Raw genomic sequence first — 72,089 nt, forward strand, 5'->3', positions numbered from 1 at the left:
TTCTAACTTTTAACAATGTTATTAGTTCAGAGAGGTTTACTTCTCGTAGTACACACCACATGTACTACTAATGTTGTGTAGAATGTACTACACAACATTGACCAACAAGTACAGAAACAGCAGGATATCAAATCTATACAGGAGCAGGATGGAGGCGAGTATCTGTAGTAGCAGGATGGAGGCGAGTGTCTGTAGTAGCAGGATGGGGGTACGTGTCTGTAGTAGCAGGATGGCGAGAGTGTCTGTAGTAGCAGGATGGGGAGAGTGTCTGTAGTAGCAGGATGGAGGCGAGTGTCTGTAGTAGCAGGATGAGGGTGCGTGTCTGTAGTAGCAGGATGGGGAGAGTGTCTGTAGTAGCAGGATGGGGGTGAGTGCCTGTAGTAGCAGGATGGGGGTGAGTGTCTGTAGTAGCAGGATGGGGAGAGTGTCAGTAGTAGCAGGATGGGGGTGAGTGTCTCTAGTAGCAGGATGGGGAGAGTGTCTGCAGTAGCAGGATGGGGAGAGTGTCTGTAGTAGCAGGATGGGGGTGAGTGTCTGTAGTAGCAGGATGGGGAGAGTGTCTGTAGTAGCAGGATGGCGAGAGTGTCTGTAGTAGCAGGATGGGGAGAGTGTCTGTAGTAGCAGGATGGAGGCGAGTGTCTGTAGTAGCAGGATGAGGGTGCGTGTCTGTAGTAGCAGGATGGGGAGAGTGTCTGTAGTAGCAGGATGGGGGTGAGTGCCTGTAGTAGCAGGATGGGGGTGAGTGCCTGTAGTAGCAGGATGGGGAGAGTGTCTGTAGTAGCAGGATGGGGAGAGTGTCAGTAGTAGCAGGATGGGGGTGAGTGTCTCTAGTAGCAGGATGGGGAGAGTGTCTGTAGTAGCAGGATGGGGAGAGTGTCTGTAGTAGCAGGATGGGGGTGAGTGTCTGTAGTAGCAGGATGGGGAGAGTGTCTGTAGTAGCAGGATTGGGAGAGTGTCTGTAGTAGCAGGATGGGGGTGAGTCTCTGTAGTAGCAGGATGGGGGTGAGTCTCTGTAGTAGCAGGATGGGGGTGAGTGTCTGTAGTAGCAGGATGGGGGTGAGTGTCTGTAGTAGCAGGATGGGGGTGAGTGTCTGTAGTAGCAGGATGGGGGTGAGTGTCTGTAGTAGCAGGATGGGGGTGAGTGTCTGTAGTGTCTCTAACTACAGTGCCTCTAATGGCATAACAGTCCACAAGATAAAGTGCAGGTGTAAAACAGGGGTCATGTTCACTTAGCGCTGGGTGATGGGCTGAGTTTTGATGGTCCAGGTGAATGTAAGAGGTAACAGCGGGTTCAGTAGTCTGACTGCATCTGGGCAGAAGCTGCTGTGGAGTTTAGCAGTGGTGGAATGGACACCTCTGCTGTAAGACAAGAGGGTGGAGAGACTGTGGGTGGGGTGGGAGAGATCGTCCACAGTGATGGAGGGTGGAGAGGCTGTGGGGGGGGGTGGGTGTAGGTGTCTCGGTGCTATTACCCTGCCGACTGCTACCGGCATCCGGCAGCACTGAGCATGTGTACTTGTGTTTATGTTGTTCTTGTGTTTATTGTCATATGTCACCTCAGGTGGTGTGTGTTGGTCATTAGCAGCTACACCATCATGATGTTCATTATTTAAACCTGCTTTTGTTTCTATGACCTTGTCAGTCATTGAATGTTATGTTGGCATCTTTTGCACTTTTATATTAGATTTCATTTTTGCTCCTTTCATTGAACATTTCAGCTGGAGACCTGTACTACAGTACTACAGCACGTTAAATTGGATTAATGATAAATTAAACTGATGTCTGAATGACAGTAAAGTTGACTGACTGACTATACAAGTAGTGCTCAGCTGAATGAAATTACATTTCTCCAAACTCCGATGTGCAAATATACATAAAGGTAAATACACGAGAAAAGAATATTAGTCAAAATAGACAAAACAGACACCTCAAGGGGGCATCTTCAGGGTCTTCATCTACACGCACTGTCATCAAGGGGGCATCTTCAGAACCTACATCTACACACTGTTGTCAAGGGGGCATCTTCAGAGTCTGTAGCTACACACTGAAAGAGACGTGTTCCAGAGCAGGAGGATCACACATTTCCTGAAACCGTAAAACAGCCTCTACTGAAGCACTGTGCTCTTCTCATGACTTTGCAGTGTTATCAGGCAGCATAGCAACACCACGACATTATTATAATAATTAGAGTAATTATAAATAGGTCAAGTATAAAATGAAAAAAGTGATTAAAACAAGCTTTTGCATAGTTTCTTTTGTGACCTCCACCATGACTTCCATGTATTTCAGAGGGTTCTCTGCCATCCCAGGCCCTGCATTTAATTTAATTAATGATTGTGAAAAAAAAATTAATTAAAAAAAAAAAACACTACAAAATGTTTATAAAAAAATGTACAGTTTAAAAATATTCATCTTTTAATGCAGTGTTCCTACTGATACTACACTGAGAATGTTTTAAGCAAAACTGTTGGAGTTGTATGATGACCATATAATATCATCCCTTCGTTTCAGCCCGTTGCATAACCACAGATGTGAGATGCTAAGAAGGTCCCACAGAAGCTATCAGGTCCTGCTTTGGGTACCATCCCTACACAGGCCGCATTTTATTTCAGCTTGATGCAGTATCTTTGAAATTTCCACATACCAAGTTGAGCTGGAGCTAAATGAGCTAAAATGAAAGAACAATAAGTTAATCATTTAGAAATATTTACAATTTGTTAGATTTCTTTACATATTCATAAGATTCTGTTCAGTATGAAAAATTCAACATAAAACTGCAAGTCATTATATTAAAACGATTTATTAGTATTTTTAAGAATCAAACAGTAATTGTACATTAAACATTTGTCTTTACGACTTTTTTAAAATGAACTTATAAAGTTGTTATAATTGAATGAGCTCTGCTCTGATCGGTTGGTTTGTGGCGAGGCTTCACGATGGTCCAAGAAACAAAAGATCACTATGTGATTTGTCACTAAGTGAGGAATGAACCATGTGTTCACGTCCTTCAAATGGTATAAAACCTTAAAGCGCTGTCGTCAAGGCGGCGTCTTCAGAGTCTGCAGCTGCACACTGAAAGGTGTGTTCCTGGGCAGAAGGATCACATGTTCCCGCAACCGTACAACAGCTTCTGCTAAAGCACTGTGCTCCTCTCCTGACTTTTTTTAAACAGTGTTTTATCAGGCAGCATAGCAACACCACGACAACCACAACAATCACAAACATCCCCATGAGCCAGATGTAGTCTCTGTACACCCAGCTCTCATTTACACCTGAACAGAGAAACAGATCCTTCAGCATTTTACATTTAAATACTAAACCTCAGACTACACATGCAGCAAAATAATGTGTTAGAGCAAATTCTATTTATGTGGTTTCACTGTTATCTGGTAGGCATATAAATAAATAAGCATATGTGAGAGGAAAACTAACTATAGGAAAAGGTCACATTACTGTTCAGGTAATGAGCTTTAAAAATTATTCACACCATTAGTTGTCTTAACGCATATAGTTCTATATGAAGAACATGTAAAACAGCAGATTATAATAAATACTCACCGTTTACTGGAGGCAAAGTTGTTGTGGTGTTTGTGTTGTTTCCTACAATGACACCAGACTTATTAGCAAACAAATCACATGGATAGAAACATTACTAACAGAATGAAATAGACACAGACAGAACCACCAAATGGAGCCATAAAGGAGGACGCTTACCTTCAACCTGTAGTTGGAGATTACAGATTTCTAGACCATCACAATTGCAGGTGTAAAAGTCACCCTTGGTGAAATCAGCATCAGTGATAGTGAGCGAGAGATCTCCCTTCAGGTACTGCTCATGAGACATGTGAAATCCGTGCTCTGACTGGCAGGAAGTCTGGTCACACTGAGCCAGAATGTCATGTGGTTTATCGAATAAAGTCCATGAAACCAAAGCACAGTCAGGCTCTTTACATGGGAGAGTAGCATCATGACGCTTCACCTTCACTGTAGCTGACTCAGAAGGAAGAACTAGAAAAGAGGGAACACAGAACTCTGTTAAACAGCACACATTCAACAGCACATTATACTTTGTTCAGCTGATAGAGCTGAACCAGCCTTAAATATGCATCACATTAGCAGTACGTGTTAAAATGTTTAGGAATTTCATCTCACTACAGGCCACTGTAAGAGAAACATGATTGCTCTGCAGAGCCCACCAAACAAGAGACAGAGAGAGTGGGTGGAGAGAACAAGGAGAAACTGCGTCTCTCCAGCTTTAGATTTGATTAAGAAGGAAAAAAATTCAATTTAGTACCTCCTAGATAGAAATTTAAACCATTACAAGAGACAACTTGCAACCCTGGTTACCCATGCAGTGGTGCCAGCAGAAAATATTTAGTGGGGGGAGCAGATGGGGCCCCTGAACATCTTGTGATGGTACAATAAAAAGGCCTTACAGCATAGAGGAACTTCAGGGCACAAGCTAATATCACCATTATAGTGTGCAATAAATTACATAATGTTTAATTCCTTATCAAATTATAATGTTCACATGAGATCAGCCAAGGAATCATTAATTAATGCATGAAATTGCAATTTGAATGAATCAATCACCAATAAACCAAGAGTATGGGTTGCTTAAAACAAATATTAAATGAGTAGCTGAAAATAAAGGTTTAACTTATTTGTAAATATCTTCCTCAGACTCCTGGACATATCTTTTCCTTTCATTCAATTCAAACTTCTGTACCTTTGCAAGCTTAACATTAATTACAAATGCGGAGCTTGGACTGTCAGTATATGGGTGAAAATATACCGAGAAAAGAGAGAGAGCCCAAATACAGACTACAGAAGCTGCATAAAGCCTCAGTACAGGCTACAGAATCCATAGAACTGTACATGTAATCCCAGTAAATACCACAATTTCAGTTTACCTGGTAGCTATGAACAATATTATTAATAATATTAATGGCCTTCATCAGTTCTGTCTTTAACGCCGGTACAGGAGAGGAGTGCTAGCGCTACCGCTACTGCTACCGTTGACAAGTTTAGATGAGGAATTCAAATGTGTCAAGGCAAGTTGCAAGATGACTGTTAGGATCAAAGGATGAAGTGATGAAACCAGCAGCACCAGTGACAAAAGCAGGGTGGAAGTGGAATCCACGAACGACAGTGCAGCTCACCAAGAGTTCAACAGAATTAAGGCAATTCATTGGACAGGTGCAATGTGGGAAGTCAGGCCTTGGATCAGGTGATTAACACATCACCAGAAAGAAAGTGAATGATGGTGAGCTTTATCCCTGAACAGGAAGATGGGCGTCCTGCAGCAACAGCATTACAAGGACCAGTGGCTCCGATAGTTAAGCGTGAAGAGGAAAATACCCTGGCAAGAGCTGTGGGCCATGGATGCAAGTCCAATCATGCTCTTACTTGGAGCAGCTTACAACACCCTTCCAACTCCACAAAACCTTGGACAGTGGTAGTCCAGGACTAGAAGTGCAAATTATTTTCAGGGGTTGGCACAGTGAAGCATAGTTCATGAACATGCAAGTTAGCTTGTCACAGGGTTGATATAGATGGAGACACATTCAACTGCTTGTAGTGTTAGCGTGTTTGAGAGTAAACGGCTAGAGGTTAACTCGTTGCCGAGTGGTATTGCTAATAAAGCAATTAAGTTTGTATGAGAAGGAGGGCATGTTGGAGAAGGAGCACTGGCTTTAAATACTGATAGACGGGGTGAAGCACGAGACTGGAAATTGCTTATGGACGTAGGTAGAAAACTACAGGTCCCAGAGTGTAGCGTGCTAACTATGCTGAGGCCCGACATGCTGTACTCAGAAAATAAAAGGATAGTTTATTTTATAGAGCTTACAATTCCATTTGAATATGCAGTGGATGAAGCTATTTGAAAGGAAAAAAGGTGAAGTATGCAGATTTGGTGGCTGAGTTGAAAGAACGCAGGTGTCAAGCACATATCAGAGCTGTAGAGATGGGTGTCAGACCAGCAGAGGTGTGTGTAGCAAAGTCTGCCACATCATTTCTTGTGCAGTTCAGCCTAAGAGGATAAGAATAAGAGGAGCTCAGTGTGTTTGGGGTAATGCCCCAAAAAGGTGGAGTGGCTGAGGTTTTATGTCATGGCCTAAAGTTGCTAGTGGCATCGTGTTAAGAGGTTCAGCTGGGAGGCCAAACAGCACTGTTGAGCCTCCTGGGAGTGTCATGGTCTTAATTCAACCAATCACAGACGAAGGGAGGTGCCTACCTGATGACCCCTGAAAAGAGCTCACAATGTTGGGAATTCTGGAGAGAGGGGTGTAAGCAGGTCCCTATGTGAAGCACTAATGATGGTCTATTGGCACAGGACAGTCAACACCCTATACTGCGTGTATATACACTTGCTGTAGGTTATGAACACTAGCTAGCCAATTTACCACCAGAAGTAAATTCTCAACCTGTGGGAAACACCTTCAGTTGGGGTGACCAGGAATTTTAGCATGGTGTCCGCAGAGCCCTGGCCAAACTTACCAGCTAAGGTCAGTAGCCCAACCAGGACTCTTCTCAGGATACGGCAGGTGTGCATTTCTATGACACCTGTGAAGAGAAACACATGCCACTGAGGTTAAATTCTGGTGGCAGAACATCAGTTTAACTACAAGGCTGAATTTGGGCCCTTATTTGCCATCTTGTTTGAGTGTAGGAAACGCCTACCCTGTTTCAAGACATTTCCCCTTGGTGCATTAAACTGCACCAACGGGCCCGCTAGCATGCTCAAATAAATTACCATTTCTGAGTACAAATACCATTCCTGAGTACAAATACAAGTACCTGCTAACCGATTTTCAGCCGTCTACATGCATTCGTTAGCCAGAAATTGCACACTGAAGACGGGTACATTTCCACAACAACGTGCCTGTCCTTTTAAGTCGCCTTTTAAAACATTCTTCCGGTATAAGAACTTCAGAAAATTCAATTACCATCAAAACAACTGCATGACATGTTTAAATGATATACGGAGTGTTAGTAAAGTTCTTTGCGTAAAAACACCCGTTCGGTTCCTTCGTAAGCAAACCCAAAATACGCAGCCTTTGGCTAACTGAAAATAGACGCGACTATCAGTTACTTCCAGGTGTTTCCAAGGCAATCGGCGGGATGGCAGCAGTTACATCAACTAGAGGAGGCTTGGACGAAAACGTAGACCCCTCACTTGCCTTATTTAGTCATCCCTTTAAACAAGGTAGATATGTTTAATTCAGCTGTGGCACACATTTCTTTTAGATTTTGCAGAAACGTAACCTTTCGTGAAACTACCTAGGAGAAAGTAACAAGCCTACAGTGTACAGCCAGCCTCGCACATTTACAGACAGCTACACAGCCGAGGATTTACTAAGTGTAGATGACATGACCGCAGTAATGTTTTCGAGAGAACAATAAAATACGTTACTAGCTCGGCAAGTGACGGCGTTTTGTTTTTGGCCGCTTTCGGAGTAAAATTTGTTAGAGAACTTACTGCCCGTTAGACGCATCAGCCTGAGTTCAAACAGTAAACGTAGAGCGAACTTACTTTCTCCTCGTAGAACTCTTCTTGATCTTCTTGTGTGTTTACTTTCTCTAAATACGATTAAAGATTATCCCACTTTATTTGTTCCTGAAGCAGAAACGCAATTTGTGTGTCGAAAAGTTGCCTTTGCGCGTCGCTAAGCCTCCTACCCTCTGCGCATCTAGAGACGGCTGCTCATCCTCAACTCACATTTTTTAGAAATCTGACAACTGCTCCATAGCACAACAGGCTTCCTGTTGCAGAGGAACTATGCAGCAGTGAACTCTGAAGAGCGGAAGCCAGGCAGACCCACCCAGTTTTGTGGTTAACTTGCTGTTTTATCCTCTACATGACAGGCTCGCTCTTGGAGTATTGTAGACAGTTCATACATGAACTGTAAAAACATCCAAAGCTCATAACGCGTTACTAAAGAACTCAATAACGATAAAAGACGAGCTGGGTCCAGTTATGTCCGTCATGCACAGTACAAACCAAAAAACCCAAACAAGCAAGCAAACAAAAAAAAAAAACTGTTAATAGCTCGGTAAGTGACGGCGTTTTGTTTTTGCCGCTTGTGGAGTAAAATTTGTTAGAGACCTTACTGCCCGTTAGGCGCATCAACCTGAGCTCAAACAGTAAACGTAGCTCGAATTTCCTTTCTCCTCGTAGAAATCTTCTTGATCTTCTCGTGTCTTTACCTTCTCTGAATACGATTAAACATTACCCCAGTCTATTTGTTCCTGAAGCAGAAACGTGATTTGTGTCTAAAAGTTGCCTTTGCGCGTCGCTAAGTCAGATAACTTCTGCCCCTGGGTCACCCAGAGCCACCGCGCGTATATGAGAGTTCAGAAACCAAACATTTAGGGTGGAGGTGCCTGAATGGTTCAGTTCAGCTGTGTCCACTTGAACGAGGCTGATTCTGGTATGTGGCTGATGCCGTTACCAGCTCACACTAGCGTCTGTTTAGCTGGGGTAGGTAAACTACTTGGGTAACTCGCCATGATTGTGTTTTTTGGTTTTTGCTTCAACGTTCCTCCAACAGGAAATGAAGACTGCCCCGTAGAATTACTGAAACCAGTAACGTAGCCAACTAACTTTAGCTAGCGGGTTATGAGAAGACAAATCTGGACCGAACTTACCTTTTCCTTGTAGAAATCCTCATGATATCGCTTCTTGAAGTTCTCTGATTACGGTGAAATATTATTCCTCCGTACATTTTTTTCCCTGAAGAAGAAACGCTACTACTGCCTGCCTGACGTCCTTGCTTCCGGAGTGAAGAAGCAAACCACCAGTGTCGCGCTAAATATCGCGAGTGCTGGCTGGCAAACTAAGGGACCGTCTACGATGATTTTCTACAAAGTAGTGTTACAGAACCACCTACTATGTGGAAAATCAAAGCTGCGTAATCTAATAGTCCTAACGTTGAGGTACGGCACTTATTCCGTTCGTTTTGCGACCTAAATTATGCACACACATCTCAATAAAAGCGTTCGCCCCTACAACAGTGCAAACATTTACCAGCAATAAGTTGTTATTTAGGTATTCTGAAAATTCAGTTTACCACCTTCCTTATCCTGCCTCCCATAGAAATACCCAAATGTCACAGTGAGAACCTGCCTGATTTGGACTGCGCATGTGCAGAACATCACACTATATTACATTTGCCCTCTCATCGTTGTCCGAGATCAGGCCCATGACAACAGTGTCGTCAGCAAACTTGACAATGATGGAGCTGGAAGTAGCTGTGAAGTCGTAGGTGTACAGTGAGTAACGCAGGGGGCTTAGGACACAACCCTGAGGAGCTCCAGTGCTGAGGGTGAGGGTGGGTGAGGCACAGTTGCCCACCCGTACTGATTGTGGTCTGTCTGTTAGGAAGTTGGAGATACAGTCGCACAGGGATGTATGCAGTCCTAGATCCCCCAACTTAGTAGTGAGTAGGGAGGGGATGATAGTGTTAAATGCTGAACTGTAGTCGACAAACAGCATTTTAACATAATTGCCCCTCCCTTTGTCCAGGTGGGTCAGTGTGGTGTGGAGCAGATGTGCAATTGCATCATCAATGGAGCGGTTGTGGCGGTATGCAAACTGCAGTGGGTCCATGTGAAGATGTGATGAAATCTCTGACTAGCTTTTCAAAGCACTTCATCACGACTGATGTGAGGGCAACAGGGCGGTAGTCATTGAGGCCAGAGGGTCGAGGTTTCATCGGGACACGGACGATGGTGGATCGCTTGAAGCTGGATGGGACGATACCGAGCGTCAGGGAGAGATTGAAGATGTCAGTGAATACCGGTGCTAGCTGGTCTGCGCAGGCTTTGAGGACTCTCCCGTCTGGTCCCGCCGCCTTCCTGGTATTCACCCTTTTAAACACTCTCCTCACGTCACTCTCCGTGATGATGAGAGGGCGCTGTTCTATGGAAATAGAAATAGGGTTCAACATTTTGTATTGGTGCTAAGACAGACACACAGTAGTGACAAAGTGTTTAACCTATAGATAGCAACACATTGCAGAATATGCGTCTTTCATTTTGTTGTGTTTCTGCCAATCCCACTATTTATTTAGAGATTCTACTGAAGCCAGCTTTGTCTTGACTTTTGTCTGCGCTATGGCTTCATATTATTTATTTTAATTTGAAATACTGTTTTAAATCCATTTTTGTTCATATAGATGTGCAGGTCATTGAGAATCCACTTGTGCCTGCTAAATAAGTACTGTTTTCACATGGTGACAAGTTGGCAATGTTGTGTAAGTCATATATGTGTGTTTTATTTTAACAATCAATGTTTAGCTATAGCAGGAACACCAGAAATGAAGTAAAAGAGAGGAGATAATTGTTTGCAAAACATGAGTGAATAGCATAGATTCACAATGCCAATCAAAATATTACTAGAACATTAGCTACCAACCACTGAAAAAAAAGATAATTGCAATTTTGGCAATGCACAACACATTCAGGGCCCTTTAACTTATCCAACACATCAGAGTGGCCCACATGGATCTGACAGTAAATCTCAACTGCTTATTAAAAACAAAAGAACACCAGGTGAAATCTTGGCCATGGGAGATGATGCAGACAGTATTCTCTGTATGTCAATGACTGAGTTAGACAAAAAAGAATCAAAAGTATGAGAGACATGACAAAAAAACTGTCAACCAAATCAAACAGAACCTGTACAATTAGACCATGGTAGATGTCTTGTAGGGAAGAAGTTTTCATGGAAAAAACTCCCATGTAGAGACACCATGTGCCATAAATGTTGCATAAAAAATCCCTTTGCTGGTGCATGCTGCTCACTCTTTGTGTCTCAGGGTGAGTGTGACACATACTATGAGGACTACCCTTCACTTGGAGAAGTGTCCTCAGCTACTACTGAGTAGTTGTGCTGTGTACAGAATCAAGCATTTAACTCTCTTCATCCTCTTTTTGAACCTCTAGAGATCAAATTCAAGGAAGTAGAGCAGGTTGAAGCCTATAAATATCTGCACACAGAAATAGATGAGTTTTTGTCCTTCTCCCAAAATGAAGATTTTGTATATATGAAATATCAACAATGCTTAATTCATTGACACCTGGGCATATTGACTTCTGTTTAAAATCCCTTGTTGAATCAGATCAACTTTGCAATATTACATCCTAGTGCAACTTTCTCACTGCCAAGAGTAAAACCAGGTGAGAATAAATAATTAGAAAGGCAAAGTCCACTATCAGAGCTGTACAGATGGTGTGTTGAGAGGAAAGATGCTGCTTCCATAATAAAGGACCCTACACATCCCCTTCACTGCTCCTTTCAGTGACTCCCATTGTGCCGTCACTATAAAGTTTCACTGGCAACAGCAAATGATTTTAAAAGTGAAAAAAGAATACTGTTATTTTGAACTTGCAATCAGAGACCAGCATCTTCATAATGAATTTGCTCTCTTAAAATTATGGTGATCAAACTGATGTGATAGTAAAATGTACAGTTTGCTTTCAATTGGGCATTCCTGATGCACGGTACATGAAAAGACCAAGTGTAAATAGTCTTAATTTATTCATATATCCCTTCCTGCTCCACTGGCACTTGTCTCTCATTGTAATACATCATTGTTTTTATAAGTACAGAGATTGGTGGTGCTTATATATTGTGCATAAGCAGGATTTGGTTCAGTATGAATGAAACTTGGAAAAGCTGATTAAACCCAGCAAGCATTCATTTTGGAATACTTCATACTTGTTATGCAACTTTGATCATTTAGATAATATATTGCACGTCCAACCTTCACCACTGCAGCTTTTTAGTATCTGAATCTAAATGAATTCACTGAGTCTAAATGCCACATTAGGCACAAATGCTGCTATTTCCACAAATAATAAAGTTTCCCCTCGTGTTGTAAATGGAGATTCTAATACCTTCATCATTTCATATTAACAGCAAAACCCAAACCAACTGTGAAGGTTAAGCCTCAGACGTCTGTCTACACTGGAGACACTGTTACTCTAAGCTGTGAGGTACAGCAGTCTACTGGATGGATGTTTTTATGGTACATTTACCCTCAGCAGCCAAAATCATGGACCACTGTAACAAAAAGCAATATAATGATTGTGACAGTCTCTGAAGAAGGAACTTCAGAATATAATTGCAGAGCAGGAAGGGGACAATACTACACACATTACAGTGACGTAGTCAAGATAACAGCAGCTGGTAAGTTATGTTTTACATTTTCATCTGCATAGTGATTTATGTTTCTGCACTTTTGCCTCTACAAGCCCCTCTGCCACTCTCTTCTTCATTTTGTATTTCTCCTGTCCTGTATTTATTATTGTTTATTTAATGTTTATTTAATGACATTTTTGCACTACATTGGAGTGTTTGCACTTGTGTAGCATGTTGTCTGTTGCACTGTTGTTTTGTGTTGCACCATGGTCCTGGAGGAACATTGTCTCATTTTTGTTGTGTACTTGTATATAGCTGAAATGACAATAAAACCTCTTTGAACTTTGAACTTTGAAGTCACACACATGCATCAGTGTTGAGATTTCATAAATAAGCAAAGGCAGTATTCTGATATTTGATGTTGTAAATTGACGGAGATATAAATGTAACTGTTAAATGTAGACCACGTGTACCTAATAATGGGTATATTATTTAACCCCATACACTACACTGTGAGATACAGAATAGCAGTACTATAAGTTAAGGAATAATAAAGCAATCTATGTTCTATGAGATCTATGAGATATTAACACTTTCATAAATTGTCCATCCAAAGTGATAAGAATTTGGCACCACCCTGATTACCAGGGAAAATTAAATCATTTAAATTAATGTATTAATGATTATTAATTCAGTCTCAACCCATAAAGGTCACCACTTCGATAACATGATGTCTCATCTACCAAAAATTAGAATACCACTCTTTACTCACAAGAGTTATTTCTAAGGGTATATTTATTGGATAAACAGAAATAGGAGAACATGAATATAAATCATTGATTAAGATTCTACTAATGACCAGAGGTACTGAGTTCACTAAAATCGCTGTAGTACAAAATACGTAACAAACACTGTAACGGAAACAAATTAACCCAAAGTAGATTCATGTGGACTGAAGTGGCTTACTGATAAATAAAGAAAAAGAATGGAAAGAAAATCAAATCTGTTTAAGTAACCTGTGAGAGTGGTTAACTGGGCAGAGCATGCTTATCAAACAATACCAAACAAGATTCGTTTTGAGAGAGCGTGACAAAGTATAACTGGAAGACTTAGAGAGAACTAATTAGGACTGAAGAGGCTGCTTAGCAGATGAAAGGAAGGAGTTAACTGACCAGTTTTGATGTATAAACAGTTAAATTAACTATTTATATCAGCTGGTAACATAAAAAGGAAATGTCTGTCCTTATGAGTCATTAGGCTCGACAATGTCAAACCATCTGGATAGCACTGAGAGAGAGAGTCCATTTTCCGTTATATCATCTGGATGGCCTTTAGAGAGAGTCTGTTTTCTAGTGCATTGACCCTGCATGAGTGATATAGGCCACTGACAATGAAATGACCAGGTTTTCTTGACCCATGGGATTGGAGTTAGGAGCTGGTTCAGTTAAAGTCAGAGGCCTTTTAGGTTAGGCCTTTCAGAAACAGGAGCTTTGGTATCAGTGGTTATGTGACCCATCCTTGCTCTTAATGACTGTTATAGAGGTTATTGGCTTAGTTTAAAAAGAAAAGTTTAACTCTTGATTTCTTCTTTGTTACATGCTCCTGGTTGATGGCAAGACAACAGGTTGTAACAGTCCTATGAGGTGTGTGTGTGTGTGTGTGTGTGTGTGTGTGTGTGTGTGTGTGTGCGTGTGTAAAGTAACCGAGCATGAAACCAACACCAGTAACTTCTGTGTTTATACCTATTTATGTGTAGCGATTAAAAGCAGACATCAATGGTGAGAGCACATGGTTTAAGGAATGAGAGAAAATCTTGAGTGGTCAAGAAGTACAGGTGAACATTGTGGACGGTGCCAAAGAAACAAAAATAATAAAAGATCTTCCCTGCCTACCATATACCTTTCCAGTATTGGGTTATTTTGGCCTTGTTCCCAACAGGTTCCCAAGAGGTTTTCTCTAAACCTCTCTAAAAAGATTTTTTTTTTAATTAAAAAAAAAGATCTATCTATGTAGATCTATCTATGAGTTCACACTGTATATTTTTTATAGAAAGACACCAAATGCATTATTTGTGTACAGATGCAAATAAGGTAGGTACTATACTAGGTTGCTAGGTAGATAGCTAATGTTATTGTTAACATAGATATATAGCTAGCTAGCTAATATTAATTCTGTATTAATATTAATACAGAAAACACCTTAGTTAATTGTGTTAACATTAGAAAAATCCTCCATCATGATTCACAAACATTTAAATAATAAAGCAGTGCTAACTATAGCCAAAAAATAAAGGTGCACTTCATAGTTTAGCGAAATGTAGCGAGGTAGCTAGTTTGTAGATTGTAAAGCGCCTTGTAAAGGCACTATATATGTGTAAATAATATTAATGATAATATCAAATTAAGACTCACATATCATGTGTTACCATCCATGGAAGTGAAAGAATGACAGTTTGCTGCCCATCACTCGTATCATAATATGCATTGATAAATAAAGCCCACTCTATAGATGATTTTAAAAAAGGATATTCACAAATACATTTTGGAAGGAAACCTTTGATTTATTTCAGTACTGAAGCTGGAAAGGTTTACATAAAACTGTGTGGAAAAGTGTAACATAAAACAAGCAGATAATTTGTATTGTAACCATTATAAACACATCACATATTTCTCATGTTTGCACAACCAAAACATTATTTTCTGTGTTTTTCAAAATACACATGTGTTTAATGTGTAGAAAATTTTAGATTTTTTCTTGAAAGGTATTTCATTATGTTTTTCATATAAAAGCACAACATTGAAAATAAAACAGTTTTAAAACTCCTTTGGCTGTGAATTAAGTTGCATGGCAGTAATGACATGGTGTTCTGATAATGAAAATGTTTTGGTGATGATATCAGTGAAAAACTGGCAATTTAAAATACAATAAAGACACACCAAATCAAATGTAACCAATATCATACTAAAACAGCAGAAAATGTAATTATTGCACATTTCTCTAAGGAGAAAAAAATGGTAGTCCATATAGTTGGCATGTTTGGGTTAATACTTTAGCTAAACAATACTCAGCAATGTAACGGCTCGAATGCCGCAGGTCAAGGAGCAGGTCAGTCAGACTCCCTCGACGGTAATAGACATTTATTGAGAAACACAGAAGACAAGGGCACTCAAACTGTGAGAACGAAGCACATGAAACATCATGAACACTAACACTAACGAGCGACAACAAACGTACTTATACATGTTCAACGACTGACAAAACTGCATGTGCCAACATCAGTTTAAATATACACAACCGATACACACTAAACCATGTGCAGGTGTGTGCAGACACCAGAGGTGAGGCTCCAAACAAGAACAATAACAGGGAATTCCCACTGCAGGCTGCGGGCTGAACCATGTGACCAGTGGAAAGAGCAGCAGTCTGTGATAAGCAACTCACATCTAGCCCTCAAGGAGCTGCACTGATGGGAAACCCAGTGACTCTGTACTGTAAGATGGAGCAGTCTGCTGGATGGAGGTTTTACTGGTCCAAACACACACAGAACCCTGAGAATGAGACCGACACTGCAACACGCTCCTACACCATCAGTGCAGAGGTGGCACAAGGCTGGTTTTGGCTCAGAGGCTGATATCTGCACACTCTTAGTAAACTACATAGACAGTGTGAGAGGCTTCACTGAATTCCAGCTACAGAAACAAGCAGGATCTCCCAGTGACATCATGTACGAGGTAGCACCTGCATGAGTGAGGGAGGACTGCTGCTTTTACACTGGAACAATAGAGTTAAGAAGACAATACAGTTAACATTACAGTGTTAGGAAGACAATACAGCTAACATTACACTGTATGAAGACAATGCAGTTAACAATACAGTGTTAAGAAGATAATACAGTTAACAATACAGTGTTAAGAAGAGAATACAGTTAACATTACACTGTATGAAGAGAATGCAGTTAACATTACAGTGTTAAGAAGACAATACAGCTAACATTACAGTGTTAAGAAGACAATACAGCTAACATTACAGTGTTAAGAAGAGAATACAGTTAACATTACAGTGTTAAGAAGAGAATACAGTTAACATTACACTATGAAGAGAATGCAGTTAACATTACAGTGTTAAGAAGAGAATACAGTTAACATTACACTGTATGAAGAGAATGCAGTTAACAATACAGGGTTATGAAAAAGATGAAGAACTAAGGACTGCAAAAAGGCTCAGAGTGAATAGAGAGTGTGAGGAGATGAGAACTGAGCTCAGGTGTGTACTGGGTTTGTTTAGGAGTAAGGTGGTTAAATACAGAAATAGCATCATTTAGTTATTTTTAAAGTACTGTAGAGTATGAATGTGAGTATTTTCTATCAGTTAAACCATCAGTTTTCCTGTAGTACAGTGAACAGTTCATGTATGTGGCATTAGTTTAACAGTATTGTGCAACATTTGATTTGTCTCATTTGGCAGATGTGTCTTCGCTAGTCTCTCTGATCATCATTCCTAACAGAACTCAACACTTCAGTGGTCACTCTCTCTCACTGAGCTGTGAGGACCAGAGGAACTCTACTACATGGAGTGTCATGCAATACACACAAGATAGGAGTGTGTCAGACTGTCCATCAGACAGGAGATCAGTTACAAGCTCTACATGCAACATCAGCTCTCTCTCCACAGCCCATACTGGAGTGTACTGGTGTCAGTCTAAGTCTTTAGGGAGCAGTAAACCTGTCAACATCACAGTGCATGGTGGGTCTCCAGTCATTTTATCACAGGAACCATAGGACTATTGATAGAATATAATAACTCTACTACTATATTTGTTTGTAGTATTAGATGAATAATATTTCATGCATGTGAAAATGCCTGTGTGTGTTTTCCCCATTTGATGTTTTCTGCATCTCTTTTTTACAGATGGTGATGTGATCCTAGACAGTCCTGTATATCCTGTGACTGAGGGAGATTCTCTGACTCTATGATGTTTATTGAACAAAACATCTTCTAATCTCATATCCTACTTCTATAAAGATGGATCACTCTGTTGGAACCAGACCACAGGACAGATAATCATCCATACCATCTCAAAATCAGATGAGGATCTCTACCACTGTGAATACCCAGAGAGTGTCACCACAGAGCTGGGTCTCAGTCAGAAATGAGAAATACATTTCATAAGATTTGATTTATTTTACATTATTTCAGTAAACAAAGTGCTCTGAATGTAAATTCAAACTTATGTCACTGCTTCCACAGTCTTAAGTCCTGGATCCAATGGTGTAATAGTTGGACCAGCTGTGGGAATCAGTTTAACCTTGTTGCTCATTATTATACTTATCCTGTTCCTGAGCTACAAGAAGAACAAAGGTTTGAAAGCATCCATTTATCTGTAGCATATGACAGTTATACACAATATAAAGACAATTTACTTATGTACACCATGGTGATTGTGCTCTTGCTGCCAGAAACATTGTCAATTTACAGCATAAAAAGTATTTTTATCCCTTTTCCATGAACTGTTAAATGAAAATGAAAAGTGATCCTATTAACGTTGCAACTGCTTTACTGTGAGAGGAGGTACAGGACCTCTGTCTCCCCCTACTGGACGTCAGGAGAACACTAGCCAGACCACGGGCCAGAGGCAGAGTTGGACTGGCCCTGGGAGCTCTCTTTCAGGAACCTCACTGCTGCAAGCAGGTTGGTCTGTTTCCGCTGAACCCACCAGCTTTTTGTTCAAATAAACACTTTTATTTACACGGCCTTCTTTCCTCTTTAATAGGAGGTGATCTGATTTATGCCAATGTTGGTAACAGGATTACAGGTAGAGTTCATCTCAAATACATTTACTACTTTAATGGCTGCCCTGTTATGTTTGTAATGATTTTACTGCTTCATCCAACAATGACACGTATGCATATGCTGTAAATAATAAAACAAAACACATAGGAAATAGTAAGAACTCTGCATATGTGCAGTAAGAACACTGACCTTTTGCTTTTCTGCTTATCTAAACTGACTTCTAAATATCTGACATCTGATGTTAATGTCAGATAATACATTAACAGGCCCAACCGATGGAACTTACTCAAATAAAAAAGCTGAAAAACTCGAAACTTCACAGTAAAGGTACATACCACCTAATACAAATTATTTTAAAAGAACACAAGACTGAATGGAGGGACACTTAACACTGTCTCTTTTTTCCATACAGTACCACCCTAAATTATGAACTCTATTATTATTATTATTATTATTATTATTATTATTATTATTATTATTATTTTAATCAGATGATACTATGTACGGGTCAAGTGTTGTGGTTTACTCAAAGGTTTAAAGCAAAAAACCCAAAAACAAAGGAATAAAGACCAATATCAACAAATACTACAATCGTGTGTGTGTGTGTGTGCGTGTGTGTGTGTGTGTGTGTAAGTGAGAGAGTTGGAGAGAAACTAACAGACTGTATCTTGCAGACTTACAGATACAAATATACAATCAGTTCTTGAATGTTTGGAATTTTTGCCCTTGTTTTTTTATGAGCTATAAGGCTGGCATGACTACTGTAACCTTAAGACATGTTGTTTACCACCATCAATAACTGTAACCCAGGGTTATAGTTCATTTAACGATTGCTGACAGATCATTCGCAGTAATATCAGTTGGACACCGGTAGCAGTCACAGTTGATGTACAGTATCTGTTTGGACACACCTACCGAAAATTAAATAATTTTCTTTCATATAGTAATTTTAACCTAATTATATACGTACAAATGCATAGACAACAGTTTATGAGAAAACAAAGATAACAGAAATGCTATAAATTATTCTCAAAACATACCCTAGTCTAAATACCTGAGATAATTATTTATATTTAGCAAGGTAGAGTAGATACCAAGGGATTTATATCAGTTAGGAAAATAGCAAAAGCTCTGAAAGTTGTTTTTGTTTGTTTGTTTGTTTGTTTTTTGTTTTTTTGGTTACAAATGCAGTGGCCAAAACCACCAGTTGCTGCAATGAAACTGGCTCCTATGCAGATACCCCAGGAAAGGAAGGTACCTCTACTGAAAAGGACAAACATATTAACGTCATTAGCCTAATAAATCACCAGTTAACAGCAACACAGATTTCATCTGAAATACATGCTTTACTGATCTCTAGCAGCTAGCAGGTCTTGGGCAAAAGAACGCAGCCAATGCACACTAGAACACTGGAAATCTGCTCTTTGGTCAGATGGCAGCATGTGTGGTCTGCATTGTGAAACATTATGGAGGGATGTAATTGTGTTTGTGGTGCTATGACAAAAGGTACCCCACAATCACCTGATCAGAACCCTATAGTGTTGGTTTGGGATGAGTTTGGCCATAAACATTTGGCCTGTAGTGTTGGAAATCAATGTATAAATATTACGTGATCCTCTTTGTTAGTATATTTGTCACTATAAATTTCAGAATAAAATGTGCTGTTTTTAGTCGGACTCAAAGATGGACTTTCAAACATGTGTAAAGAAAGCAACCTCTCACTCAAGCAAACCTTTCATCCCTCCAGTTCAAGCAATTTACTCCTTTCACATCCTCTCTCTGAAATATTTTACTTCTCTCACTGAAACCTCTCACTCCTCTTACTGAAACCTCTCACTCCTCTTACTGAAACCTCTCACTCCTCACACTCAAACCTCACATTCTTCTCACTCAAAGCTGTCAGTACACAGCATGTGCATGTAATATGAGCCAAATAATTCCCACCAAATCTGATCTGACTGCTATGACTTTGGAATATTTTAGGCTTTACAGTGTAGCTTGCAGGTGCACAAAGATACTTTAGCATATTTATTTCTCCCCTGGACTCAGTAATTCCACTAATTTACATGTTGCAGCTTTAAAAGATTATGAAATTAGAATGAAAATGAGGGAAAGCAGTTTGTTTCCTCTTTAACAGATGCTGGTGCAGGATCCAGTGATGTGACTTATGCTCAAATTAAAATGAAACCCAAGAAGAAACCAAAACAAACAGGTGGGGCGATGGGCTTGTGTATGAAATATATATACCTTGTTTTTTTGTGGTGAAAGCTAATGCATGTGTGTTCTGTACTGTTAGAGAAGACCAGGGAGGGCACTGATGTGATGTACTCAGAACTGAAACAGAAGTCAGAAAAGGGTAAGCAGTAGAACATCACAACTCCACTTCATAAATGCCAGATAAAGCAAGAAACTGGTTTTATTAAACACTAATTTACTTTTGCTCTTTATTTTGCATCTTGGAAATGTGTAAATTTGTCAGTGTTTCTAACAACATTAGTGACAAACGTGGCAACAAAAGTAGTGAAAATGTTCTTTTATATACTAAGTGATAAGATGCCAATGGAATCTGGACAATATAGAAATTCCTCGGGAAGACATAATCCGTGTTTTCTCTGGCCTCTGGGAAATTATAGACCACACAAAACACATCATTGTAATTGGTTGAGGACAGTAGTTTGTATTGGGTTAAGCTTTATAGTTAATGAGAGTAGTCTGTGTGGAGTTAAGCAGTGGAGTGTCTGCCTGATGGAAGACTACAGGGTGTGACTGGAGGCCTGTAGTGTGGGATGTCTGAGTAATGCCCTGCAGAGTTCTTTAAAAGGATTATGATGGTAAATGACTGTGGGGAAAGAATGAGGTTATTTTCTCTCTTTCACAGATGGTGCAGAACCCAGGGATGTGACTTATGCTGAAATTGAAATGAAAACAACGAAGAAACCAAAACAAACAGGTGAGACTGAGATTGAAAAATTGTATCTGAATATACTCTGTTGTGAATCATAGATTCATTTTTGCATTTAATAGACCGAATGCTTCCAGCTCCTGTGGTGTTAAAAAAGTCACTGTGGTAGTTGTTCTATAAGATGTTACTTTATTGTGTGAAAGCTAATTCATGTCTGTTGTGCACTGCTAGAGAAGACCAGGGAGGGCACTGATATGATGTACTCAGAACTGAAACAGAAGTCAGAAAATGGTATGCTTAGAACATGAGTGATAGAGGGCAGTGGTAGCTCAATGGTTAAGGTCCTTGACTTGTAATGGTATGGTTGACCAGTTGCCACTGTTGGGCCTCTGAGCAAAGCCTTTAGCCCTCAGTTGCTCAAGTTGTACTCAGTCATAATTGTAAGTCGCTTTGGATAAAAGCGTCAGCTAAATGCCATAAATGTAAACAGCTCTGCTTCATAAATGCTGGAATGTGGTGGTGGGCAATTGAACACTGAGCACCATTTAAAATGTATTTATTTACTTAATTTTCACTTTTGAAGAGAAAAGTACAATAGTCACAATAGTAGCAACAAAACTAGTTAAACTAAATAAATGAATGTAAACTCACTGCTAGGTGATGGGGGTTAGAATGTACACTGCTGGGTGATGGGGGGTAGAATGTACACTGCTGGGTGATGGGGGTAGTGAGCATGAGGGGAAAAAGATGAGACTGTCAGTGTGTGTGCTAATATACTGATATGTCTATATACATATGAATGTCTGTTCTGTAGGTGTGTGTGTGTGGAAGCAAGAGAACAAGTATGCATGTGTGTGTTGAGATGCCTGTGAATAGATGTTGCATGGTGCTGCTCAAGGATGTACTGCACCATAATAAGCTCTACACCACTGTACAGCTGTATGATCTTATCGAGCTGTGCCCACTTTCTGAAAACTCCAAAGTGTCTCTCTTTGCCCTGTGCTACTGCTGCTAGGGTAGCCAGCATTTCTGCTTTCTGTGTGGGGGCCATGGCAGGGCCCATGCCAGTAATGTTAAGTGGCCCCTAATAAACCTGGATGGGCTTCATGGGATGGTGGAGCAAGAAGGAAACTGGCATTTATTGGTGACTTCTTGCCAAGAGTGTTTAATGGGTGTTTAAATAATATAATACATAAGATGTTTGTTATATTAATACTATATCAGAGAATACCTAAGGACAAACAAGAAAGCAGACAATAGAAACAGGGTTGTGGAGAGCAGGTAAGATTAGTTTGGTGGTAAGTTTTAAGTTTTGAGATTTGTTTTGAATGTGCAGAGAATTGGATTGACAGACCTGTAGGAGGAGCAGCCTGGAGATGAGGAGTTAATCTGGAGGATGCTTGATCACCAAATTTATGGAGGTTGGAAGAAGGAACAGTTAGCAGATCAGCTGAAAATGAGCAGAGAGTACAGCTGGGTTTGTGAGGAAGGAGAAGGTCAGACAATCAGGAAGGAATGAAGTTATTAAGAGCTTTGCAAGTGAGCATAAGGATTTTGAATTGGATGCAATATTTTACAGGAAGTCAGTGAAAATCTTAGAGAACAGGTGTAATATGGTTGTGACAGCGAGTGTGAGTCAGAAGGTGCAACAACATTCTTGACCATTTGGACTGTTACCTACAAGAAGAGAAATACAATACTCCAAGTGACTAAAAACAAAGTCATGCACAAGAGACACAGCAGCAGGGTTAGAGATATTACGATATTGGCTATATTACAAAGATGAAAGTAGGAGGTTTTAACAACAGAACTGACATGTGTATTAAATGAGAAAGCTGAGGTGAGGGTGACACACAAATTGTTACCAGGATTGCATTATGTGGAATATGAACAAATTTCAGAGTCGTATATCCCATTTCAACAATGTTTTGCTCACTAGGGGGTATTCTGCAGTGTTTTTAGACATTGAGTCAGTGTAAAAGGCTTTGCATTCTACCTCTTTTCCAGGTGATTCCACTAAACCCACCGATTCAACATATGCTCAGGTTAGCAAAAGACACAGCAAAAAGAATAACAGGTAAGAATGATTCATTACAGACATGTTGATAAGACAGTTCACTAGCAATTCCTTAACATTTCCTAGATGAGAATGTAGGGTATTCTTAAAGATGTGCCTTATAGGGCATATCAAATTAACATTTGATCATTATCATTTATTATTGTATGTTAATGTTTGTTTGCTGTCATAAAAAACATTGCTATTAAAAACCCATTATTATTCCAAAAATGGAACTTTATAGGACACAACATTTCTTAACATATACTGTATATTTATAAGTTTGTAGGACAGGTCTATTGGTCCTGTCACGGAACGCTCGGCTCCCGCGAGGCACGTGGTTTGGCCAGCTATATGCAGTAGCAGGACCTTCGTATGTGGCCACGCCTGCACACACCTGTACCTCGTTTGTCTGTGTATTTAAACCCACATCAGGGAATGCACCATCGTTAGTCATTGTGGATGTAACGTAATAAATGTTTGATGTACTGTTCTTTTTGTCAAAGTTAAACGTATCTCTGTTTCTTGTCCATGTTTAATGTTAATTGTTGAATTCATTTTTTTAGTTGATTTTTATCTTGTAACTAATTTACTTAAGCAGTGCAAAGTAAAAATGTAATGCTTGAGGGCTAAGGCACTGAATTAATGCAAAAATATATATTTTTCCAAACACAAAAGTATTCATGTTCTGTTCTTCTTCACACGAATGGTAAAATTCTGCTCGTTGGCCAAGCAGATATTTGGTTTATTCATATTCCACACTAGCTCAGTATCTAATCAAATGCTGCACTTTGTTAAGAAATAGCACTTCGGTGTCTTCAGCACATGGGTCTGGGTATGTGTGAATGGTCATGATCAGCACTTAGAAACTGCATTCAGAGAATTTTAAAAGCCAGTATGGTTTATGTGAAAAGTCAAATATATTTAAATGATTAAATGAAAATCCTCATTTTAACCACAGGATGGTGTAATAAATTTAGCAAATCCTTTGTAGAGGGCCTTCAGTGTCAAACTTTATTAGAAAGTATAACTGCAGTCCAGGAGATCTGCTGCCTTGCAGAGTTTAGTTCCAGCACATATGATTGAGCTAATCATGCCTTTTAGTATTATCTGATTAACTGATTAGTAGAGCCAAATGTGTTGGATCCAAACTTCATTTTCCTAACATATAAGAGCATGCTGTGTAGGTGCAGCACTATGTGGTAGCTGCACCATCAAGGACAGAAGACCCTACAGTGGTCAGTGAAGACAGCAAAGAGTATCATCAGCATGTTTTTGTCCTCAGTCAGTATACATTAAACACTGCAGAGCCACCAGCATTGTAGAGGACCCCTCCCACCCCTCCCATGGACTATTCACCCTATCATCTGGTAGAAGGTACGGGAGTATCCGAGCTATCTCCACTAGAATGTGTAAGAGCTCAAACACCCATTGGACTATTGTTCAGTAACATTCAGCTGCTACTGTACACTGCATACAGCAAATCAAGCCACATTGCTCAGACTCTATTAGAATATTTTCTTTAAACCAGTCTGTGCCATGTTGCTACAAGTGATATTTACAGTAATTATGTAGTCAGTACTGTGTTTTTGCACTGTCCTGTATCCTGCACTGTGATGTGTCTTTCTACTTGTGTTTATTGTTTTGTCTCTGAACTTTATGTTGCATGTTGAACAATGAGTCCTGGAGGAATGATATTTCATCCTATGGTATACTGCAAATAACTTAGACGACAGTAAAGGCCAACTTGACTATATGCTTACATAAGACTCTAACACTGCATGTATGAATGTAATTCTTCACCAGTGGTCATGTTAAATTACATTGAAAAATACACATCTCTTCCACAGGAGTAAGTGTGAAGTTTGTGGTTGACCACTGTATGTGCATAAAATAGGTCAGAGCAGCTTGCGGTAACAGTAGACCACTGTACACTGATCACTGAGATCACTGAAATCAGATTTAACCATTTATTTTACAATAGGAAGGAGAAAAAGGCAGATCAGTGTGTGGAGAGTCAAAGAGACCCACATTAACTTATTTTCAAAGAGTATCATCTATGCCCCACATCCTCATTAGCAGCTGTTGCTACTTATTGTGAACTTTGAACATGCATGCATAAATAGTTACACACTGTTGCATGCACTAGAACAGCAAGAATGCCTCAGTCTTTTTTCATTTATTTAAGTACAATAAAAGGCATAAACTCTTGCAGCAAACCATCTCATTTTGGGGTCAGCCAAACACCACAACCAAGACTGAACAGAAAATGTAATGTCCAGTCTGCAGTGTGATAGTGTGGGAACAGTCACTGTTTTTAAGCCTCCCTGAGTGTATCTGAGTGCTTTAGTAGTGCTTTCTGGATGCCAGCAGCTGAAAAAGAGTGTGTCCTGGCTGTCTGTTGTACGTTGTATTTTTTGGTGCTTATTCTGGCCCTGTGAAGAGGAAGGTTTCATGCATAGGCAGGTAATCCTTGTCATGTGCACACACCCATTAGGCTTTACAAGGTTCGGGGTCCTATTATGGTGTATCTGTGTTGAATGACAGGCAGATTAAAGGACAGCCAGGGTCCTACAAGTGGGGGTTCACATTTAAGTGCGTGCTATAAGTTGGTGCTAGCAGTAGATGCCATTTGGATATGGTGCTACGAGGGGGTCGTGGGGGCCTCGTGTATGCTGAACATGATGGGTGAGCACTATTAGGGCATCTTTCCCTTTGGTAGCAAGGAGTGTATACTGCTTTGAGGCTTTGGAGTAATTCACATGTGTATTTTACTTTGGTCCTATTATCAGTCCCTGGAAGTTTGTAGTAGTTGAGTAGCTTGTGTCCTATGAATTCTCAGTCATGTGACCTTATTGCATTGTGATATGTATTTAATAAACTTTGCATATGCTTTTGCTCTTTGGAAATTGTTTTCTCTCAGTCTTTTTGAGCAATATGCCACCAACCACTACATGTGCCTGTGAAGAGGTCACGTGACCTCACCACTCTTTGTAAGTTCCTGTGGTTGAGATCATGATGACCACTGCACCAGGAACCCATGCAGCTGTACAGGATTCTCTCCATGGTGAATCTGTACAAGTCAGTGAAACCACACACATATTTAGGCAATGCATGCAAAAATATTTGTTGCATACATGTGCTTGATAAACATTCTCATTTATGTTGCTGATATTTGTCTTCTCATCCACCAACAGCAAATATTTATAAATCAGAACATAAGACACACAGTAAATGTGGAAAATGTTTGTCACTTTGTCCCATACAAGCAGAAGTCCTGACGAAGAAAAACAGTGATAAAGGACAAGTAAGTCCCTTTCAGGAAATTGATTCAGGAAATTAATCTGTGGAGGTCTGTCTCTTCTTCATCACGTGGAGGACTGCCTCTTCTTCTTCAGGTTTCATACCTATATGCTTACAATACATAATGTACATAGTAGCACTTGCATAAATTATATCACAATAATATACTCCCCTTATTAATGTTTTAATACATTAATAAATGATCAAACTGTTCTATTAGCATATGGGAGTTGTGCAATATAATTGTAACCGTTTGCTCATACAATTTCTATCAAGAGAAAATGAGGAATTTGGTTTAGGATGCCCCAGTTTTTATTTGTGCAAAATATGGTCATTTGTGTCAAATAAACATATGGGTATTTAATACCTTTGAAGCCTGCTTTGATATGTTTAGAATTAACTTATTATTTTACAAGATGCAGTTGTGGTGTCACTATGATGCTGTAGTGTGTGAGAGACCATCTGATCTAAAAAATCAAACTTAGGTCTCTTACCCCAAGATAATCAATACAGTATATTGATCCACGTGTACAAACATTATAATCAACATTTCAGTGTGACAGCACAGCTATACATGTGTCCTTAGAATAACCATTCCAGCTTTTACTTGATAGATAGCGTTGGCTTTTACTAGATAAATAGCTATATAGGTTGCTCTGACTCTCTTTTTATCTATGCTGTTCCATAGGCTACTTGTCAAAGTTTCAGTCTTACCACTCAGATGTCTAAAAGAAACTGACACATTTGCAAATTGGAAATTCAATAAAAATGTGATTGCTTTGTATAGCAAGGCAGAGGTTCATGAAATTTGAAAAGCCAGTTTAAAGGAAGATTAAATATAGATACTGTTAACAACAATTGAATTTTCAAGATCCTTGAGTCCAACAACAATACTATGTGCTGTAGTATTCTCTTTATTCTCTGCCTTTGATTGTTTCACTCATTTGGTTTAAGCTCATTTTGACACATTGTGATACTGATACACCTGTGAGAAGTTGTTGCATTTGCATGGGGTTGTGTTGTGAGGGCTGTCGTACAGATGTTCTCACCTCTCAGCCTCTTCATATCTGTTAGTGTCCTTCATTCTGGAGCTCACATGCTACAGAGATTTATGTTGTCTATAAAAGGAGCTGATCGCTCTAAATAAAATAATAATAATGACATTTTAAAAAATGTAATAATTACTAATGTGTTTGTGATTTTCAACTCATCCCAATGAAAAAGACAGATATTGCAACAAAGACATTTTCTTAAAACTATTCATATTTATTTAAAATGTTTAACCTCTTAATAAATATGTTAATAAGAACACTTTTTTGTATAGATAGATACATTTAAAAAAATGAAAAATGCATGAAATATTTGTTTCATAACTGTGAATAAAATATTAGAACAAATTAGGACAAAATGTATTAATTCTCTATAAATCATAGATTGCGGGGGTTTAGACAGTATGGGTTTAGATCGTGCTGCTATTTGTACCTTTTCAAATACCTACAGGAAACAAGTATATATTATTACACAGCAGATCCACGGTGAGTGAGCAAATTAGGTTTTTTTTTACCCAAGCTGAAGCATGAGAAAATGGTCATCTGCTAGCCACAAACAGCAATGAGAGCCCTTCATGGTGCTTCTTAGTCTGGTACACTGCTTCAGGACATGTGCCTTTACGTATGCTGTACATCAGCTAAGGCACATAATGACTTTCTGAAAGGACAAGGCTTTGTACAAAGTCTATAAAAGCTTCTCAGACAAAAAAAATTACTCATTTGTACAAAGTGATACATAAATTGTATCATTAAGTAGGCTTGTTTTTAGATCAAATGATAGCATTCAGTATACTGGCCATATCAGTAGGTTTCAATTCAGCTTTTATAAGTATCTATGTACTGTATAGAATTTAGAATATGTATAGAATAAGAAGATTGACGGACACACTAACTGGAACAGGCACAGAAACCAAAGGGGACAAAATGACTGGTCCAAACAACGTGACAGGGATAGACACAGTGACTGGGACGGGTACAACATTATTTAAAAAATTAACGTGTCCAGGTACGCCGGCGAGAGCTCTGGGCCCCAGTTGTTGGCTGGCCTGCAGTCCAACCCGCCTGTGGGAACTCGCCCCTCGTCGATTTGGGGGCCGGCTACCTTTGCTGTCCTGCCTCAGGAGGCGCTCCAACCACCTTTCCCGTCTCTGGGGTGGGCACTGGTGCTGCCTCCTTCCTGCCTCTACGAGAATTCGGGACGGGCGCACGAGTTCCGTGGTGTGACGAGTCGCATAAACAGAAACACGTTTTATTTTCACATATAACATACACGACGTAGCACGCAGGCTAATGGGGTCAAACACCGACAACAGAGACACATAAACTAATGACAATGAGGAGCAGGTGTGAGACACAGGGAGGGCGTGCCAAATTGACGAACACACACACACACACACACACACACACACACGAGGAGATGTTCGAGGGGACGGGCCGTACCGTGATACATATGGGGTAATGTTTTTAATGTGTTTTATTCTGAGCTCATTTGGGAGGGCCTTATACCCTCAGCAGTCCAGAGTAAGACAAACCATATGCTAAGACAAAGCATAAATTCTAGAATGAATGGACCCATACATATTTGGAAACTCACTAAGCTGTGCAGGTTAATGTCACCTGCAAAAGCCATACAACCATATCCACTGCATCACTGCATCACCTGTCTGTGTCAAAAACCTTTAATTAAATTTTTGGATTCTATAACTTTTTTAAAAAAATGATCATGATTTTTCATCTTATTTTATCTTGAAGTAGGCTGGATGATGTTAAAAAAATGTAAATAAATCATTTTCCAGACCTGTAATGTTACTCCTTTTTTCTTGAGGACAGCTTCCTCAATAATGACATGCACACAGGGATGTTTAAAACAAGCAGTGCTTTAATCAGTTAATTGCCAGATACATAAAAGAAAGAGCAGTAATCTAGCACTGCTGTGATAATGTGATCATATCAGTTCATAATATAGAAAATTGTCTTGAACTGATAAAGCTGCAGCATCTCAAGAGAAGCCTCTTTTTCTCTCTGTACATTACTAACACTAGCTAGTGAACTACAAGCAAAATATTTAGAACAGAGAAACAGAATTAATAGAAATGAAGCATTCCTGGTATATTAAAACCAATAGTACCTTAGTAAGAGCTCTCCAACCCTGTACATTAAAAGCAGAAAATAATTAGGCCTACCATAGCTCATACTTAGCATGTGGTCATACACACAAACTAACTCAGCAGTGCGCAGACAGCATTGCTATTTTTGATAAAGTGAAGAAGATAATTGTAACGTCTGTGACGTTGGCGGCTCAGAGGACGCGAGAGGCGGGGTTGCGAAAAAGTGCTATTTATTCTCCATCAGGCTTTCAACGATGGATGCACTTAACAAAGCACAAAACAGAAATAGTAATCTTCTTCAGTGGAAATGCAGAGACTCTTCTTGACTGACGTGTCGTAGGACCACTAATGTGCAGCCCCATCTCCTGGGATCTGTAGGTTTAAATAAAGGTGGAAGCAATAAGGGAACAGGTGAACACTAATCCATATTCTGGAGATTGTGTGCGGGGCAGGTAAGAGGTTTGATCCCTAGCAGGAGTTGGCGTGTCCCTCCTGCTAGCCGGCCAACCAACCGTGACACTTGACTGACCAAACGTAATCGCTTGAAATGACTCAAACAGTGTCTATGTGCAAATGATTCACATTTGTAAATCAGTATATATGAACAAATTACTTTGTGTAGTGATTAGAACTAGTGGTGGATGAAAAAAAAACCAACTACAGATATTTGTGGTAAAATATTACTGCCAATTAAATACTACGTAGGCAGTTGTCTGTTATGGACCTCTGTTCCATTTCCCCTCATTAATAGTGATATATACAGCTAATAATAGGTATCATTACTCATAGCTAGCTAATTAAACATACCTGTGGCTTAATCTGATGGTGAAGTCTTAAAGGTTGAAAACATGCCTTATTGAGGCAAGCAAAATGGAGGAATAGCTTGCTTCTTTTGTTCCAGAAATGTAATAAATCAGGATATGAGGAAGATGACGAATCGTGTGACACTTTCAAGATTTTTTGAAGATTTTTCCAAACATACTTAGCTTGAGTGAGTTCTTGTGTGTCCAAGCAGTTGGGCTGCTGCTGAACATGTGAAAGCAAATTAGTTAAATAAAATGTGAGGAGTGGATGAATTAATATTTAGGCAATTCACTAAAACTCTTCATCTTGAGAGAACAAATGGACTGCAAAGCAGTAAGCATATTTTCATACCTAAAGACTCTCTCTGTGTGTCCCTCTGTTTCTCCCAGCATCTCTCTCTCTCTCTCTCTCTCTCTCTCTCTCTCTCTCTCTCTCTCTGTGTGTGTGTGTGTGTGTGAGTGTGTGTCCACACATGTACTGCCAGTCATCAGACAACCAGCAGGCACAGTAAGCCCAAAAATGCTAACTAGTGAACTACAAGCAAAATGGCTAACTGCCCTCAAGGTCAAGGTCAGAAAACTCCTCACACTGCATGCAGTGATCCATCCATCCAAAATCCAAAGATTACAACCTTTCTACAACCTGAAAGACAGGGAAGGACCCTACAAAGTGTAAAATGCATTGTCCAAGTTGACACATGAAACATCTATGAATACATAGAAACATTGAACCCCAAATGTGAGCTGATGAGAAAGTGCCTCAAACACACAGGGGACATGTATATCATATATGTATATCTTAGAATGTACCACTTACAGATAACACAGGTGAATGATATAAGACAATCCTACCAATGGCTGGAAGAGGCAGGACTGAAGGACATGCTGGTAAGAACAGAATACAGTAAGAAACTCAACCAAGTGATGGGGATCATATACAGCAATAGATGCAAGACATATGAGCTGGACAGCCCAAGTCCTAATAGTAAGATCCACAGAGAACGGAAGGAAACAACCAAGATCCAGTGGAATCTCTAGCCAAGAACTCATTTTAATAAAGAGATCTAAAAATGTCTTGATCCTTTAAAGCAGTGGTTGAAAAACTCATCATTAAAAGGCCAGAGTAGCTACAGGTTATATATCATCTAAGAGGGTGGGACCTTTGTATATATGACTTCCACAGTGACACACTGTGAGCTTGTGTAAAGCTTTGTGGTTGACTAGTGCACTGTGTATTGCTCAGTGTGCACAAAGAGCCCTCAGATCAGTCTGAATGGTTGATCATCCCTGCAGTAGCGTAAGAGGAAACAAAGACATCAGCATGTAGAGGGTCAGCCTGCCACATTGCAGTTTGGAGAACCACATCGATAAACCACTTCCTATTCTGCAGCTCGTACCACTTCTGGACTTTGAATATGCATGAACAAAAAGGTCAAATCATCCAAACTGGAACAGTAGAAATGCATTTTTACACAGAAGTATAACAATGTATAAAGGGTCTCATTAGCTCTTGCAGCAGGTCTTAGTAGGTAGGTAGGTAGTAATTAAAAGTAGGATATGTACAAAAAACATAATGAATACATAATCCATATTTTGACAATTTTATTAGTACAATTACTTATCAAACAAAACTTTAGTTTGACACAATTATAGATTCTGGCTAATGAGAACAAAGTGTATGTGTCCAGACAACATCCACACAGCACACTAAAGTAAATGCTTTAGTTCTTCCCAAACATTACACTACACTGCAATGTCCTTATTTTGCAATAAAACTGTTGCCACTCTCATATCACCTTTCCATTACTGCATAAACTTCTATATTGCAGTGTCTTAGAGCTTGACTGTATACTACACATAATGTTTTATTCAGTGTAGATTTGTAGTGTTATTTGAACTGTACATTGTTATTCAAGGTAAAGCACTGAACTCACACACCTGTGGGGTATAAATAGTCGTGCTAATAATGAGGTACAGGTGAGGGTGGTCATTGAAATGTGTACTGTGTGTGCTGTGTGGATCTGGGATGGTATCAGCCAAGGCATGACATCTCTTTAGAATCATAGCAGTGTCTTTTACCATGATGTATCATTTATCTTACCATTCTTAACATGGATGATATTGGAAAATATCATATATAAGATTTGTTTTCACTATAGCACTTCTATTCTAATATACCACCAAATTCAAACACATAATTGAAGTTGATTAATATTAAGGCTACATGCTGATTCTTGATCTGATACTACAGAGACACAACAGTGCAGAACCTAAACTAAGTCACCAAAATACAAACTGAAGTTTTTACACACTATAGATACAGATCACCTTTAACAACACAAGTTCAGGTGAGGGTCTGGTGTAGAGTTTTTATTACTACTTATCTGAGTCTTTGGCTACATAATAGTATTGGTTTATGCGGGGGCTCCTAATTTCAGTTAAGGCTTCTCCACATTCTGTTTCTCTGTTCATTAAACACTTAGATTCTTCCACTTGTGGCTGTGACCAACAAGCTGCAGGAGTGGCTCTAACAGATCTCAGAACTGACAACATCGATTTGATGTTGCACAATCCTAGGAACAGAAAAAATACACCAAAAAGCAAACATTTGTTTAGTTTAATTAATGTTGTTCTTATGACTAAACAAATTCAAATATTTATAAACAAGTGATGGTTCTCATAACGCACATACAGCATGTTACTCATTACTTAATGGATTTATATTATTGAGCCATAATCTTGTAATGAAACGATGCTAATTTTTGTTTAATCGTTTAATCACCTTTAAATAACAGTCAATGCAATGCACTGTGGGTACAGCCCAAAAAAAGTTATACTGTAGTTATTGGGCAACTTGCATGTTGCTGCTTTGCATCACTGCATGCTACTATGCTTAACAAAATGAATTCCCAAATTCAGCCAGACAGTGGTGCGCTGAAACTATTTAAGGTGGTTATAACATTGGTTCACAGTGCACATGTTTGCACTGTCTAGTAAATGACACCTGGACAGGAGGGAGCTCCGCCCCCTGGATCAGACGGGTTTACCAGAACAGAGAAAGAGAGAGGAAGTGAGCAAGGACAAGCCATAGGTAGTAAAGGAGGCTAGTCTGGTTTCACACTGTATATGACATGAACCTACGCGTTTATAGCACCATATAAAAGTACCCAAAGCAACTTTTACACCAAGTCAACACACCGGTGAGAAGCAGAAGCCAATTACACACAGTGTACTCTCAACCACAGCCCTGGGGGGACTGAATCAGGCACAGGAAGAGGAGAGAGGACAACAGCCAGGATCAAACACCATCTGAGCATACAGGCATACAGTTATACACACACACACACACACACACACACACACACACACACACACACACACACACACACACACACACACAATAACTCATTGCACTGGTATGTAACTAATCAAGCTCTTCAGTAGCCTCTGTATAGAAATGTCTGTAATAAATTCTACTAGGTAGTACATCTCCAGGACCAATAATTTTAATCACTTTTTTCATTTTATACTTGACCTATTTATAATTACTCTAATTATTATAATAATGTCGTGGTGTTGCTATGCTGCCTGATAACACTGTGCAAAGTCATGAGAAGAGCACAGTGCTTCAGTAGAAGCTGTTTTACGGTTTCAGGAAATGTGTGGTCCTCCTGCTCTGAAACACGTCTCTTTCAGTGTGTAGCTACAGACTCTGAAGATGCCCCCTTGATGACAGTGCGTGTAGATGAAGACCCTGAAGATGCCCCCTTGAGGTGTCTGTTTTGTCTATGTTGACTAATATTCTTGTCTCGTGTATTTACCTTTATGTATATTTGCACATCGGAGTTTGGAGAAATGTAATCTCGTTCAGCTGTGCACTACTTGTATCGTCAAAGTCAGTCAACTTAAACTGATGTCTGAATGACAGTAAATTTATCATTAATCCATTTGAACGTGCTGTAGTACTTGATTCCATTCCTTTAGCACTAATCCAAGCTGTATTTACATATTTCCAATATTACTTTCTTAAAAATATTGAAAGTGCCTTTGTAACATCCATTGAAGGGAGCATCACACCTTGCTCTGTTAAAACAAATGATTGAGTAGAAATAAATCTAGAAAAGGGGTGATCATCAAGTTTCAACTTGGACCTCTTCCTATATTTGAGATATTTAGCTGTTTGTCAAGTGCACTTCATAGAATTCATTTTGAATTTACACTTCTGCATATAGTCACACAAGCATTCTGTAAGTCTTGCTTGTTTTTGGAGAGATGGTGCCAACTTCCTCTGAACTGTGTAAAAAAATAAAATAAAATCCTGGATCATATGACCAGCCAGTGAGTTATGATGGACGTCCAATTACTGAACTTTTGACCTCTGTTGTTTCTTATCTCTAAAAATATATGACAATATCTTGAAGTTTGTTTTTGACTCCTGTAGGTCTAAAGTCATTTTTCTTCTTAGTCACACTAAGAGACCTTTTGAAATATTTTTCGTCATACCATAACTCGAATTCAGTCCATCTATTGGAATGTGTGGCTGCCTGATTTGCGACTACACAAGGATGTTAAACCATTTGTATTGTGCGTGGTTATTTGCACATGGAGGCAGTTTACAAAGGTGGACACTAGAGGGCGCTAAAAGCCCACAGTAGTTGCTTACTATATCTCGGCACAATAAATTAAACTGCGGAAACTCCAACACCGTGTCTATTCAATTGCTGTGGCTAGTTACTCTGTCATGTACCTTAATGTGGCCTTACAGGCTATAGATGTAATACTTACATTTACCTGATGCTTTTATCCAAAGAGACTTACATTAGGCCTAAGTACAACTTGAGCAGTTGCGGGTTAAGGGGCCCAACACTGGCAACCTTCCGATTACAAGTCAAGTACCTTAACCACTGAACTACCACCGCCCTAATTACGTATATAGACCTACAATTATGACGTAGACCGATTCAAAGACCTTACATAGACAAACTACATGTACTCAGTTATTGTATTAATAGCCTGTATGCCAATTACAGATCATAAAGTGAAAGTTTTTCTGTTGACTAGATAAGGCCATAATTTTCAAACAACCACTTCAGTCCTGAATGATCACGTCTATGTAATGTCCATGTTTGTTAGATATGCATTTCCTGGCAATCGACCAAGTAATGCAATAACTAGTTAGGTTGCTGTGTGTTAGTTGGGAATTTGCTATAGCAATGATGTAATGCAGCCAGAACGTGTGCTGTGATCTTCTCTCTTACAGTGGCCTGTAGTGAGATGAAATTCCTAAACATTTTAACATGTACTGCTAATGTGATGCATATTTAAGGCTGGTTCAGCTCTATCAGCTGAACAAAGTATAATGTGCTGTTGAATGTGTGCTGTTTAACAGAGTTCTGTGTTCCCTCTTTTCTAGTTCTTCCTTCTGAGTCAGCTACAGTGACAGTGAAGTGTCATGATGCTGCTACTATCCCCTGCAGTCAGATGTGTTCTGGTCTGGTTTCATGGACTTTGTTCCATAAACCACATGACCTTCTGGCTCACTGTGACCAGACATCCTGCCAGTCAGAGCAGGGATTTCACATGTCTCATGAGCAGTACCTGAAGGGAGATCTCTCACTCACCATCACTGATGCGGATTTCACTAAGAGTGACTTTTACACCTGTGAATGTGATGGTGTAGACATCTGTGATGTGCAACTACAGGTTGAGGGTAAGTGTCCTCCTTTATTGCCCCAAATAAAATATTTGCAATTGGAGAATAAAAAATGGCTCCATTTGGTGGTTCTGTCTGTATCCATTTCATTTTGTTAGTAATGATTCTATCCATGTGATTTGTTTGCTAATAAGTCTGGTGTCATTGTAGGAACCAACACAAACACCACAACAACGTTGCCTCCAGTAAACGGTGAGTATTTATTATAATCTGCTGTTTTACATGTTCTTTATATAGAACTATATACATTAAGACAACTAATGGTGTGAATAATTTTTAAAGCTCATTACCTGAACAGTAATGTGACCTTTCCTATAGTTAGTTTTTCTCTCACATATGCTTATTTATTTATATGCCTACCAGATAACAGTGAAACCACATAAATAGAATTTGCTGTAACACATTAATATTTTGCTGCATGTGTAGTCTGAGGTTTAGTATTTAAATGTAAAATGCTGAGGGATCTGTTTCTCTGTTCAGGTGTAAATGAGAGCTGGGTGTACAGAGACTACATCTGGCTCATGGGGATGTTTGGGATTGTTGTGGTGTTGCTATGCTGCCTGATAAAACACTGGGGGGGGGGGGGGGGAGTCAGGAGAGGAGCACAGTGCTTTAGCAGAAGCTGTTGTACGGTTGAGGGAAAGTGTGATCCTCCTGCCCAGGAACACACCTTTCAGTGTGCAGCTGCAGACTCTGAAGACGCCGCCTTGACGACAGCGCTTTAAGGTTTTATACCATTTGAAGGACGTGAACACATGGTTCATTCCTCACTTAGTGACACGTAATGATCTGTTGTTTCTTGGACCATCGTGGAGCCTCGCCACAAACCAACCGATCAGAGCAGAGCTCATTCAATTATAACAATTTTATAAGTTCATTTTTAAAAAGTCATAAAGACAAATGTTTAATGTACAATTACTGTTTGATTCTTAAAAATACTAATAAATCGTTTTAATATAATGACTTGCAGTTTTATGTTGAATTTTTAATACTGAACAGAATCTTATGAATATGTAAAGCAATCTAACATAAATTGTAAATATTTCTAAATGATTAACTTATTGTTCTTTCATTTTAGCATTTTAGCAAGACCAAGTCCAGCTCAACTTGGTATGTGGAAATGTCAAAGATGCTGCGTCAAGTTGAAATAAAATGCAGCCTGTGTAGGGATGGTACCCAAAGCAGGACCTGACAGCTCCTGTGGGACCTTCTTAGCATCTCACATCTGTGGTTATGCAACGGGCTGAAACGAAGGGATTATATTATATGGTCATCATACAACTCCAACAGTTTTGCTCAAAACATTCTCAGTGTAGTATCAGTAGGAACATTGCATTAAAAGATGAATATTTTTAAACTACATTTATTTACAAACATTTTGTAGGTTTTTTAATTTAGTTCACAATCAATAATTAAATTAAAGGCAGGGCCTGGGATGGCAGAGAACTTCCTGAAATACATGGAAGTCTAGTGGTCACAAAAGAAACTAGACAAAAGCTTGTTTTTATCACTTTTTTCATTTTATATTTGACCTGTTTATAATTACTATAATTATTATAATAATGTTCAGGTGTAAATCAGAGCTGGGTGTACAGAAACTACATCTGGCTCATTGGGATTGTTGTGGTTGTCGTGGTGTTGCTATGCTGCCTGATAACACACTGTGCAAAGTCATGAGAACCGCACAGTGCTTCAGCAGAGGCTGTTTTACAGTTTCAGGAAATGTCATCTTCCTACTCTGGACCACACCTCTTTCAAAACGCTGTGTAGCTGCAGACTCTGAAGGGGGTGTAGCTGAAGTCAGGGTGAAGTACTGGCAGCCAGTCCAGAGGCGAGAGAACTAATATGGTGACTGTAATATTCTAACTGGTCTCTGTACTTTGTCTCTATATTGCCTTACCATGATATCTAACCACCTCCTGGGCAGATACAAAGCGACATTTTGTTTGTTACCTCACTTGCTCATTCTCTGTGCAGGGGAAAAATTCATACTAGTTTTTCATGATTAACTGATTTGGTAAAATGTTCTATCTACCTATCTATGTTTGTCATTTGTCATTAAAAATAATCTTATGCTTGGTCTGGTTGTGTGTAATTGCTAAGCTTTGGTGGAGCTAGCACGTTCTAGCAGAACAACTGTCTACTCTGGTCTATATGCAGTTGTTAAAGTAACCATCACTTTTTAGGGGAACTGGTTCAAACAATTCTGTGGATGTACAAATGCAATAAAAGTATAATTCTATATGGAAAAGAATACCATCACCACCAGAAATGGATGTTTAATTTTAGTGGAGATCCAAACTGTGAAGGTGCTGCATTCCTCTTGTACTTATTTAAATTTGATTGCAAGGAGTGAAACTCAGTTACTGTGTGACTTCACTCAGTTCATCACTTTGAGATATTAAAAAAAAAAAAAAAAACTTTCTAGGACTTTTTTTTTTTTTTAATCAATACAACTTTTGTCATCATAAATAGGTTTTTAGTTCAGTACAGCTAATTTGTGTTACTTTAACAACAGTGTTGCTGCTGATCACTTTCACTGAGAAGTTTCAAGTTTGGTTTACTGTGTATGACTATGTATGTGACAAATAAACCAAACTTGAAACTTCTCAGTGAAAGTGATCAGCAGCAAGACTGTTATTAAAGTAACAAAGTAGCACCAATGATGACTCTGACATTCCTGTTTCAAACTGAAGACAAGCCATTCAAGTGCTCCAAGCCCTGCACTGAGTAGTGTACGGATCATTTGTATGTTGCTGAATTAATGTCAAATGTATTGTTTATAACCAACCTTCCAAGGCCTTTACAATAAAATACATGATGGGTCACCATGTGCTAGTAAAGAGAACAGTAATGCAGAGGCAGATATGATTTAAAGATTATTATAAAGGTGTTCTGTATTCGTTGCCCTGTAATTTCTTTTGGTGAAGTACTGGTTTATGGTATTTGGTGTTTAGCATGTTTGCCTCTCTGTGCTGTTGTCTTGGGTTTAAGTCCCTGTCTGAGTAGAGTTCCCACATTCTCCCTGTGCATGTGTGGGATTCTTTATCATTCCCTGGTTTCCTCCCACAGTCCAAAAACAAGAAGGTTGGATTGACTGGATATTCTAAATTGTCCTCCTGTGTGTGTGTATGTATGCGTATGCATGTATGCTTGTATGCGTATGTGTGCATGCATATGCATGCGTATGTGTGCATGCATGCATTGTTTTGTGGAACGTAACATCTGCATACACTGTATTCCCACAATCATGGAGTGCTGCATCTGATTAAAGTAAAATATAAACAATATGTTTTACCAGTTCATCTGTTGGGAGATGCACATTAAAGTGTACTAGTTCATGAGATAAATGTTAGTTAGTGGGAAACGGATCCTAAAATAGTTTATTCTATGGAACAACCTATAAACACAATGCTACATGATTACCTCTCTGTTTGGATGTGTGAGACATGTCAGACTTCACACCTCCATGAGATCTCCACCAGCAGCTCAGTGCAATGGATCTAGTAATTATAGTAGTAATAGCCATAATAGAATGAGCAGTGATTATAAGGTCATCGGTGGGATTTGGGAGTTGCTACGGGAAGACTAATGCTCCACCCACCAAAATGAGAATCTTTGATGTCCTGAGTTAAGAAGTATTGTATTCACCATTCTATGAGGCTATTTTATATCAAGAGTTGCATTAATAATAATAACAATAAATAATAAGTTATTATTGTTTCTTGTTGGTATTCTTTTTTTTAATTAGTAATATTATTAATTAGTTTAAATGATCAGTTTTACTAACATGCCTTTTAAAAATAAGAATTTAAATTATAAATGCTATTATAAGCTTTTTATATCTGTTGTACATTACAGAAAATATAATTCAATTATTACACACTCGAGTGATGATAGTAGTAGCAGCAGTAGTAGTACATTCAGACTTTATTTCAATAAGCAGAACAGCAACAGGCACAGCTTACCTGTTGTTGGCTGCTCTTTGCATTTAAGTGGTTTGCTAGCAGTCTGATTGCTGAAATTGTTTGCTGCTTTGAAATTGTTTGCTGCTTTGCAGCTCAGGATAATGTCGTCATCTTCAGGTGAGAAAGTGAAGTGCAGAAAAGCATCACTTCCATTCTGGTACCCTCTCCATGTGTAAGACGCACTTGGATCTTCAGAAGTTTGGCACCAAAGATGAACATCACAGGCCTTTATAGAATCCAGCCAGGTCTGGTTACTCTGAATAGTAAGGTTTTCAATCCAGGCTGCATATGAAGAGATTATTCAATGAAATGTTTTTGTGTGGTAGGACATATTAGGTGTTTGTAAAATATACAGTGATGCTTGAAAGTTTGTGAACCCCTTAGAAGTTTCTAGATTTCTGCATGACTTTGAGCCAAAAACCTCATCATATTGTCACTCAAGTCCTACAACGACCAAATCAAACAAATAAGACAAAAATATTAGTCAATGTAATTTATTTATTGAGGAGAATTAAACAATATTACATATCTGTGAGTAGCAAAAGTATGTAAACCTTTGCTTTCAGTATCTGGTGTGACCCCCTTATGCAGCAATAAATGAAAGTTTAATGTTTCTGATAATTGTTGATTAGTCCTGCACATGGGCTTGTTAGCACATTCCATAACATTTCTATTGGATTAAGGTCAGGACATTGACTTGGCCATTCCAAAACCTTAACTTTGCTTTTCTTTAAGCATTCTTAATAACTTGTGTGCTTAAGGTTGGTGCCTTCATGCAGGACCCATTGAAATTCTCTTGAGCTTCAGTTCACGAAGAGAGGGCCTGACATTTTGCTTTAGAATTTGTATAATTCAGAATTCATTCATTATTCATTCAAAGACCTTGCTTAGAAGTTTCTTTGGATTCCTTTGTGACCTAATGGACTATTACACACTTGCTCTTGGTGTGATCTTTGTTGGCCGACCACTCCTGGAAGGGTAAATTCCTTGAATTTTTCTTCCATTTGGACACAGTCTGTCTGTATGTGGATTGAAGGAGTCCACATGAAACCAACTCTTTAAGGTTTGGTTTTGTAACCTTTTCCAGCCTGATGAGCACCAACAACTCTTCTTCTGAGGTCCTCAGAAATCTCCTTTATTCATGCCATGATACACATGCAGAAACGTGTTGTGAAGGTCAGACTTTGCTAGATGCCTGTTCTTTAAAAAATAGGGTGCCCACATAATATTGGATAATTTTTCTCAATAAATAAATGTTTAATAAGTCTAATATTTTTGTGTCATTTGTTTGATTTGGTTCTCTAACTTTAGGAACTGTGACAATCTGATGAGGTTGTAGGTCCAAAAATATGCAGAAATATAGAAACTTGTAAAGGGTTCACAAACTTCAAGCATCACTGTAGGAGTATGATATACCTTCATAAATGAGAGCAGATCATTTCTAAAGCACAAAAGAATGACATAAGGGTTAAGGGCATGAGGGCCTCCAAAACCCATAGACCGAAATCAGAATAAAAAACACACATAGCCATGGCTTAATCATAACCATACATGCTTAACGATAGCCATACATGCTTAACCATAACCATACATGCTTAACCACAGACAAACATGCTTAACCATAGCCATACATGCTTACCCATAACCAAACATGCTTAACCATAGCCATACATGCTTAACCATAGCCATACATGCTTAACCATAGACAAACATGCTTAACCATAGACAAACATGCATAACCATAACCATACATGCTTAACCATAGCCATACATGCTTAACCATAACCATACATGCTTAACCATAGACAAACATGCTTAAGCATAGACAAACATATTTTGCTTACATTGCATGGTTTGTATGTAACAGTGTCATAAAAATAAAATGTCTAGAAATAAGTAAGTAATAAGTCCTGCAATAGTCTATGCAATAAAATCCAAAATGCCTCTATAAACTGTAGCTTTAAAAGCACCCTAAGGGCAAGAGATGACAGATAAAACATATACAGGTGTACTCACCATAGACTATCAAACTGGTAAACTTTGTTGGAATCTGTGAAGTCTCATCTGCAATAATAGAGAAGGTTCCAGAGTCTTGAACTTGAAGGGCTTCCACTTCTACAGTAAGATTAACATTGTCCACCTTTAATCTTCCCGTGAACTGGGGATTCAAACTAATATGGATTTGCTTATTGTCATAGGTAGCAATTCAATGCTCTTTAAATTTCCACAGTGTATATTTTACAGATTCTTTTTGGAGTGCAGGTGGTAACAGGAGGGAGCTCCCGGTAGCCCTGCGTACTGTCTCTGTGTTCTCATCAGCCAGAACACACAAACCTGCAGCAAGAAGCAAATTTATTAAAACCAAACATGATGAAGAGTCTCAGTCTCACTTCATAGCTTTATTAGAATAATGACACCAGTAAAATGGTGACTGAAAATTGCTGTCATCACTAATAATGGTGATTACTGTTTTCTTTTTTTTGTCTCTGCCACACAAACACATTTTCTTGAGGTTTGTAGAGCCTCAGAGATGGAAGTTACCAAAACAGGCGATACAGCATCAATATGTCAATCATGCTGCACAATACTCTTCTTCTACTAGTGTAGTCATGGAGGTCTTCACACATTTCAGTTCAAAACAAACCTAATTGCACTTTTAATAAAAATGTATGTATTTGTTTATTTATTTGTAGTACACAGTTTACTAAATGTTGGAGTGCATCTTCATAGAGCAGTTTGAATGTTTTATAATGCAAGTGTCTGAGTAGACAGTTTTTAAACTCCTTGTGTAACTATTTGTTTTCCAGGCTAAGAATAAGGAAGTTGACTTTTATGTGAATCAATAAAACAGAAAATCACTCAGTGTGTTAACTGTACACATACATGTACATACCCTGAATAATCCCAAGCAGCAATATTCCAGAGTATGAAACACAATATCCATGAAAAGCTTTCATTACTGTTTAAGCAAAGTTGACGACTGTTTCCTTCTGCTGCAGCTTGTCAGAAACGGTTTACTCAACACTACGGAAAAGGGCCAAGGAAAAAAATACACACGCACACACACACACACACACACACACACACACACACACACACACACACACACACACACACACACACACACACACATACACACTTCCTCACTCTCTGCAGGTGTGATAGATATTTTAAGGAGAAAGCCAAAAATGAAGTGCGTCAGCCACGTGCACTGAAACAACTGATACTTCTCATATATATTGTCTGAAAGGTAACATATTAGGAGTTTGTAAAATATACTGTGATGCTTAAAAGTTTGTGAACCCTTTAGAAGTGTCTAGATTTCTTCATGAATTTGATCCTAAAACTTCATCAGCTCACACACGTCTAAAAAAGTCCCAAAAGTACCAAATGAAACAAATGAGACAAAAAAGTATTTATTGAGGAAAAGTATCTAATATTACATATCTGTGAGTAGCAAAAGTATGTGAACCTTTGCTTTCAGTATCTGCTGTGACCCCCTTGTGCAGCAATAGCTGAAAATAAATGTTTCTTGTAATTGTTGATTAGTCCTGCACATCGTCTTGGAGGAATGTTAGCTCATTCCACAACATTTCTATTGGATTAAGGTCAGGATTTGCATAATATGCATAATATGCATTATACTGCAATGTGCAAGATACAAAGTGCAAATACAATATGCATTAACTGCTTCAGAGCATTTTTATACATGAAAAGCATTAATATTACATGTAATTTTGCAAACATACATGTTGCAAACGTGGTGAAGGCCTATTATAAAAGGAAAGAGTTTTGCTAAGCTTCCTGTGCCATCTTCTGGTTAACCTCCTTAATCCAGTGTTTTACAGCATCAGTCCCATGGGACTGTATGTTCAGCACATTTTATTTATCTAACAATGCTAGTTCATCTGCTAAGTGTTTCATGAACAGAGGAACAGAATATGGACAAGCCTTAACTGAGATTAGGAACCCCCGCATAAATCAGTGCTATTATGTAGTCAAAGACATCAGATGGGTAGTAATAAACTCTACACCAGACCCTCACCTGAACTTGTGTTGCTAAAGGTGATCTGTATCTATAGTGTGTAAAAACTTCAGTTTGATCATTTTAGGTTCTGCAGTGTTGTATCTCTGTAGTATCAGATCAGGAATCAGCATGTAGCCTTAATATTAATCAACTTGAATTATGTGTTTGAATTTGGTGGCATATTTGAATATAAGCGCTTAATTGAATACAAATTTTATATGTGATATTTTCCAATATCATCCATGTTAAGAATGGTAAGATAAATGATACATCATGGTAAAAGACACAGCTATCATTCTAAAGAGATGTCATGCCTTGGCTGATACCATCCCAGACCCACACAGCACACACAGTACACATTTCAATGACCACCCTCACCTGTACCTCATTATTAGCACGACTATTTAAACCCCACAGGTGTGTGAGTTCAGTGCTTTACCTTGAATAACAATGTACAGTTCAAATAACACTACAAATCTACACTGAATAAAACATTATGTGTAGTATACAGTCAAGCTCTAAGACACTGCAATATAGAAGTTTATGCAGTAATGGAAAGGTGATATGAGAGTGGCAACAGTTTTATTGCAAAATAAGGACATTGCAGTGTAGTGTAATGTTTGGGAAGAACTAAAGCATTTACTTTAGTGTGCTGTGTGGATGTTGTCTGGACACATACACTTTGTTCTCATTAGCCAGAATCTATAATTGTGTCAAACTAAAGTTTTGTTTGATAAGTAATTGTACTAATAAAATTGTCAAAATATGGATTATGTATTCATTATGTTTTTTGTACATATCCTACTTTTAATTACTACCTACCTACCTACTAAGACCTGCTGCAAGAGCTAATGAGACCCTTTATACATTGTTATACTTCTGTGTAAAAATGCATTTCTACTGTTCCAGTTTGGATGATTTGACCTTTTTGTTCATGCATATTCAAAGTCCAGAAGTGGTACGAGCTGCAGAATAGGAAGTGGTTTATCGATGTGGTTCTCCAAACTGCAATGTGGCAGGCTGACCCTCTACATGCTGATGTCTTTGTTTCCTCTTACGCTACTGCAGGGATGATCAACCATTCAGACTGATCTGAGGGCTCTTTGTGCACACTGAGCAATACACAGTGCACTAGTCAACCACAAAGCTTTACACAAGTTCACAGTGTGTCACTGCGGAAGTCATATACACAAAGGTTGCACCCTCTTAGATGATCTATAACCTGTAGCTACTCTGGCCTTTTAATGATGAGTTTTTCAACCACTGCTTTAAAGGATCAAGACATTTTTAGATCTCTTTATTAAAATGAGTTCTTGGCTAGAGATTCCACTGGATCTTGGTTGTTTCCTTCCGTTCTCTGTGGATCTTACTATTAGGACTTGGGGTGTCCAGCTCATATGTCTTGCATATATTGCTGTATATGATCCCCATCACTTGGTTGAGTTTCTTACTGTATTCTGTTCTTAGCAGCATGTCCTTCAGTCCTGCCTCTTCCAGCCATTGGTAGGATTGTCTTATATCATTCACCTGTGTTATCTGTAAGTGGTACATTCCAAGATATACATATATGATATACATGTCCCCTGTGTGGTTGAGGCACTTTCTCATCAGCTCACATTTGGGGTTCAATGTTTCTATGTATTCATAGATGTTTCATGTGTCAACTTGAACAATGCATTTTACACTTTGTAGCGTCCTTCCCTGTCTTTCACGTTGTAGTATAATCTTTGGATTTTGGATCTTGGATGGATCACTGCATGCAGTGTGAGGAGTTTTCTGACCTTGACCTTGAGGGCAGTTAGCCATTTTGCTTGTACTTCACTAGTTAGCATTTTTGGGCTTACTGTGCCCAGAGAGAGAGAGAGAGAGAGAGAGAGAGAGAGAGAGAGAGAGAGAGAGAGAGAGAGAGAGAGGAGATATATATATATATATATACTGGGAGAAACAGAGGGACACACAGAGAGAGTCTTTAGGTATGAAAATATGCTTACTGCTTTGCAGTCCATTTGTTCTCTCAATATGAAGAGTTTTAGTGAGTTGCCTAAATATTAATTCATCCACTCCACACATTTTATTTAACTAATTTGCTTTGACATGTTCAGCAGCAGCCCAACTGCTTGGACACACAAGAACTCACTGAAGCTAAGTATGTTTGGAAAAATCTTCAAAAAATCTTGAAAGTGTCACACGATTCGTCATCTTCCTCATGTCCTGATTTATTACATTTCTGGAACAAAAGAAGCAAGCTATTCCTCCATTTTGCTTGCCTCAATAAAGGCATGTTTTCAACCTTTAAGACTTCACCATCAGATTAAGCCACAGGTATGTTTAATTAGCTAGCTATGAGTAATGATACCTATTATTAGCTGTACATATCACTATTAATGAGGGGAAATGGAACAGAGGTCCATAACAGACAACTGCCTACGTAGTATTTAATTGGCAGTAATATTTTACCACAAATATCTGTAGTTGGTTTTTATTTTCATCCACCACTAGTTCTAATCAGTACACAAAGTAATTTGTTCATATATACTGATTTACAAATGTGAATCATTTGCACATAGACACTGTTTGAGTCATTTCAAGCGATTACATTTGGTCAGTCAAGTGTCACGGCTGGTTGGCTGGCTAGCAGGAGGGACACGCCCACTCCTGCTAGGGATCAAACCTCTTACCTGCCCCGCACACAATCTCTAGAATACGGATTAGTGTTCACCTGTTCCCTTATTGCTTCCACCTTTATTTAAACCTACAGATCCCAGGAGATGGGGCTGCACATTAGTGGTCCTACGACACTTCAGTCAAGAAGAGTCTCTGCATTTCCACTGAAGAAGATTACTATTTCTGTTTTGTGTTTTGTTAAGTGCATCCATCGTTGAAAGCCTGATGGAGAATAAAGAGCACTTTTTCGCAACCCTGCCTCTCGCGTCCTCTGAGCCGCCAACGTCACAGACGTTACAATTATCTTCTTCACTTTATCAAAAATAGCAATGCTGTCTGCGCACTGCTCAGTTAGTTTGTGTGTATGACCACATGCTAAGTATGAGCTATGGTAGGCCTAATTATTTTCTGCTTTTAATGTACAGGGTTGGAGAGCTCTTACTAAGGTACTATTGGTTTTAATATACCAGGAATTCTTCATTTCTATTAATTCTGTTTCTCTGTTCTAGATATTTTGCTTGTAGTTCACTAGCTAGCATTAATAATGTACAGAGAGAAAAAGAGGCTTCTCTTGAGATGCTGCAGCTTTATCAGTTCAAGACAATTTTCTATATTATGAACTGATATGATCACATTATCACAGCAGTGCTAGATTACTGCTCTTTCTTTTATGTATCTGGCAATTAACTGATTAAAGCACTGCTTGTTTTAAACATCCCTGTGTGCATGTCATTATTGAGGAAGCAGTCCTCAAGAAAAAAGGAGTAACATTACAGGTCTGGAAAATGTCTCCCTTTGCTGGTGAGAGACACATTGCAGCCAAACTCTACAGTATTTCTATGTTCTCAGTTAAAGTATAAGCATGTAGCTTCAATAACCATAAATTTAGTTGAATTCTATGTTTCAAACGTAAAGACCTACAGAATATAAGGGTGGCACTGTACTGTATGGTGATTATTGAAATATGATTTATTTATATTTTTTTTAACATCATCCAGCCTACTTCAAGATAAAATAGCTCATGAAAAATCATGATTATTTTTTTTTTTAAAGTTATAGAATCCAAAAATTTAATTAAAGGTTTTTGACACAGACAGGTGATGCAGTGATGCAGTGGATATGGTTGTATGGCTTTTGCAGGTGACATTAACCTGCACAGCTTAGTGAGTTTCCAAATATGTATGGGTCCATTCATTCTAGAATTTATGCTTTGTCTTAGCATATGGTTTGTCTTACTCTGGACTGCTGAGGGTATAAGGCCCTCCCAAATGAGCTCAGAATAAAACACATTAAAAACATTACCCCATATGTATCACGGTACGGCCCGTCCCCTCGAACATCTCCTCGTGTGTGTCTGTGTGTGTGTGTGTGTGTGTGTGTGTGTGTGTGTGTGTGTGTGTGTTTGTGTGTGTGAGTGTGTGTGTGTGTGTGTGTGTGTGTGTGTGTGTGTGTGTGTGTGTGTGAGTGTGTGTGTGTGTGTGTGTGTGTGTGTGTGTGTGTTCGTCAATTTGGCACGCCCTCCCTGTGTCTCACACCTGCTCCTCATTGTCATTAGTTTACGTGTCTCTGTTGTCGGTGTTTGACCCCATTAGCCTGCGTGCTACGTCGTGTATGTTATATGTGAAAATAAAACGTGTTTCTGTTTATGCGACTCGTCACACCACGGAACTCGTGCGCCCATCCCGAAGCCTCGTAGAGGCAGGAAGGAGGCAGCACCAGTGCCCACCCCAGAGACGGGAAAGGTGGCTGGAGCGCCTCCTGAGGCAGGACAGCAAAGGTAGCCGGCCCCCAAATCGACGAGGGGCGAGTCCCCACAGGCGGGTTGGACTGCAGGCCAGCCAACAACTGGGGCCCAGAGCTCTCGCTGGCGTACCTGGACGCGTTAATTTAAATAACGTTGTACCCGTCCCAGTCACTGTGTCTATCCTGTCATGTTGTTTGTACCAGTCATTTTGTCCCCTTTGGTTTCTGTGCCTGTTCCAGTTAGTGTGTCCGTCAATCTTCTTATTCTATACATATTCTAAATTCTATACAGTACATAGATACTTATAAAAGCTGAATTGAAACCTACTGATATGGCCAGTATACTGAATGCTATCATTTGAACTAAAAACTTAGAATTTTTGTTAAGTATCTTCAATCTATGTATCATTTTGTAGAAATTAGTACAAGAACATTTTTTCTGAAGTTTTCAAAGACTTTGTACAAAGCCTTGTCCTTTCAGAAAGTCATTATGTGCCTTAGCTGATGTACAGCATACATAAAGTCACATGTTGTGAAGCAGTGTACCAGACTAAGAAGCACCATGAAGGGCTCTCATTGCTGTTTGTGGCTAGCAGATGACCATTTTCTCATGCTTCAGCTTGGGTAAAAAAAACCTAATTTGCTCACTCACCGTGGATCTGCTGTGTAATAATATATGCTTGTTTCCTGTAGGTATTTGAAAAGGCACAAATAGCAGAACTATAAAAACCCATACTGTCCAAACCCCCGCAATCTATGAATACATTTTGTCCTAATTTGTTCTAATATTTTATTCACTATTATGAAATAAATATTTCATGCATTTTTCATTTTTATCTATCTATACAACAAACGTTTTCTTATTAACATATTTATTAAGAGGCTAAACATTTTTAAATAAGTATGAATAGTTATAGGAAAATGTCTTTTTTGCCGTATCTGTCTTTTTCATTGGGATGAGTTGAAAATCACAACCACATGAATAATTATTACATTTTTAAAAATGTTATTATTTTTTTATTTAGAGCAATCAATTCCTTTTATAGATAACATCATTCTCTGTAGCATGTGAGCTCCAGAATGAAGGACACTAACAGATATGAAGAGGCTGAGAGGTGAGAACATCTGTACGACAGCCCTCACAACACAACCCCATGCAAATGCAAGAACAACTTCTCACAGGTGTATCAGTATCACAATGTCTCAAAATGAGCTAAAACCAAATGAGTGAAACAATCAAAGGCAGAGAATAAAGAGAATATTACAGCACATAGTATTGTTGGACTCAAGGATCTTGAAAATTCAATTGTTTGTTACTAGTATCTACATGTAATCTTCCTTTAAACTGGCTTTTCAAATTTCATGAACTTCTGCCTTGCTATACAAAGCAATCACATTTTTATTGAATTTCCACTTTGCAAATGTCTCAGATTCCTTTAGACATCTGAGTGGTAAGACTAAAACTTTGACAAGTAGCCTATGGAACAACATAGATAAAAGTTCTGGTTAAAATTTTGGATAGAGTAGAGTATTACTTCTTCTGTAAAGAATTTCATATTCCTTCATTGTCTGAAACTTTAATACCAATGTTTGCTTAAAGACCAAGGAACCCTCAATCTCTTATCTTCTGCTAATTAAATTAATTTTACACTTCCATGTATGCAATATGAATACTGTTCCAAAGTCCAATAAATGACAAATTTTGTTCCAGCAAAATTTCATACCTTTCCTTGTAAAATGGGTGGCGCTTTTGTAAGGATTCTATAAGCTTTACTCTCAACAGCCGGAAAGTTGCTGCCCCTCTCATATTCTCTGCCTTCCTGCTTTCAAACCCTCTTTGAGTCTGAGCAACCTATACAGCTATCTATCTAGTAAAAGCCAAAGCTATCTAGCTATCAAGTAAAAGATGGAATGGTTATTCTAAGGACACACACATAGCTGTCCTGTTACACTTAAATGTTGATTTTAATGTTTGTACATGTGGATCAATATACCGTATTGATTATCTTGGGATAACAGACCTAAGTTTGATTTTATAGATTTTATAGATCAGATGATCCTTCACACGTTAGAGCATCATAGTTACACCACATCTGCATCTTGTCGAATAACAAGTTAATTCTAAATGTATCAAAGCAGGCTTCACTGACCTTTTAAAGATACTAAATACCCATATGTTTATTTGACACAAATGACCATATTTTGCACAAATAAAAACTGTGGCATCCTAAACCAAAGTCCTCATTTTTTCTTGATGGAAATTGTATGAGGAGACTGTTTCAGTTATATTGCACAACTCACAAATACTAATAGAACATAATTAAAACATTAATAACAGGAGTATATTATTGTGATATAATTTATGCAAGTGCCACTATGTCACTATGTACATTTAAGTACTGTAAGCATATAGCTAGGAAACCTGAAGAAGAAGAGACAGACCTCCACAGATGAATTTCCTGAAAGGTACTCACTTGTCTTTTATCACTGTTTTTCTTCAACAGGACTTCTGCTTGTATGGAACAAAGTGACAAACACTTTCCACATTCACTGTGTGTCTTATGTTCTGATCTATAATTATTTGCTGTTGGTGGATGAGAAGACAAATATCTGCAACATAAATGAGAATGTTTATCAAGCACATGTATGCAACAAATATTTTTGCATGCATTGCCTAAATATGTGTGTAGTTTCACTGACTTGTACCGATTCACCATGGAGAGAATCCTGTACAGCTGCATGGGTTCCTGGTGCAGTGGTCTCAACCACATGATCTCAACCACAGGAACTTACAAAGAGTGGTGAGGTCACGTGACCTCTTCACAGGCAAATGTAGTGGTTGGTGACATATTGCTCAAAAAGGACTGAGAGAAAACAATAAGCATATGCAAAATTTATTAAATACACATCACAATGCAATAAGGCCACTTGACTGAGAATTCATAAGACACAAGCTACTCAACTACTACAAACTTCCAGGGACTGATAATAGGACCAAAGCAAAATACACCATGCAAATTACTCCAAAGTCTCAAAGCAGTATACACTCCATACTACCAAAGGGAAAGATGCCCTAATAGTGCTCACCCATCATGTTCAGCATACACGAGGCCCCCACGACCCCCTCGTAGCACCATATCCACACAGCATGTACTGCTAGCACCAACTTATAGCACGCACTTAAATGTGAACCCCCACTTGTAGGACCCTGCCTGCTGTTCAACACAGATACAGCAAGACAGGACCCTATCTGACACTTTACCTGCCAAACCTTGTAAAGCCTAATGGGTGCGTGCACATGACAAGGATTACCCGTCTATGCATGAAACTTCACACTTACTCATGTGGAAGAGATGCGTATTTTTCATTTTACTGTAACATTACATTAATGTAACATCTTCCATCAGGCAGACACTTCACTGCTTAACCCCACACAGACTACTCTCATTAACTATAAAGCTTAACCCAATACAAACTACTGTCCTCAACCAATTACAATGATGTGTTTTATGCGGTCTATAATTTCCCAGAGGCCAGAGAAAACACGAATTATGTCTTCCTGAGGAATTTCTATATTGTCCAGATTCCATTGGCATCTTATCACTTAGTATATAAAAGAACATTTTCACTACTTTTGTTGCCACGTTTGTCACTAATGTTGTTAGAAACACTGACAAATTTACACATTTCCAAGATGCAAAATAAAGAGCAAAAGTAAATTAGTGTTTAATAAAACCATTTTCTTGCTTTATCTGGCATTTATGAAGTGGAGCTGTGATGTTCTACTACTGTTTTCTGACTTCTGTTTCAGTTCTGAGAACATCACATCAGTGCCCTCCCTGGTCTTCTCTAACAGAGCACAACACACATGCATTAGCTTTCACCACAAAAAAACAAGGTATATATATTTCATACACAAGCCCATCGCCCCACCTGTTTGTTTTGGTTTCTTCTTGGATTTCATTTTAATTTGAGCATAAGTCACATCACTGGGTCCTGCACCAGCATCTATTAAAGAGAAAACAAACTTCTTTCCCTCATTTTCATTCTAATTTCATAATCTTTTAAAGCTGCAACATGTAAATTAGTGGAATTACTGAGTCCAGAGGAGAAATAAATACACTGTAAAGCTTAAAATATTCCAAAGTCATAGCAGTCAGATCAGATTTGGTGGGAATCTTTTGGTCCTTATCACATGCACATGCTGTGTACTGACAGCTTTGAGTGAGAAAAATGAGAGGCTTGAGTGAGAGGAGTGAGATGTTTTAGTGAGAGAAGTGAGAGGAGTGAGATGTTTTAGTGAGAGAAGTGAGAGGAGTGAGATGTTTTAGTGAGAGGAGTGAGATGTTTTAGTGAGAGAAGTGAGAGGAGTGAGATGTTTTAGTGAGAGGAGTGAGATGTTTTAGTGAGAGAGGTGAGAGGAGTGAGATGTTTTAGTGAGAGGAGTGAGATGTTTTAGTGAGAAAAGTGAGAGGAGTGAGATGTTTTAGTGAGAGGAGTGAGAGGAGTGAGAGGTTTTAGTGAGAGGAGTGAAATATATTTCAGAGAGAGGATGTGAAAGGAGTAAATTGCTTGAATGGGAGGGATGAAAGGTTTGCTTTGGTGAAAGGTTACTTTCTTTACAAATGTTTGCAAAGTCCATGTTTGAGTTTCAGACTAAAACAGCACATTTTAGTCTGAAATGTATAGTGACAAATATACTAACAAAGAGGATCACGTAATATTTATACATTGATTTCCAACACTACAGGACAAATGTTTATGGTCAAACTCATCCCAAACCAACACTATAGGGTTCTGATCAGGTGATTGTGGGGTACCTTTTGTCATAGCACCACAAACACAATTACATCATCTCCCAAATGTTTCACAATGCAGACCACACATGCTGCCATCTGACCAAAGAGCAGATTTCCAGTGTTCTAGTGTGCATTGGCTGCGTTCTTTTGCCCAAGACCTGCTAGCTGCTAGAGATCAGTAAAGCATGTATTTCAGATGAAATCTGTGTTGCTGTTAACTGGTGATTTATTAGGCTAATGATTTTAATATGCTTGTCCTTTTCAGTAGAGGTACCTTCCTTTCCTGGGGTATCTGCATAGGAGGCAGTTTCATTGCAGCAATTGGTGGTTTTGGCCACTGCATTTATTAAAAAAAAAACAAAAAACAAAAAAACAAACAAACAAAAAAAAAAAACAAAACAAAAAAACTTTCAGAGGTTTTGCTATTTTCCTAACTGACTAGCCATTACTTTTTAGATTAATTATGGTTTGACTTTGTCTTTGCTTAGTTCAATGTAAGATTTTGGCCAAATAAATACCTTGGTATCTACTTTACCTTGCTAAATATAAATAATTATCTCTGGTATTTAGACTAAGGACGGTTTTGAGAATTTAGAGCATTTCTGTTACCTTTGTATTCTTATAAACTGTTGTATTTTTGGTAGGTGTGTACAAACAGATACTGTACATCAAGTGTGACTGATACCGGCATCAAACAGACATTACGGCAAATAATCTGTCAACAATCATTAAATGAACTATAACCTTGGGTTACAGTTATTGATGATGGTCAAAAACATGTATTAACATTATAGTAGTCATGTGAACCTTATAGCTCATAAAACAAGGACAAATTCCAAACATCCAACAACTGATGGTATATTTGTATCTTTAAGTCTGCAAGATACAATCTGTTAGTTTCTGTCCAACTCTCTCTCTTACACACACACACACACACACACACACACACACACACACACACACACACACACACACACACACACACACACACACACAAGATTGTAGTAAAATTGTTGATATTGGTCTTTATTCCTTTATTTTGGGTTTTTTTGCTTTAAACCTTTGAGTAAACCACAACACTTGACCCATACCTAGTATCATCTGTTTATAATAATAATAATAATAATAATAATAATAATAATAATAATAGAGTTCATAATTTAGGGTGGTACTGTATGGAAAAAAGAGACAGTGTTAAGTGTCTCTCCATTCAGTCTTGTGTTCTTTTAAAATAATTTGTATTAAGTGGTATGTACCTTTACTGTGAAGTTTCAAGTTTTTCAGTTCTTTTTTTGAAAAAGTTCCATCAGTTGGGTCTGTTAATGTATTATCTGACATTAACATCAGATGTTCTTACCATTTCCTATGTGTTTTATTTTATTATTCACAGCATATACATACGTGTCATTGTTGGATGAAGCAGTAAAATCATTACAATCATTAAAATCATTACATTAAAGTAGTAAATCTATTTGAGATGAACTATACCTGTAATCCTGTTACCAACATTGGCATAAATCAGATCACCTCCTATTAAAGAGGAAAGAAGGCCGTGTAAATAAAAGTGTTCATTTGAACAAAAAGCTGGTGGGTTCAGCGAAAACAGACCAATCTGCTTGCAGCAGTGAGGTTCCTGAAAGAGAGCTCCCAGGCCCAGTCCAACTCTGCGGACCTCTGGCCCGTGGTCTGGCTAGTGTTCTCCTGACGTCCAGTAGGGGCAGACAGAGATCTTGTACCTCCTCACACAGTAAAGCAGTTGCAACGTTAATAGGATCACTTTTCACTTTCATTTAACAGTTCATGGAAAAGGGATAAAAATACTTTTTATGCTGTAAATTGACAATGTTTCTGGCAGCAAGAGCACAATCACCATGGTGTACATAAGTACTTTGTCTTTAAATAGTCTGTGTATAACTGTCATATGCTACAGATAAATGGATGCTTTCAAACCTTTGTTCTTGTAGCTCAGGAACAGGATAAGTATGATAATGAGCAACAAGGTTAAACTGATTCCCACAGCTGGTCCAACTATTACACCATTGGATCCAGGACTTAAGACTGTGGAAGCAGTGACATAAGTTTGAATTTACATTCAGAGCACTTTATGCTTACTGAAATAATGTAAAATAAATCAAAACTCATGAAATTTATTTCTCACCTCTGACTGAGACCCAGCTCTGCGGTGATGCTCTTCTTTCTGGGTATTCACAGCAGTAGAGACCCTCATCTGATTTTGAGATGACATGGATGGTTATCTGTCCTGTGGTCTGGTTCCAAAAGAGTGATCCATCTTTATAGAAGTAAGATATGAGGTTAGAAGATGTTTTGTTCAATAAACATCGTAGAGTCAGAGAATCTCCCTCAGTCACAGGATGTACAGGACTGTCTAGGATCACATCACCATCTGTAAAAGAGACGCAGAAAACACAAAACGTGGAAAATACACACAAGTATTTTCACATGCATGAAATATTATTCATCTAATTCTACAAACAAATATAGTAGAATTATTATATTCTATCACTAATCCTATATTTCATGAGGAAAAATTTACTGGAGACCCACCATGCACTGTGATGTTGACAGGTTTACTGCTCCCTCCAGATTTAGACTGACACCAGTACACTCCAGTATGGGCTGTGGAGAGAGAGCTGATGTTGCATGTAGAGCTTGTAACTGATCTCCTGTCTGATGGACAGTCTGACACACTCCTATCTTGTGAGTACTGCATGACTCTCCATGTAGTAGAGTTCCTCTGGTCCTCACAGCTCAGTGAGAGAGAGTGACCACTGAAGTGTTGAGTTCTGTTAGGAATGATGATCAGAGAGACTAGAGAAGACACACCTGCCAAATCAGACAAATCAAATGTTGCACAATACTGTTAAACTAATGCCACATACATGAACTGTTCACTGTACTACAGGAAAACTGATAGTTTAACTGAAAGAAAATACTCAGACATTCATACTCTACAGTACTTTAAAATAACAAAATGATGGTATTTCTGTATTTAACCACCTTACCCCTAAACAAACCCTGTACGCACCTGAGCTCAGTTCTCATCTCCTCACACACTCTCTATTCACTCTGAGCCTTTTTGCAGTCCTTAATTCTACAGCTTTTTCTTAACACTGTAATGTTAACTGCATTGTCTTCTTAACACTGTATTGTTAACTGCATTGTCTTCTCAACACTGTATTGTTAACTGCATTGTCTTCATACACTGTATTGTTAACTGCATTGTCTTCATACAGTGCAATGTTAGCTGTATTGTATTCTTATGACTGTAATGTTAACTGTATTGTCTTCTTAACACTGTAATGTTAATTGTATTGTCTTCTTAACACTGTAATGTTAGCTGTATTGTCTTCTTAACACTGTAATGTTAGCTGTATTGTCTTCTTAACACTGTAATGTTAACTGTATTCTCTTCTTAATACTGTAATGTTAGCTGTATTGTATTCTTAACACTGTAATGTTAACTGCATTGTCTTCATACAGTGTAATGTTAGCTGTATTGTCTTCTTATGACTGTAATGTTAACTGTATTGTCTTCTTAACACTGTAATGTTAACTGTATTGTCTTCTTATGACTGTAATGTTAACTGTATTGTCTTCTTAACACTGTAATGTTAGCTGTATTGTATTCTTAACACTGTAATGTTAGCTGTATTGTCTTCTTAACACTGTAATGTTAACTGTATTGTATTCTTAACACTGTGATGTTAGCTGTATTGTCTTCTTAACACTGTAATGTTAACTGTATTGTATTCTTAACACTGTAATGTTAGCTGTATTGTCTTCTTAACACTGTAATGTTAACTGTATTGTCTTCTTAACACTGTAATGTTAGCTGTATTGTCTTCTTAACACTGTAATGTTAACTGCATTGTCTTCTTAACTCTATTGTTCCAGTGTAAAAGCAGCAGTCCTCCCTCACTCATGCAGGTGCTGCCTTGTACATGATGTCACTGGGAGATCCTGCTTGTTTCTGTAGCTGGAATTCAGTGAAGCCTCTCACACTGTCTATGTAGTTTACTAAGAGTGTGCAGATATCAGCCTTTGAGCCAAAACCAGCCTTGTGCCACCTCTGTTATCTGCATGTTGTTTATATGTTCAGCTGTATATAGTATCACTATCGCAGAAACTCCCTTACCAGTAATGTTTACCCAGAGCGCATCACTGTAGTGTGTGTAGTAGACTGGATTTCCTCTGCCAGCTCTACACCAGTACTGGCCTCCATCAGAAAGCTTCACTGCACTGATGGTGTAGGAGCGTGTTGCAGTGTCGGTCTCATTCTCAGGGTTCTGTGTGTGTTTGGACCAGTGAAAGCTCCATCCAGCAGACTGCTCCAGCTTACAGTACAGAGTCACTGGGTTTCCCATCAGTGCAGCTCCTTGAGGGCTAGATGTGAGTTCAGGTTTAGGTTTCACTGCTGATGGAAATGAAACAAACGGTTCAGGTCATAAATTAAGTTCACATGCTGCTTCCAGACGCTTTACCACAGTCATTATATAACAGAGTGACACAATCTATTAGGATGTAACATCTCAGCCAAAGTGCTGATACAGATCTGATCTCATGGTGACCTGAGGCTGATAGTGGAGGTAACTCAGACTGATGGACTGCAGATATTTGGTGTCATCTGTAGTCATATTATGTTGTGGTTAATAATAACTAAAGAGTTGAACACACTCACCTGGTACAGTCAGTCTAACAGCATCACTGGTGTGGGAGTAGCGGGATCCTCCTGCCTCTGTTCCTCTACAGGTGTAGTTACCTGTATGAGACTCTTCAGCACCACTGATTGTGTACACCTGTTCTCTGCTGACAGGACTGAGTGAACCCTCTTCATTCCAGCTGTACCGCCACATAGAGACACCTCTTCTCTGTATGTTACATCTGAGAGTGACAGTCTCTCCCTCAAATACCTGTGGATCAGGCTTTATGGAGGCCACAGCTTTTGGTCTTGCTGTGGAAAGATCATCAAATCCACTGAATAATTGCTTCTTTTAATGAAGTTGTTTTTATGTATATGCACAGAAAGAAGGTTATTTCTAAACTGTTACTAAAACAAATAATATGTAACAGTAGATAAGCATGAATATTTTCTCAAATTGTGAAAATGACAAATAAATGTTGTAAATAACCTCCCCAAATTGCATTAGGCACTACTAATATAAACAAGAGGGGGTGTTGATTTCCAGTAAAATTATTCATCTCAAATTTCAGCCAATGATATTATTCATCTAATATCTAAGCACAATGGTTAACATGGAAATGTTAAGGCCACATCAAGATCTGTTTACAAATGTGACAAAGGTGGGGCAGATGGTGGAGAAAGTTTTTGGGGTGCGTGATAAAATGAAATACAGCATATAGGAATTTCAGGTACACAAGTTAATACAATCTGATATTGTAAGGGTTGGCAGCAGGCCGAGGCCCCCTCCGGCCACCAGAGGGAGGCCTCGAGTCAGGCACACTACTAATCAGGCTGGGCTACACCTATATAAACTCAGTGACCCAGTCACTCAGTGTGGGGTCTTTGCTAAAGTGTTGAGCCAAGCTCCTAGCCGGTAACCTTTGTGTATTGAGGTCTGTGAGCCCTTGTGCTGCACCTCTCTTCAGCTCTGCGAGGGTGTCTTTGTTATTACACGTCCCCTCCCCTCTCCAGTTTTCCCTCTCAAGTCTGTCTCTCTCCCAGGGCTCTCCTTAGCCATTAAAGTTCCTCCCTGTTTTCTGGTTTTGTTTGGGAAGGTTAAGTTTGGTTTTCCCCAGGTCATCGAGGTTGCCGTTCTTCCCGTGTTGTGCTTTGTTCTCCCTTATTCCATGCTTGGTGTGGTGTTTAGTTTTTCCTCTCATTTTGCCTGTTCTAAGATCTAACTGTTTTGCACACGGGCCACCATCATTAAAGCGTGGTAGCTCACCCAGTAGACTGTTGGTGTCATCTGATCTGGGTCTGAGCCCCATTATAGATATTCACTTGAGAATAACTAAGGAGTCATTAACTGACCTCTCAAATGGCATTTTCAGTTGCTGTTAACTTTCACAAGCTGAATGCAACCTGACCCAAAAGAATGGTACTAGTAAATAATGAAAGGTTTTATGTCAATTTATGTTTCACATTCTGTGCCCCTCTGTACTCATCTCTGTACTGTGCTTATCTCTGTACTTATTCTAAAAAGTGCCAGTGGAGCAGCAAGGGATGCAGATAAATAAACTCTGTAGTAAATCATCATCATAAATTACCAAGCATTACTAAACAAGTATTTATGTCTGATGAGGGGGGATGAATCTGGCCTAAAACTCCACAAACACTGTAGCAGGAAAGGAAAACTAGCAGGTTTTATCACAGTGTGATGATAAATGGAATGGATGAGCCCTTCACAATTAAATCATTTATAAAGAAATAAAGTTTATAAAGTTTGCTCACTTTACCTATTATAAGATGAAAATTAAAATGATTAAAACCAACAACTGTAAATAAGATATTTTCTCAGTTTGATCACATTAAGGTTAATAGAGTGACTCCATTGTAAGGAAGTGTGTGTCTAATCACTCTCTCACTACAAAGGTACTGACTGCATGGTGAGATGAGGCTGAGTATTGATTTACTGAATATTGATCACACTCATTCCTCTAATGCCATTGCTCTCATTTAAATAATTTATGAAGAAATATTTAGGTTTGTGAATTGTTTGGTGTTTTTTTATTTTTTGCCTATAATACAGGAAATATTAAAATAATTAAAACAAAGCTTAAAAAGTTAAGAGAGTGACTCCATTGTACGAACGTGTGTGTCTATGTAACGGCCCGAGTGCCGCAGGATGAACATATCGGCACTAAGAGAAAACCAGGTAGGTGTCCACAGACAACAGGTTACAAACAATAATGTAGTTGAACATAATCAAACATGAACATGATCAACGACGGGCAACCCTGCACTCTCCTGCAACAGTTTAAATACACGCAGACATTAGACACGGAAGCCGGTAGAGGTGTGCGAACATGGTCATGGAGAATAAAGACTTTCACTCCAACTTTCACTAGCTAATTGCCCCTACATCACATGTTCATTAGTCAGTATTAACCTCTCTGATCAACTATTTACTATGTTTCAGGCAGTCAGTAAAATAATCATAAATTATGTTTATTTTAAATGTATATATTCTATGAAGTTTCAATATTAAATGAATTTTAGTAATAAAGTCTAATGTTATTTAAAATATATTTGGAATGAAGGTTTTTAAAACACAAAGACCTTCATGACTGTACTGTGAATTCCCTTTCGTAGACAAAGAGTTAAAATGCTAATCTTATGCTCACTGAAAATACTCTTCTTATTTTAACTTCAGAACAAATGAGAAACATTGAGCTCAGAATGTCACTGCCAGAATGCTTACATATACCAGGATGAGAGATCACATATACATCATGTATGTTTAAAACATGTCAATATTGCATTATTATTACTGGAGAATTTTAAGAATCTTATTCATCTGCATATTTGGAAGTTGTTCCCGGTTTCAGTCCACCCTCTTTGTGTATCTGTGCATGTGATTACCTGTCTCTGAGTCTACAACTTCACTTTCAGTTGTTTGGTCACTACTGACGAGAGGTTTCGGATCTGAAACCAAGAGACAATGGAGGAAAGCTGAAGTGTGCTAAGTTGCGAACTCTGGTGAGGAAGGCGGACCCCGACTCTCATGCATGAGTTCTGAGTGGCTCCCACCTGGCACCTGTATATTATGAGGTGAGAGTTCATTCTACCTGTATATTATGGGATGTGAGTTCATTCTACCTGTATATTATGGGGTGAGAGTTCATTCTACCTGTATATTATGGGATGTGAGTTCATTCTACCTGTATATTATGGGATGTGAGTTCATTCTACCTGTATATTATGGGATGTGAGTTCATTCTACCTGTATATTATGGGGTGAGAGTTCATTCTACCTGTATATTATGGGGTGAGAGTTCATTCTACCTGTATATTATGGGATGTGAGTTCATTCTACCTGTATATTATGGGATGTGAGTTCATTCTACCTGTATATTATGGGGTGAGAGTTCATTCTACCTGTATATTATGGGGTGAGAGTTCATTCTACCTGTATATTATGGGATGTGAGTTCATTCTACCTGTATATTATGAGGTGAGAGTTCATTCTACCTGTATATTATGGGATGTGAGTTCATTCTACCTGTATATTATGGGGTGAGAGTTCATTCTACCTGTATATTATGGGGTGAGAGTTCATTCTACCTGTATATTATGGGATGTGAGTTCATTCTACCTGTATATTATGGGATGTGAGTTCATTCTACCTGTATATTATGGGATGTGAGTTCATTCTACCTGTATATTATGGGGTGAGAGTTCATTCTACCTGTATATTATGGGGTGAGAGTTCATTCTACCTGTATATTATGGGGTGAGAGTTCATTCTACCTGTATATTATGGGATGTGAGTTCATTCTACCTGTATATTATGGGATGTGAGTTCATTCTACCTGTATATTATGGGGTGAGAGTTCATTCTACCTGTATATTATGGGGTGAGAGTTCATTCTACCTGTATATTATGGGATATGAGTTCATTCTACCTGTATATTATGGGGTGAGAGTTCATTCTACCTGTATGTTATTGGGTGAAAGTTCCTTCTACCTGTATATTATGGGATGTGAGTTCATTCTACCTGTATATTATGGGATGTGAGTTAATTCTACCTGTATATTATGGGGTGAGAGTTCATTCTACCTGTATATTATGGGATATGAGTTCATTCTACCTGTATATTATTGGGTGAAAGTTCCTTCTACCTGTGCTGAAAGAACATCTTAGAGAAGTGGTGAGAGAGCTGCTCTGACAGATCTGTGAGGGCTGTAGGAAACAGACCAGCAGAACGAGCTGCTGCTCCTGGGAAACAGGTTTCGCTTCACAACCCTCAGCACCAAAAAGGACTCAAGTTAAGGAGTAAGTGGGAGCTGAGAGTTCAGGTAGGGTGCTTCAGTATGAAGACTGGCTACCAGGGTGCTTCAGTATGAAGACTGGCTACCAGGGTGCTTCAGTATGAAGACTGGCTACCAGGGTGCTTCAGTATGAAGACTGGCTACCACGGTGCTTCAGTGTCTGTTAGATTAAACCTCAGGCTGTTCTGAGAGGCTGTTACACTTGATATTCAGGGTACATCAAGTCTTGTTTAAATAGCTGATATGCACACATGGATATACTGGTGTGTTAACATTTTGTTATTGTTACTGCTGTTTGTCAGCTGATTCTAAATGGATGAGCTAAACAGACCCAGAAACTCACACTGGCTCATATTATTCTTTTGCACATGTTTTGGAGGATTTTCTGTTCCTGTCTACCCTCTTCATGTATGTCTGTGCCTGGCATTACTTTTGTACTTCTCTTTCAGTTTCTGCCTTAGTATGGAGCTTGTGGCTATTTGCCAGTAAGTGTGAGGTATGTGTAATAAAGAGCAAAGACTCTGTTTCCTGTCTCTGAGTGGGTCTGCTTGCCATATGGCCACTACAACATTGAATGTAACTGCAATATTTCAATATATCTTTGGTGGTTGCAGGTTTTCATTCCAACCAAGGAGCAAACACATTGCTATTACACTCAACCAGCTGGTTTCAGTCTTCATTAAGTGGATTAATCATATTGGGAGTGGTCATTTTAGCTGTGTGCACTACCTTCAATGCACTTAACATCTGCAGACCCACTGGCCCGGGTGAATAAAACTGCCCACCTCTAAACGAAATGAAGATATGAGTATGAATCACCTTGAGCTTGTACAATGCAGATGAGCAGAAGTAGCACTAGAAATGTGGAGGAGTAAACAACAGTATGTATTAATATGAAATATTCACTTCTATCACAAGCTCCAAGTGTCTAGAAAAGCTGAATTTGACGAAGTTTCACAGAATCTGTATTAATGCTGTTTCAAACACTATGCTACATTATTCTCAGGTCCACATGTAAACTTATCCAAATCAATACTTGTTCATTTTGTACCCTGTTTTATCTGTTATCCTGTCAGTCACTCTTGTGAACAGAAATGTCTTCCAGGAACAGACTAAGTAACACCAATTTTTGAATATTTGTCACTAATGCATGATTAAAGTCCTGAAAACATTAACATACAAATGTACCAATATAAAAATATGCCAACAGATAAATCAAACACCTGATATAATCAATAAGTAACATTACAATCCAAATCTTTTCATTCAGCACTAGAACAAATCAGTTGGTCCTTATATTTCTTGAATAAAAACATGTCAAAAGTACCTTAAACTGAAACTCTCTACACTGACTTCAGCATAAAAATAACTTAAAATCCAGCTGAGCTACAAAGCTTGATTTAACCACACAGAACTTGATTACTCAGGATCCTCAGGCTACATATTAACAACATATTAGCATTCACTCTAATAATAACATAATAATGCCATAATTCACTCACAGAGCAGCACAGAGAGAGGACAGAAGTCCATACTGTCCTGCTAGCGACTGACTGACAGAATGAGAAATAATGAGCATTAAAGTCTCAGCACTTCCTGTTTTCTTACAGTTAGAGACAGAGAGGTGCAGATGAAAATTCACACATTTCTCATTTTTAGGAAATCTTATTCAAGTTACATTTGAGTACTGCAACATTAGCATATATAAAATATAAGCAATTGCTACTTCAGCAACTACTTCAATCCTTTCCAATAAATAAATAAGTGGTTCATCTTATTAAATGCAGGGCATACATTTTTGGAGATTATTAAATGAAGTCAGTCATCTACAGTACCTTACAGTCTGATACAGTAACAAAGTCAACTGGTCAATTAAAAACAGAACTGGCAAATTAGGGATTAATATAATTGCATATACTAAATACAAGTCAAGTAATGGCCATCTTCATGCACAGTACTTTGAAATCAGTGCTAAAATGTAGAATCCTAAAACTACATGTCCAAACATGGTGGTGAGGAGCAATAGCAACAGTAAGTTGCAGAGGAGGTACGGAGTGAACTGTTGCTGGCTCTGCATGTGTAGTGAGAAGGTTCTGACACCTCTAGTGACACCTCTAGTGTCGTGTCAGAGTGTGAAATGTCGTAGTATAAAATCAGTGTTTAAATATGTTGTGTTCATGGGGTTAAACTCTAAACTGCTTGTTGCTTTTACCCATAGAATTGTTAAAATGAGGTGTGAAATAAACTTTATCTATCCAGCTCCATCTGTCCTTACTGCGGTGTTCACCATGGAGATGCATGCTGGGACTGAGTGCTGCTGTGTGTCTCTGTTCTCTGTCCTTTACCTGGTGAGTTGGTGCTGAGGACCAGCATGTTGGTAAACTGAGACTGGCCAGTATGTAGGTGACAGTCTGGACTACCAAAACTATTTCAGGGTTGTATCCTTTTATTCCATAATGTGTAACTTTATATACAGGTATCTGAAGTTTAAAAAATAGATCAATTTAAAGAAGTCATTCACTGTGTTTCAGTTCCATCTCTGCTAGACCAAAATAGAACCTAAACCACATCCTCTTATAAAACAGTATGTCTCTGTCCAACATGTGAATGTGGTATGTAAGTTTGGATGATGTGCTTGTAACTTTAACTAAATTGGCCATGGGTGCTTTTTTGTAAAGTTATAAACACAAATATATTAATACACGTATTGGATGGTGGAATGCTTTTGTGTTCATGTCACTGATGACTTCACTGATTATCTCACTTGTGCACATCGGTCATGGTGCACTGAGCTTGCTGTGCTGACCTGCCTCTAATAAGTAAGACACTATAGTGTTCTCAAATATTACTGGTTGAAATAACAACAGGTAAAATTAGTGAACCATTGGTTGCTCTGCCACTCTGTATGCTTCCCATCCCCAGACCAGAAGCCACAAACTGCTAAATCAAGGTTAACCTCCCCACAAACGACTAGCCACTGGTTTCCAGTCACTTCCCCATTACTGATTTGTAGCCTAGTTCTTTCTGTATCAGTGTTCAGAGAAATACAACTGCACAACAGGAGGCTTTTTAGATGTCTGTTGAAGGCATCATTATGGCTGTAAGAACTGCTTCTGTGTCCTACACATCTGCAGAAACGTTCGTGCCACCACACACTACAAAAAGGGAGCCATTATGCCGACTGCCTCTCCTCCAGTGCACTACATTTTTGTTCTATTACTCCTCTTCCCTGCCCCAGCTCATATCCTTTTATCTCCATCACCTGTGCCTCATTCCCAGACTCATTTACCCGCAGGTATACACTCCTCATTCATCTTCACCAGTTTTACCAAGTCTTTAAAGTAGGGCACTCAGTTACTGAGCTGTATCCAACTATTCTTGCCTGTTGTCTCCCTGGAACGTGGAGGAACATGGAACACAACTAGAGATTCTTTGTCCAGACTCTGTTCTGTGAAGTTCCTCTACAGCGGTAATGCATGTCCATGTCCTGTCAGAGATGAGGGTTATAAAACCACAATGTTCACTGTGGTCCTGCCCCACCACAAATGGTCAACTCTTATTCTGGACTGTATCAATATCAATATTCTACCATATACAAATTGGAAAAATGTGAAGCTCAGCTCCTTATACAGCATTATATAACATAATATCATAATATCATAACATAAATCCTAAATTTGTCCATTTTAAAAGTTAAACCTGACATACCAGGCTGTCTTAGCAATAAAGAAGTTTATAAAATTGGTTATCCACATTCTCATAACTTGCACTGTGGTATACAATAGCTCATTCTCTGCCCAAATGACTTATTTATTACAATTAAGATACATGTTTAACTTTCATCTGCACCTGTTTCTGGTGTTGGCTGCAAGTGGGATTGGGGTAATTAAAAACAGAAACCTCTACATGTGATACTGAAACATGATGCTGCATTAGCTACATGGACATCTGCACAGTCAGTGAAAAGTCCATTCTTTGCCTATTTGCTCATGTATGTGGGTTCAGACACCTTGTTGTGCTGGCAAAATACAGGAGATGTCACAGAAGCTACACATGGTGTGAATGTGCATGTGTAGCTGTTTTAGTTTTGTCTTCAGTGAGAAACTGAATGAAAAAGCAAAACTGCTCCTCCTCTTTTTCAGTGACTAAACCCAGAGAGCTCTCTTAACACTCTCTTTATTAGTAAGTGTAAAACCTTGCCAAAAGAATTACAGCTCTTTGTTCAAGAACACAAATGGCAACATTTCTGTAAGGGTTGGTGCCAGGGGGAGTCTTTGAGTCAGGCACATGACCAATCAGGTTTGATGCCCAACAGCTGTGCTAGGTCTATATAAGCCCAGTGACCCTCTCACTCATCCTTTGCTAAAGTGTTGAGCCAAGGTCCTAGCTGGTAACTGCATATTGAGGTCTGTGCTACACCTTGTTAGACATTGGAGCCTTTCTGTCTTCAGGCACCCAATGAAAGGTCTCTGCTTATCAGCATGCCTCACTTTTCCCGTCATCCCCTAGATTTAGAGAGTAGATTTAGGACATATGTACACTCTGTACTTTCCTCAATAAAGTGGGACTCTCTTGATTCACTACCTTGGTGTCAATGTCTCTTGACTTCCCCAGATTGATCCGGCTAAAGAGGACGGAGGGCAGAGGGTAACTTGGAGATTGAACCTGAAGGACTGGTCACTTTGAACCAGGAACACATGCAGCAATCAAACATAGCACATAACACTTTGCTGAGCTCCACCCCATCACATGTTATTTGGTAATGATTTATGTTTTATAAAGAGTCAAATTCTAGTTGTAATGAGTAAAACTTGACATTACATTACACTGTTTTTTCCCCCGTTTGAGATTCCACCCTATTCCTCACCGGGTTTCCAGGCCAACTGCTTCGGCTATCTAACGGCCCATCCCAGAAGAGGAAAGGAGGAAGAGAAGGGAGACTGGTTTGTTAGTTTGGAGTTTGTTGGGCTGTGATTGAAATTGACTTTTTATGTATGACCTAGAGAGAGATTGTATAAAGAGCATCAGTATTGTTTGTTTGGTACTTTGGTGTTGGATACTGGTGGTAGGGAGTGACTGCCATTTTTGTTGGGTGTGGGTTTTGCCTCTGTTTGTGTTAGGAAGGTCTGTTGTATGTTTCTTTTGTTTGGTAGGATTATTTAGTGTGTGTTTTTCAATAGTGAGGGTTTTGTTTGTTTTGGCCTGGGTCACTCCTGAAGGAATTGCACCAGTAAGGTTATTTGTAAATATCCCCCAAAAAATACACAAAAAAAGGAGACTTCCATTTATGCTTCTGTTTATTTTTTTTGTTGTTCATTTGTTTTTTCTTTTCACTTACATTCCATTAGCTGTTCACATTTTTATTTTTCCTTATGACCTCACAGCCTAGATGGGGTCGTAACAAAAACAAATGCCAGTTCTTACACTGTTAATGAAAACTTACATGCAATGCAAATTTGCAGGCACACAAGATACTGAAAGAGCAGCTCGGTGGAAATGGAGCAGAGGATATAAAACTCAGACAAAGCTAAAAAGAGAGAAAAGACAAAGTAGAATCAGCAACAAGTCAAATAAAAACAAAAGATAAGAGAAACAGAAAATAAAGTCAGAAGGTGAAGAGGCAGTAAGTAATTATGACAAACAGCAACAATGATGTTAAAATTCACAGGATGTGTGAAGGACATATTTGTAAGAGATATAAAGACATGGTGTGTAAGATAAAATAGCAAGAACATGTTTAACATTAACTGAAGCTTCAATCTGGAACTACAGTAACAGCACCACAATCCCATTACTAGAGCTGCAATTAATGCCGGGTTTTTATAAAAGATGACGATCCAGAATGGGAGGTCTTCTTACATGTTTCTCATAGTGTTGTGGGAAAGGAGACCTCGCAGATTGAATGATTCCTATGCAGAGGTTTATAACACACTGGATCCAAATCTTGTTGAAGAAACATTATTCAGCATTATATTGGAAATATAATTTCCAATATAATTTCCTTAAACAGACGTTTCAGCCTCTATCACTTTATAAATTCAGTTATTTTTAGTAGTCAATTTCATTCAATGAACTATTTCTGAAGTTTGGTAAATAGATGTTCAGGATATTGAGAGTTACTTTCAGCTCTGTAGCATTTCACTGCCAAAACAATGGACACTAGCAGATATGGAGAGGTTGCCAGTAGACTAGTGAGGAGTCTGAGGACTGAGAATGGGGCTTCACACACACACAGTTAAATGTAGCATTGTCGCATTGTCAAAAGTGGCCAGCAATCATGAGTGGTGGTCCGTACAACAGTGCTGTGTAAAACATTAGCAGCAGTGCAGCATACATCATGCAATGTAAGCACTACTATGTCAGCATGATGCAGGTGAAGTAGCATGTTAACATGATTAATATTAACATTGCACACATACACTCATTTTACAAGATAATCTTAAATCTTTATAATTTGTGGTGTCCTGGTGGATTGGTTCAGGATGTTATTCACTTTACAGACTGTTTCTATCTATGGGGTCTGAACTTTCTGTAGACTTCAAAGACATTTCAAACCAGTTGTTCCACTAAAGTGGGTAATGAGCTTGTTTTCTGTTCTGGAGACAACAAATCTAAAACATGTCTTATTAAATATTAAAATATTTAAGATGTCAAAATTCTGAATTTGGAAAAAAAAGTATTACTTTATACAGTCACATTTCTAATATAAGGCAACAGACAGTCCAGTTTGTGAAGCATGCAAGGAATCTGTAGCTTGAATAAATTCAAAGAAACTTCCATTGTACATAAATGAAGTCGTTATACAGGTGTATTACATCCATTAATTGCCAAGGTTAGCTAGCTAATGTTATTTGCATATGTAACTTATGTTGGTTTGTTTTAGGTCTGTGGATGCATATATTCTGTGTGCAAGTGTAGATTCAGTTAAATTTGTCAAAGAACTGCACTTTTTTTTAAGTCATCTTAGGGTGTTATAACTATCTAAACCCGCTCTCGTCATCCTGCAGTAATCCTGCTCCTCAGATGTTATCACCGTGCTCTGTATCTAACTGCTTCATGTTCCTATATCATCCTCACAGATTTTTCATCCACAAATATGTATTTAAGAACTAAATGTGTGGAACATTAATTTATAAAGTGCATGTTAAACAGTAAATATAAGATCAACAAATCAACAGTGTAACTAAACAACATTTGCATTTGTTTAAAAGCCTAAGGCTGGAATGTTCTCTATATGTATGAAAGCATTGTTATGACCCTGTCTAGGTGGTGAGGTTGCAACAGCACTGTGAAAAATACTGGTAACAGGATGGTATGTAGAATTGATTAATCACTAGACTGAACTGGCAGATGAGGTGGAATTTTGTGTATTTAAATGGAGAACACACACACACACACACACACACACACACACACAGAATAACTTCAAGAGTGGCTAACTGCCAACATAAACAAAATCCACACTACCAAAAGAAACACCACAACTAACTATACTTTACAGGACAAAAATTAAATACAATCCTACACCAACTCCCTGACAATAAACAGACAATAACCCCAAACCCAAACAAACAGGCACCACTCCCTACAATCAATAATTATACATATAAACATACACAAAAATCTTTCATCTATCATAGGGATTACAACAATAAACAAAACACAGGGAATACTCACATACAGATCTACACATATACAAGCTAACTAGGGATATCAACAAGACAGCAAAGATTACAAACTCACAAATCATACAGCTGTACACCCATTCAGAAATGAGCTTGAGTAAACCACCGTCTTCTTCCTGCAGGGTCCTTATATAAGTCACAGCAATCACTCAAGGAAAGGTGGGGCCAGCAACGAGGTGCACAGACACTCCGAAATCCCGAACTGGACCAGGAGCATACTGCAGCAGTCCAGGAGTGTAACAGCATGTATCTCAGAACATTGCTGTGGAAAGAATGCATCAGAATGACACAAAATTCCAACCTAAGCATTCCCAAGGGATTGAGTGTGAACAAGGCTTCATGTTTCATACTGTTGAGACACAAGCTGTGCTGTAGCTGGTCATCTGATGAAACTAAGATTGCTTTGTTTCTTGTTTTAAAGGGAGCCATTACCATGCTAAACTAATAAACATTTATATTGGATTTTATTTATAGTTTTTCAGTAATCTAATTCATACCTGTATCTTAAGAAACTGGCTGTTTCTTTAGATTTATGTAGTGCCTTTCTTGTTACAGATGATTTGTGGTGTCTTTCCTACAGTCTTAGCCATGGAATTTCATGGCCGAAACTAATAACAAAAAATTTGTTTAATCTAATTTAATACATTTCATAAATGAATAAATTGAATTTAAACAGTGTATGTCATGTGTTTGTTTGACAAAGTGCTACACCAGAGGTGACAGCCCTTCTTCTAAACTGTTAGATGCATTGATCCTTTAAAAATTTGTCATGGATTTTAAAAACATTCTGTTTTTAGGCAATGCAATCACTTTTTAATTTTTGATAATTGTTCAAAAGTACAAGTACAGCTCTCTCTTTCTCTCTCTCTCTCTCTCTCTCTCTCTCTCTCTCTCTCTCTCTCTATATATATATATATATATATATATATATATATATATATATATATATATATATATATATATATGTATTGATGTAGTATATATATAAATCAGGTCAGTTTTGTATCTTTAGATTTAGAAGGGCATTTCTGTTTCTGACTGTGAAGATGCTGTGCTGGTCTGTCTCCTGCAGTTTTTTGTCTTACTGCATGTTGCTTAATTTATGATGCTGATTTTCATAAAGTTACAGAAACCAAAATGCAAACAAACCCATCTACACAGATTAGTCAGACCAAATAAAATATATGTTTATGATAGAGTTTGCTTTCAGCCCACTCGGTTTATCTGAAATATCTGTGATAAAGTAACAATGAAAAAAATGTATTATCCACATCCAAACTGTCACGGAACTGTCGCCTCTCGCGAGTCACGTGGTTTGGCCCGCCACATGCAGTGGGAGGATCTTCGTTTGTAACCACGCCTGCACACACCTGCACATTATTTGTCTTTGTGTATTTAAATCCGCGTCACTGTGTTGGTCCTTATTGATGTAGCGTGTGTGTATCTAAATTTAACATCCGTAGTTATGTTTGTGTTAATGTTAAACGTTGTTAGTATTAAGTGTGCCTGTGTTCAAAGTTTCTATTTCACATAAGTGCCACTTTAGTCTCTATGTTTTATGTTAACAAATGTTTGTCCGTGTCGAGAGAGTCTGTGCGTCCTGCTCCACGCCCTTCGGCACTCGGGTCAGTTGTTACAACGACTTCATCCTTCGCGACTTCAATGTCAAATTAAACCACAGCTGTGGCTAGCTAGCAAACTAAGAGTCATGATCGCTATTATCTTCAGATACGACTGAGGTGCAAAATCGTTAGGGACAGCTGCCTGTAGTATTTAATTAGCAGATATTAACTTAATTATGTGGGATTTATGTATTTTTATATTAATTTGAGAATGTTCCTGAAAACACTATTTCCTCCCTTCACTTGATACCATAATAAAACATAATATTGGACACTGTTAAAAGATTACATGCATAAAATGGCATGGAACGCTTGCCTCTCGTGAGTCACGTGGTTTGGTCCATGGGCGGCTCTTGTCTGTGTGTTGGTAACCACACCTGCACCCGGTTAGTGTTTTGTCTGTGTGTTTAAACCCCTGTCAAAGTGTGTAGGTTGTCGGTCATTGTCGTTGTTCACATTGTCTATGATAACCGTATTTATATTCATGTTCACCTCTTGTATTGTATGTTAAACGTATTCGTATCCGAGATCATCGTTTATGTTATGTGTGAGTGCCATGGTTGTTTTCGTTTTATGTTAATAAACGTTTGTCCGCGGCACGGAAGTCTGTACGTCCTGCTCCTCGCCCTGCGGCACTCGGGCAATGTCACATTAAAAACTACTCCTGAAAACACTTTTCAATTAAAATGCACAGAAAAAGGAGCATTCAAAAGTCATTTTTAAAAATAAGAATTA

At 38.6% G+C, this 72,089-nt stretch overlaps 1 protein-coding gene and 3 long non-coding RNA genes across 8 annotated transcripts; 1 reads left to right on the top strand and 3 right to left on the bottom strand.

The window, feature by feature from the left end:
- Positions 1-1,122: 1,122 nt before the first annotated feature.
- On the bottom strand, positions 1,123-9,035 carry LOC118243045 (uncharacterized). 5 transcript variants are annotated; one of them, XM_081695184.1, is made up of 5 exons: positions 8,653-8,829; positions 6,502-6,567; positions 3,715-4,008; positions 3,559-3,600; positions 2,785-3,158 (listed from the first exon to the last, which is right to left on the bottom strand). In XM_081695184.1, the coding sequence occupies exons 2-5, from the start codon at positions 6,554-6,556 to the stop codon at positions 3,025-3,027; spliced, it is 525 nt and encodes a 174-aa protein (XP_081551310.1). In that variant the 5' UTR covers positions 6,557-6,567; positions 8,653-8,829; the 3' UTR covers positions 2,785-3,024. The 5 variants fall into 5 exon arrangements, 4 of the variants coding, with proteins under 4 accessions (XP_081551310.1, XP_035392519.1, XP_035392521.1 ...); XM_035536626.2 differs by having other exon boundaries at positions 2,785-3,272; positions 8,653-8,820; XM_035536628.2 differs by having other exon boundaries at positions 2,785-3,087; positions 8,653-8,816.
- A 26,314-nt stretch (positions 9,036-35,349) lies between these two features.
- LOC118243046 (uncharacterized) lies at positions 35,350-36,835 on the top strand. Its single transcript, XR_004777161.2, has 3 exons — positions 35,350-35,869; positions 36,023-36,064; positions 36,353-36,835. It is a non-coding gene; the product is annotated as an uncharacterized LOC118243046 (long non-coding RNA).
- A 3,013-nt stretch (positions 36,836-39,848) lies between these two features.
- Positions 39,849-42,841, bottom strand: LOC118240141 (uncharacterized). Its single transcript, XR_004775306.2, has 3 exons — positions 42,734-42,841; positions 41,857-42,174; positions 39,849-40,122 (listed from the first exon to the last, which is right to left on the bottom strand). It is a non-coding gene; the product is annotated as an uncharacterized LOC118240141 (long non-coding RNA).
- A 9,270-nt stretch (positions 42,842-52,111) lies between these two features.
- LOC113568758 (uncharacterized) lies at positions 52,112-55,910 on the bottom strand. The gene is made up of 5 exons (XR_014115988.1): positions 55,639-55,910; positions 55,232-55,477; positions 54,562-55,131; positions 52,208-52,282; positions 52,112-52,123 (listed from the first exon to the last, which is right to left on the bottom strand). It is a non-coding gene; the product is annotated as an uncharacterized LOC113568758 (long non-coding RNA).
- Positions 55,911-72,089: the final 16,179 nt, after the last annotated feature.

Source organism: Electrophorus electricus, chromosome 13, assembly GCF_041902795.1.
Source record: "Electrophorus electricus isolate QZ-2024a chromosome 13, ASM4190279v1, whole genome shotgun sequence".
NCBI classification, from domain to species: Eukaryota; Metazoa; Chordata; class Actinopteri; order Gymnotiformes; family Gymnotidae; genus Electrophorus; species Electrophorus electricus.

What these genes read in the sequence shown, in the direction of transcription:
- LOC118243045 (XM_035536626.2), bottom strand. Translation starts at nt 6,556, where the DNA reads ATGCACACCTGCCGTATCCTGAGAAGAGTCCTGGTTGGGCTACTGACC. An exon ending in TGGGCTACTGACCTTAGCTG is followed by an intron (nt 4,009 to 6,501) that starts GTAAGTTTGGCC and finishes CCTCTTTTCTAG; the next exon opens with TTCTTCCTTCTGAGTCAGCT. An exon ending in TCTCCAACTACAGGTTGAAG is followed by an intron (nt 3,601 to 3,714) that starts GTAAGCGTCCTC and finishes GTGTCATTGTAG; the next exon opens with GAAACAACACAAACACCACA.